The sequence below is a fragment of the Poecile atricapillus genome, chromosome 2 (genome assembly GCF_030490865.1).
Source record: "Poecile atricapillus isolate bPoeAtr1 chromosome 2, bPoeAtr1.hap1, whole genome shotgun sequence".
Lineage (NCBI taxonomy): Eukaryota > Metazoa > Chordata > Aves > Passeriformes > Paridae > Poecile > Poecile atricapillus.
This window is the reverse complement of record NC_081250.1, coordinates 146025573-146097299: the sequence shown is the minus strand read 5'-3', so window position 1 is coordinate 146097299 and position 71727 is coordinate 146025573. Positions and strand designations below refer to the sequence as shown.

The window sequence follows — 71727 nt, the reverse complement described above, 5'->3', positions numbered from 1 at the left end:
TGGTTTGGCTGGGATCCAGGCAGATTGGAAGGACTGGTTTCAGACAAGGTGCCAGGCAACTAAACAGGCACGACTGGAACTTCATGTGCTTTCTTACTCAAGATTGTGATAAGAGATTTCCTTGCTTGTTCATGTCCCACCTCCGTGGGCTGCCAGCGCTGCCCTTGGGTTTCCCCAGGACAGGTGAGGGTTGCTGTTGGTACCACGCAGTGCTGACTGGGGACTGGCTCTTTACAGCCTCTGTGCTTGCCTTTCACAAGGACCAGTCACTGAACTTGTTCTGTGGTCAGGCTGATTCAGAAAGCAAAACATTGCTACTACAGACACCTGTTTGTGTTTCTTTGGCACAATCTTGAGGCAGCACCACCTCCCTGATCTTCTCTTCCCTGCACCTTATTTTTAATGTATTTTTCACTTCCTGTCCTGCCCCCTTCCTTAGTAAACCTCTGATGTTTCATTTCCAGAGAAATGCCATCAATCACATCTTGGATTCAAAATGTATTTTTCTAATTCCAGTATATTCACCTTGCTCATTACCAAAAGTCCTTTTGACAATCATGAAGATATTGGAGGCTCAGAGGGTAACCAACACACAAAGCTGGTGTTACAGGAATCCTTTATCATGGGAAGGGGAAAGAAACCTACTCTTCTACCAGCTTGGGAGACTGACAGACAAACTGGCATGAACATTCACCTCTGCTCTCAGATAGTCCCTTCTGCAATGCTTTTAAAGCAAATTATGCAGGACAACTCCATATGATTGTCCCTTGTGTTCAAACTGGGCTGAGAAATGGATTCCAAATTGCAATGGGAGAGGAGCTGGGTGCTCTTAATGCCTTGTGGCTCCCCTTCTTGAGCCATTTTGGCCTCAAAAATACAAAAGGCTTTGTTTCACTCAAAAGAGGCAGGACAAATCTTTGAAAAAGGCAAGTTTAAGCCAACTGTGCTAGTTTTAGTATCCAGTGCAGCCCACAATGCAGGGCTTTGTGCAGACTCCAAGGAGAAGAATATATGTGCGTGTTTAAATGGGAACTGAAAGAAATGTCCTGTCAAGTGACCAGGAGCTGGAATGTTTAGGGATCAGTTTCCTAAGTGAGTGCAATGGCATAAGAGCAGCTAGGAGACAATTCAAATCCACAGGTAGAGCAAACCTCTCTGAAAGACTCTTGCCCTGGACAGATGATCTGTAGAATAGATCTCAACTGAAATAGATCTCTTTCTGAAGTGTGTTTGAGTAGTGAATGCATAGGCAGGAAAGGATCTCTGATCTCTTTTAGGTTTTGCCTCTCCTGGAAACATTCCCATTTAGGCAGAGGACAGGTTGATAGAGACCCAAGCAGAAATGTCCATCTAGTTAGACATGCTCTGGGATGCACTTGTATCAGTGTTTACAGGATGATGCACTTGTGGGACTGTTGTTTCTTTTTCTCATGGAAAATCAGCTGAATTACTTTCATCCTTCAGCTTGTTGGTCTCATCTGATTTCCATGAGCAGCTGACTGAAGAGTGCTGCCACATACTGCTCTGCCTGTAGGGTGATTGGCAGCCATTGACAGCCAGGATAGCAGGGGAAGGAAGGTGGAGACAGCAGAGTCCAACAAGAGGCTCTCAAAAACATGTAAAACCAGCAGCCAAAGCCTAGAAACCTTTTATTCCCTTGCTTTGCTCAACCACTGCAACTCCCTAGAGCCTTGTGCTCCAAGCTGTGAATGCTGAGCCTTGAAAATTGACACACCAAGGGGAGACTGTGATCTAGAGATCAGGTGGGAATAAGGACACTCCAAGTTCCTTTTGGCTCACAGTGGAAATACAAGACATGCAGGCAGAATCTCTGACAGACTGTTCCATAGCTCTTCTGCACAACCCTTGTTTGTCCCAGAAATGCTGCTACATCATGAATAATGACAGACATCCTGTATATGGAATACCTTTTGTGTAGCACATCCTCTGCCTGTCTGTAAAGTACCCTAAAATAAGTGACTGGCATTTTTGAATGGGACACTGCTCCAGTACTCCTCTGGAGTGAGGTGAGGGTACAGCCAAGACCAGAAGGTGCCTGGGTCCAAAAGGAAAGCCCATACACAGGAGTCATCAGCAGTCATCTGCTCTCAGGGGAAGGCTCTTCATCCTCAGCACACGGTGATAACTCCATTTCTCTTCTGCTTCAGGCATAGAAATCCAGGGTATGACAGCAGTGCAGAAAACCCATGCACTTCATGTTCCTGTCAGGTAGGCAGTGCTTGTGTCAGATGTCTAGATCACGTTTATTCATTGTTTATGGAAAATGATCTCTGGATTTCATTGTAAGGGTTGTCTTGGCATTCATGAGGTCCGTGCCTGGCCACAGGTCCCCTAAGAGTGGTTTGTTCTGCTGCAGGGTCACCTCTCTCTGCATGATGAAATGTGCTTTTGCTGCCTTGTGTTAAACACCAGAGTTAAACATGGAATCCCACCATGGAGCATCATGTCTTTGATGGGGAAAACACTGAGATTCAAGTAAAAGTAGAGCATATCTCAGTGTTTGATTAATCAGTTACTTTCCACAATATTTCTGCTGTGCATAGGACAATTCTTGTACCTGAAGTATTAAACAGACCAAAAAGCTATTCCTGGCATTTCCTCAAGCATAGGCACCCCTGCCCACCGCCTCAGGGTGTGTGCATATCAGAAAGAGACAAGCTAAGCTGGCAAAAAACATCTTTCACAATTTCATATTTCTCCTGAGCAGTTTGTCTTTCTTGCAGCCATCACCACATCAGTCACATTGTCATTGTGGCATGAACACCACCTCCTTCCCTTGCTGCCCACCTGAGGAATGGGCTTGGCTCCCTTGCATTGCATGGAACAGTGACAGTCCTGGTAGAAGGACAGGGCTGAGACCAATCCAGCTGATTGCCAGGGGTGTCCCCACCTTGACTCTACACCAACAAATGCTGAGATCCCTGGGCTGCCATGCCATGGCAATGCTTACCTGCTCATTAGCAGCACCTTGAGCCAAGGTACCCATGGGAAAGGGTGTTTCTAAACTCTCTGCAAGCTCTTCTTCTTTCCCAGGCTAACATGTTGTCAATTAAATGGTCTTGAAGCAATGCTGAGAACACCATGTGGTCTGCAGATGTATCTAGCAAACAGGCAACCCCCACCCCAAACTAGTCTGTTCTTCTTCCCCATGCCTGTGGAAATCTGTTTCTGATTTCCATTAATTGTTTTTCAAAAACATTTGAAAATCACAAGTTCAATATGCTGAGGTTTTTCAGCCACCTGGTTTGAGTAACCTGAGAAGCTAACCCCAGATCTGTACACCTTGTTAACCTAGCACATAAAAATGAGGTTATGAGGTTAGCTCTCAAATTTGTGCTTCATGCTTTCCAGAATTCTGTATTTATGTTTGAATGGAAATGCTAGGCAGCTCTTACAACGCTGAGCCCCTTAAAGGTGCACACACACACAGGCCACACTCCCTGGGTGCCTTTGTTTGACTTTTAGACAGTTTTCCTCCTTGCATCCCTCCTAGACAACCTTCTGTGGCTGGCAGCAGATGGACAGTTAGAGCTTGTTTTTGTGCCCCCAAATGCCACAATTTCACTGAAAAGAAACCCATGCATCAGGCTGTGCTGCCCTTTGGGGCACTAAAAAAATTATTTCCTCTAGGAACTGATCCTTGTCTCCTGTCACAAGGTCCACCAGCGTGGTGATTTTATAACGTGAACCTGAGGGTGCATGCCTAGGGGAAAGCACGAGAGCCTGGGGATTCAAAGATAGCAGGGATGATGCTAAAGGCAGCATAAGGCATCTGGTTTGGTCTCACCCTCACTGCCAGTGGTGAAGGTTTCTGGGGGGAGGTGCCACCCACACCATGCCAAGCTTTTGCCTTGAGCAGAGCTGGTTGGGCTGGTCTCTCACAGATTCTGGGAAAGAAGAAATGGTTTTGCAGTGTGAGCAGTCAGAGGCTGAGCTGCCTCAGTTTCTTCCCTGGATGATTTTTATTTGGCAGGGCAGATATAACCCCAGAGCACAGGTGTGAGATCAAACAGTTCAGAAGCCATACTACAGTCCTCTATCTCAGGGACAGCGAAGACACAGTCCCTGGTTATTGAGGGACACTCTCCTGCTTGCAGTAATCACCCCTTACAGTTTTTAGATTCAGAAACCAAGCACCAAGCATGGGCCTTTTTGGCTACACAAAAGCCCACCCTTCATGTTGAAGATGCCCTTCCCTAAAAGATTTTCCTTTCCTCCCTCTTCTGCAGCTGGTTGACAGAAGGCCTTAGAGATTAGCTGCGTTCCTGTGAGCTATTTATACAGAAATATTTTGTGTTGAAAGATGTAAGCCCTTTGTTTCCTCTGTATATACACAGTGATCCCTGCGGGCAAGCAAATCCTGCTTTGTTTTGGATCAGATACTCTGTGAATTGCTGTTGTAAAACAGCCCCAAGTGCACTTTCATGAGTCAGTCTCACCTTTTCGCTTCCACATGTCACCAGGCACTCTCAGATGTCTGTGCAGCTTTCCAATTCCAGATTACCCTAGTTAAAACAAGTCTAATCCCCACTTGGGATGATGCTTCCAAAACATTTTCTCTGAAACAATATTTCTTGATAATTTTTCCAGGCAGAGAAAACAGCTTCCTGGTTGAGTAAAATAAGAAAGCCCCCAGTAACATGCTTGGCCAATTTGGCTGGCTGATGTGTTGGATTAGGCAATCCTCATATGTAATGCAGTCCTCAAATCCTAAAATAAAATTTATGGGGTCATACAATATTATCTTCTCTTGTGAATGGAGAAGGACTGTGCTTCCACACACCCCAGGTGAGAGGATCTCGGAAAGAAAATGGAGATGAGAATAGCAGGCAGAAAAACATAGGGATAGATCAGACAGGGATAGGGACCTCAGACATCCCTCCCCTTCCTCCCTTCCCATAGCAGAATATCTCATCTAGTGGAGCATGCAGTCAGGCTCTTAGGGTATGAGCAAACTCAGGGATGAGACCCTGGCAGAACTGCCCAGGTGGAGATTTTTCTATATGCCTGCATTGTGGAGAGCACCAGCAATTTGGGAATCTGAAACACCAGTGAGGTCCATCCTGAGCCAGCCTGATGGGTCTTGAGACCTTCTAATCCAAACTCCCACAGGCTTTCCAGCCCCATAAGCAAAGACTCTGTCAGGGAAAAATCCAGAAGTACGAAGCCTGGTTACTGGGTTTGGAAGAGAAGTCAGATGGCAATTCAACATGGCCTTTCTAGTCTCCAAGCCTTCTTCTTCTCACTTCTCCTCCTCTCCTCAGTTCTGACAGGAGCAGAGGCAATTGGCACAAACTGAAAGCCAGGAGAATTCAACTGGACACCAGGAAACACTTCCTTACCATGCAGGTGACTGAGCACTGGCACAGGTTGCCCAGGGCAGTGCTGGAGTCTCTCTCCTTAGAGGCAACAAAAAGCCAGCCAGATATGATCCTGGGCAACCAGCTCTAGGTGCTCCTGCTTGAGCAGGGGTGGGGACCAGGTGACCTCTGGAAATTCCTCCCTGCCTCCACCATTACTTGTAATTCTGTGAATCCACAGGAAAGCTCCCTTTCCCTGAAGCTTCTCACATTCTGTGTGGTAGCAGGGAAGCTCAGGGCTAGCAGCAGCCTCTGTTACAGCCTCTAACTGGGAAACAGTTTTATGTGACCCAGTGTGAGTCACTGGACTTGCAGGTCAATGGCCAAATACTTCATTTTGTTACACCCATTTAGTCCTGTGGGCTTCAGAGAGTGGGAGGGTAATGGAACTGGTCCAGCTACATTTTATTAGAGCAAAACTGCATTTTGGTCCAAGCTGTTTCAAAAACACTCAATAAACAAAGCATACTTTAATATGATGTCCTGAAAAGGTCACAAAAACTTATTCCTTTGGGAAGAGAATTAATTTAAATAAGATTGCCTGAGCAAGAATAGCATTCTAAAGGGAACTTTGCTTTTTCTTGAACTGTATAAGTTGCCATCAGTTGCTGAATCCTTCCTCAGTTGCACAATTTAGTGATACAAACATAAACTACTGCTATTTACTGGGCACTATTTACAGTTCTAATTTCTCTGAAATGAGGTTTTATGCTAATGGCTTCCACACTTCACTGGTGCTTGGGTTGTAAGAATTTAAATTTTAAGACTTTCAACCACAGCTTTGATTCAAGGATTTTATTTTTCATTACTTGCAAGTTATCTGTACCACACTTACTAGGCATGCTGCAGCTTTAAAGGACTCCTTCAGATCAACTCAAAGCACTCTGAACACTTTTCCATATTTTTATGATATCTTTGGAGAGTCAATGATGATTATTTTCCAGATTGAGACAGCAATGTGTTCCAAATGTCCCCATCCCTCCCAAATAAATATCCCAACCAAACAAAAAAACATGTCTATAAATCAAGTTTCATTATATGTTTTTTATGAAACTTTTAAAGGCCAGCACAGATGAAGAAGGATAGCAGATGACTCTGGCCTGCAGTGGAATTTTATTCTGTTCTGCAAAGCAGAAGTGCTGTAAAAAAAAATGTCACTGCTGTTGCCAATATGGCCTTCCAATAACAAAAGTTAAATTTTAACCAATAGGTTTGTTAGAATAGATTCTTTTTACATAGAACTATTCTAGGGTATGGCTGATTGTTTTGAATCAAGCACATTTATGGAGAGTAAAATAAAAGATAGTTGCAATTTTCAGTTTTTATTTTACTAAGTGGAATATTCATGCTCATTAGATTTCTTACTTCTGTTACTAAGGGAAAATCTTCCACTTTTAAAGATAATAAAGCATCCAGCTATATTTATACAAAACCCAGACAACAACTCCATATTTTGTCTCTTGAGTTTTTTCCTCTGTCTTCTTCCTACCTCATATATTTCATAGTCTACTAAGTCTAGCTGCCCTGATTGCTGGGATCGTGCCTGGCATTAAACATTTAACAGAGACCTTTTGTTGCTCACTGAAGGGTTATGACAAATGGCAGATTGTTACAGCAGGAGCTCTGTTATCAAAAATCAATCAAGAGTGTGCCAAAAACTCTGACTCCTTTTGCAGAATTCCAGTGTGGAACAGGCATTGTCTTGATTGCAGAAAGGGACAACTCATAAACCCCAGCCAAATAAAAACCTCAGGAAGAATGAGGGACACAGAGATGTCCAGCTGGAGCCAGCAAGTGTGTATCCAACTGTGTTCTTTTTCACTTGCTTTTGCAAGAAAAATCCCTAAAAGAGGGAGCCTTTAAAGGTTGATTGCAGTAAGGACCAGTGAGGGTGAGTGTCCTATCTGCATTTGAGGAGGTGGAAGTAAGGAAAAGGAACAAATCCAAGGAATACGGTTGAATGTGGAAAGCTCTTGGAACAAATTACGAAATGGCCTGTGAGCAGCTGGATGAAAATTTAGCACTCAGAAATGTCCAGCACGGTTTTGTCAGGAGTAAAGCATGTTAATGGAATTCAGTTCCCTCTCTGACAGGGTAACCCAGCAAGCAGGGTTCATGTGGTCAGGTTTTGGTAGCACAGGGTTTGCAGGGGAGGCTTCTGTGAGAAGGTGCCAGAACCTTCCCACATGTCTGACAGAGCCAATGCCAGCCAGCTCCAAGACAGACCCACCACTGGCCAGGCTGAGTCCATCAGCAACAGCAGTAGCACTTCTGGGATAATCAACTAAAAAAGGGGGAAAAAAACTTCTGTGCAACAGCAGCCAGAGCAAAGAGGAGCAAGAACATGTGAAAAAACAGTCCTGCAGAAACCCAGAGGAAGGGTGGGAGGAGGTGCTCCAGTCACTGGAGCAGAGTCACATGAAGCTCAGACTTGAAACAGCTCTGTCCCTGCAGCCCTGGAAGTCCATGGGGGAGCACAGATCCACCTGCAGCCCTGGAGGTCCATGGGGGAGCAGAGATCCACCTGCAGCCCTGGAGGTCCATGAGAGAACACAGATCTACCTGCAGCCCTGGAGGTCCAGGATAGAACACAGATCCACCTGCAGCTCATGGAGGTCCAGGAGAGAACACAGATCCACCTGCAGCCTGTGGAGGTCCATGAGAGAACACAGATCCACCTGCAGCTCATGGAGGTCCATGGGAGAGCACAGATCCACCTGCAGCCCTGGAGGTCCATGGGAGAGCACAGATCCACCTGCAGCTCATGGAGGTCCATGGGAGAGCACAGATCCACCTGCAGCCCTGGAGGTCCATGGGGGAGCACAGATCCACCTGCAGCTCATGGAGGTCCATGAGAGAACACAGATCCACCTGCAGCCCGTGGAGGAGCCCTTCCCAGAGCAAGGGGATGTGTCCTGATGGAAGCTGAAGCCCATGAGGAGACCAGGCTGGAGCAGGCTTCCAGCAGGACCTGTGGCCCAGGGAGAGGAGCCCAGGCTGAAGCAGTCTGACCCTGAAGGACTGCAGGCTGTAGAAAGGAGCCATTCATGATGGATTGTGTAATTGGACTCCACACTGGAGCTGGAGAAGAGCATAAGGAGGAGGTGTGATGAATTGATTACAACCTCCATTTCCCGTCCCCCTGTGCTTCTGGAGGAGCATGAGGTAGAGGAGTCAGCAGTGAAGCTGAGCCTGGGAAAGAAGATGGAGGGAAAGTGCATTTAGTTTTTCTTTCATTTCTCACTGTTACTAATTAACAATAAACAAAATTAATTGTCACCAAGTCAGGTCTGCTTTACCCTTGGCAGTAACTGGTGAGTCACCTCCCTGTTCTTAACTCAACCCACAAGATTTTCACCTCATTTTCTCCCCTCCTCCTGCCAAGGAGTGAAAGAGCAGCTTGATGGGCACTTGCTGGCCAGCCAAGGTCAATCCACCACACTTGCTCAGCTGATGACAGGGAAGTATCTGATGTAATTTATGGCATTAATAATAAAGTTTTGAGATAGATGGTCTACAAAAAAATACTATAATGTAACCACAAAATTCAGTGATATGACTCATAGCAGGGTGCAATAATTGCTACCCAACAGAGATGGCATATAAAATAGCTCCTTTCAGATTGTGATTTGTATCACTAAAATAGAAATCCAATTTACATGAGTAACTGGCATCAACATGTGCAGGCAGGTTCAACACTCAAACTGATCTCATTAAACAGAAGAAATGGCCTAAATTAGTAAATTTGTTAAAAACATAGAAATGAAAAATCATGGACTAATTAGGAAAAAAGAGAAACTCTCAAGGCAGCAGTAACAGAGATTAGGCTCTAGCAGCTGAATATGAAAGAGGCTGGTATTTGGGAAACAAAGTAAACACTGCTCTGGGCCATATTAGCAGGACTACTGTAGGTCAGACATAGGAGGTAAACTTTGCCCTTTGTTTATCCCCTTTGAGTAACAAATCCAGAGGACCCTTCAGCACCTCTGACTTCCAGGTTTCAGTGCCAGCTTTGGATGCTGCAAGTTAAAAAAGATGTAAAGAAAACAGAGAGTGAAAAAAATATGATGCTGGCAAGCCCTTCAAGCAACAGGACTTATGAGGAAATGTTTTCAAAATAAAGTTTGTTATGCTTTTCTATACTAAAAGGGGAAAAGAACCAGTAGCAACACCACAGAAACACACAGAGAAAACTGAAAGCTGCTGGCCTTCCTGTACTTAGAAATGTTATCAAGAATGTTACATATTAGAAGGAAAGCTTGTTCTCTAAGTGCCCTTAACCTATGATTAAAAAAAAACTAATAGGAAGTAAAAATGAAAAATAATTTCTTAAATTAATGTATCTTAGAAGAACCTAGAGAGCCCCCAAAATTCTATTTCTGGAGGATTTAAAAAGAGGTTAAAAAAGTGTTGATAAGCAGTGGTTACATTTAATTGACCCTTGTTCCAAAGAGGCACAGATTCCTGTTCTGTGAAAACTCTAGTTTTCTATAACATGATATAAAAATACATGTTCTGTTCTTTCCACTAAGAGCTGCTGGCAGCATGCTTACATTAAGAGGAAAAAAAGTAGTATTTGGAACTGCTGTGAATTTCTTTCCAGCTCTGGTTTCCTGTCAGTAGGCTAAAGCCTTGATTTTTACTCAAAGCCTCAAGGCTAGTAGCCTGTTTTTTCAAATGTTTACTGTAAAGTCAGTACTTCCAGTAGTGTTTCCATCTCTAATCTTTCTTTAATTCCTTTTTATGCAGCACTACATTGCTTTTGGTACTTTATTTTTTTTCTGAAGTTACTGTTTAAATGGCTACAAAAACAAGAAACCTCCTCAGCTTCCCTAATCCTCTTTCTATAGGAAGCTGGATGAAAACCTTTCAGTCCTTTGCAGGGTCACATCTCATTTTCCAGGATGTCTGAGCCCCCCTTCTCCAATCTTCTGGTGATGTTTTCCTTCTTGATTAATAAACTTCTTGATTAATAAACTTCTTGATTAATAAACTAGACACAATCTAATAATTAAACATTTGCACTGTGAGGAGGTTGAGCACAAAGCAAAGCAATATGCAGCTAAAATATTCAGCTTCTAGTTACTTGTGTTTTGCCTACTTAGTATAATGATGTATGCCCATGCTGCCCAAAGCCCTTGCCAGCTGGGCTACCACTTCCTCAGAGGAGCTTCCCAGACTTAAAATTATCTTAAATGCAGTTCAAGTTTCTAAACCCCAGCAGCTATGACATGTGTTTATCCTTTAATTGAGAAACAGTCTAAAGAAGATGAAGTTGACTTTTACCTCAGCTCCCAGATCCCTCCCACCCCTTTTTTTATTCATGCTTTCTGCTATTACATCCCTCCCTCTTATGACCAGGAAAACAGGAATCTGTTCCCATTAAAAATTTAAAATAAAAAAAATTAAAAAAAAAAAAAAAATTAATAAAAGGGATTGAACAAAGAACATGCTACAATGTACAATGCCCAGGTTTTCCTCCTAACTACAAACACCTTAAATCTTTGGTTAATCAGTCAGACTGGGATAGATATGCTGTTCCTTTTCTACTTTCATAAACAAACCTCCTATATTAAGGAACAGATTTAAGTATTTAAACAGAAACACACATCGATGGCAACAATGAATCATTATTGTAATTTGATTTCCGGAAGGACTTTTGGGTGTCATAAGTGAATGTTTATGAGAAAGAGGTGTTTTAAAATAGTGGTTAATCCTAACCTTAAATATTTACCAGACTCAGTGCCACACTCCGTGCCCTGGCTCAGCCTTTCTGCAGTACCAGGGAACACACGAACTGAGGCCCCTCCAGATTATTCCAGGGAGGTTTGATACTTGGCCAGGAAAATCTTGAGTACATAACCTCACTGCTGGATGCTGGCAATGGGCACACAGACGATGTGGCTCCAAAAACATCTGTACCCTGCAGCAGCTGAGAAAAAAAATGGCACTTCCCCTTTTGGTGAAGAAAGTTCTGCTTTGACAAACTCCTAACAAGAGGCACTGGCAGTTGCAGAACGCAGGGCACTTTTGGTACCAGCAGCTATCACGAGACACATTGTTTGGGCTTTTTTCCTGCTTGGGCTTTTAGTGTGCTGCTGGCTCTGTGTGATGAGCCAGGCAGAGAACACAAGTTACCCTGCAGCACTACAGTGGTCCCCAAGAGCTGACACTTCTTTGAAACAACTTGGATATAGGTGAGGACCCATTTTCCACAGCACTTTCCCTAGACCAGAAATTCTGATAACCTTCTCTTGCAAATTTGCATGAAGGAGCAGTCCAAACCAAGGATATGGAGTGCCTCATCTAGAAAAAGCCCTGAAGGACTTTATCATGAGGTAGATAGGGTTAAAAATCTTGTCCTCTGGTGATAAAACCCACCAGATTCCTCCATCACCTGAGTGTTTATCACTCAAGCTTGTCATTACCTGAGCTCTTGCCTGAGGTTAAGGAGAGGTGGTAGATCAGACCTGGGTGGGCTTCCTGCAGGTATCCCAGGAATTCTTTGGGACCCTTCCTGGAAAACCATCATACCCACAGAGAAGGAATGGATGTGGTCTGGCTTTCATGACTGCATCTGGAGATTTCAGCATGGCCAAAACCAGGATTTAGCTAAAACCTGATGAAAGTAAACCAGTAATGGGTCTCAGGAAGCTCAAGTCTGCTTTCAGCTTTCATCTTGAGTTTCTAATAGTGACAGACAGAAAAGATCTAGAAAATATCCTTTCACCATTGAGAATAAATTGCTGTAAAGCAGCTTCACAGCTGCCCAGGGATGTGGAGGAAGAGCTGTCACTTCTCCCAACCTGTATCAAATGCCACAGAAAGAAGACAAGATTAAATTTGGCTTCTGTGGACTTTTCTGCCCTGGAACTAATGACAGTGATAACCCTGCAGGTAGAATCAGATGTGGCATATCTGGTTTTGCAGTCAAAATATCTAGTTAAAGGTTTTCTATTATTGCTATGTTACCTTAAAAGAATTTTTAAAACATGTTCCCCATTTTACAATAATTCCTGGTTTAAAATACTGCTGCAGACAGATCTTTATGATTTTCAAAATGCATTAACTAGTTATGTTCAAGGCTTCCTTTCTGAGTTAGGAATTATTTTCAGGACTTATTTAAGTTTCTAAAAAGATGGGCTTGAAGTTCTGTCCAAATATAGCTTGAGATACCATGTTTGAAAATTGAGAGTAAAAACTGCAACAGATTTTTGCCCTCTTTTAAACTCTGATAATTTTTAAAGATCTTCTTCTGGGATATAAATAACCTACAATGTATGGGGCAAACAAAGCCATAAATGAATTCCATCAGGGAAAGTGTGCTAACAGGAAACCTTGCATTCACTAACAAATATTCTTAATTATTCCCTTATCAGTTTGCTCAGGATCTTTCAGAGCTGAAAGGACACAAAGTGTGGTACAGGCAGTCTTTTCAGATACAGGGCCTTTAAGCATGAAATGTTTTGTTTCAGCATGTTCACATTACTCTCCCAGGGCGATGCTGTGTTAATCATCCTGCTCAGATCCCTGCTCTGGTGGCTCAGACGTGTCCAAGCTCCATGATGCATGGTGCTGTTTGCTGGGGTGGATTCTCCCCTTTTACCCAGTACCACAGACCGTGTGGGGGTGGATTACAATGCTCAGGCCTTCACACAAAGCATGCCACTCAGAATCTGCTCATCCCACAACACTGATATTTGGCCCAGCTCCAGTACTTGTAATTACCGGCAACCTCAAAGTATTCAAGTCTTATATTCTGGCATTGGTTCTCAAGCAGAAAAGGACAGGGGATTTCCTCACCACTTCAATAGTAATTCTTGCCACAAAATGTCTCTCAAGATTAATTTTTAGTAAAATGACCTTTACTTAGTAAATTACCCTTGGCTTACTAAATTAACCTTAATTTAACAAATTAGCCTCAATTTAGTAAACCAAACTTAACCTAACCTTAGCTCTACCCAGCAGTGTAATACCAAAGTTAATGAATAATAATTATCCACGTTTGTAAAGCTTTGCTACACACTATTAAACACCTGTGGCCTTGCATCCATGGATGTTATGTCTCAGCTCTGGGTGATGAAAAGCTAAATTTAATCCTCAGCCATGCTGGCAGACACTTAGAGAGTTCAGTGAGGTAACAGGGATCAACACACTTCCTGAAAAGCTGCTTTTTCCATTTAGCACCACTGGTGATCTGTCCACTGCAGTGAGGACACAGGAAGCAGCAGCAGCCTGAGCACATGGAATCCACTACAGACTGTGGGAGCTCCTGCTCCCGGGCTGGGATCACTGCTGGGCATCACCAGCTGTGAAAGCAGCTGTGAAGGAAACAGAAATGATGTGTCTGAGTACTGGATCTTCCACCAGGGCCATTCAGGATACAAGCTGAAAGGAATGTGCTTTGTAGAAAATAAATACAAGTAGCCCTTTAAGGTGCATTTTTTCCAGCTGCTGTTAACACTGCTTTGGTTGTTCCTTCTTACTCTGCTTGGCCTGTACTTCTTGTAAATAAGGCAGGCCCTAGGATTTTTCTATCTCTGTTCATTGGATACCCTCCAGCACAGCCCTGAAAGTTCTCAGTTGTTGTGACATCCTTGTCCTCAGCATCTTCATCAGAATTCCTTCCTGCTCCAGCTGCTGCTCTGCAGTTTGATGCCTCTGAATTAAGTTTTATTTACAGTGAGCTCTTATCTTTCCAGTGCCATCACCTCCTAAAAATAACTTTAACCAATGTTTTCTGATCTAAAGCCCATCCTTAGCAGTAGTTCTTCCAATGTTGACCACCTATTTGTTCAAAAAAGAAATACTATGTTTACAGGTTTTAAATAATGTTGACCTGTCCAAAACTGGTCCCACCAGGGCTGAATAAATAATTTCCCTGAATCTGCTTCTCCTGATATAACTATATGATGTTTGCACCACCTGTAATGAGAGCAGACTATTGCTTCCTTACACATTTTGCCATCCAAATTCACTTTTATAAAGTCTCAGCCATTCAGTTCCCAGCCTGTGCTGATGTTTGGGGTTATTCCACCCCAAGCACAGAACCTGACACTTCTCCCTGCTGGATTTCAGGAAGTTCTTGGTACAGTTTTCACATTTCTCAACGTCCTTCTGGGTTAAAGCTTTGCCCCTTGGGATCAGTCATTTTCCCTTACTAAGCATCATCTGGAATTTGCTGCAGGGTGCACATGCCTCGTCTCATCATCCAAATCACTGATGAAGACATTGAAAAATCCTGGGTGTCCTCAATGCTCCATTTGTTCCTGGCCTCCAGCTGGAGGTTAAGCCATTGATTATGACACACTTTAGGCCTGGCATCACAACCATTTTTCAAGCACACTCATGCATCCTCCAATACTGTCTCAGCTTGAAAATAAGAATCCTGTGGATGAGATTGTCAAAAATGTTACCTGAGATATGTCCCTTTATTCACATAGCCAGTCTTTCCACCAGCTGTTCCTTTTCCAAGGATGAATGTCAGAAGCCTTCCCTAAATGACATGATGCTTTGCAGATGGTAGACATCAACCTGGCAATTGCTCATCTTTTCACTAGCTGGATGGCTCCTACAGCAAAGAATCTCTCTCCTTCTTTTTGCCTTAGGCTGAGGAAAGCTTTCCTGGAGGGATGATTTGGATTGCAAATATCTCTATTCTGTGGTATCTTGAGAAATTCTTCATTTTACTTTTACATTTGTTTCCTGATAAAAATGCAGCAGTTATGTTTTATTTATGGAAGTGTCTGTATTCTGTTAAAAAAAAAAGCACCTTATCAGAGCTGTTCTTGAGTTTACTGAAAGCTGTTAAAGATATCAAAAAATTCAGTTGCTGTGAGAAATAAGACTACTGCCTTCCTTTTGTCACCCAATTTCATGCAGATAGAAGCTGAAATACTGCTGAAATTTCCCACTGTTTTCCACTTATCCAGAGGCTGTCAGCAGAGGTGGTTCTTCACCTGCTGCACATCTTCATTAGCAAGAAGGTTTTGAGGAGCACTGAGGGCTTGAGAGGTTTGCAGGGGCTGTTCTCTGCTCTGTGTTTAACTCCAGATGGATGCATGTGAAAATAAAACCCAGAGGAGCCTGCTCAGTTCCTCTGGACGTGTGTAGGCTAAAAAGGACAGGGTGTGAGCTCCATACCCAGACCCTTGCCTGCCCAGATGCTGAATTTCTGTTTTGCTCCCTGGAGCAGTGTGTACATGACCACACCTACACAGTCTCCCAGGGCTGTCCCATCCTCCTGCAGAGCCTCATGCATACCCTGGGGGATGCAACACACCCCGTCAGCTTCAGACCATAAAAACATCACTCTTGTGGGTTGCAACACAGCCCTTAGATTTTTCCAGAGCCTTTGTACTCAAAAACACAGCACAGAAATAAAAATAAATCTTAGGACTGAAGGGACACCACTTGGAGCACAGAAGGGAACCAGGGCCAAATGCCACACAACTTGTGGGGTCAGTCTGACACAGAGGGCTCGCCTGAGGACTGAAGTCAGGCCATGGCACTTGCTGTCAGGGCCAGACACTGGGGTCTGGCCATTTTATATTTAGCAGAATGGACACAGCATCTGTTTGAGATGCAGCTTGTACAGGCCAAAACTTAACACCAAAGTGGGATATTTTTTGTGACTCATTTGCTGTGCTAATCTGAAACAGATTTACCATGCCTTGTTTAATAGAGAACAGCCTCTAAAGCTATTAAATGAATGAATTGCTGGTTTGGAGCTGGCTGCTTGATTCTGAGCAACTGTTTTGAAATGGTTGGCAAAAAGAGCATGTCCAGTTTTCCTGCAAGAGCTGCAATCAGCTTACCTATTGCTCTCTTCTCCTGTCCCTACTCCCTCCATGACTTAGTCTTAAGGCTACAGCCGGTAGCCTTACACCTACACTCCTTTCAAAAGAAGCCTTTTAAACAGATTGCAATCAGAAACTGCTGCTTGTGTCCTATCTATGCCCTGATTCTATGTCTGGAATCTTCCTCCTGGAAACTTTTGTAAGAAGCCATTCAACCTGTCTCCTCTACCTGGAGAGCAGTCAGGGAGGAAATCTGAAGTATCAGTTTCATAGCTTTATGTTTGTGTTTTATGCCCAGAAGTCCAAGAACATGAACATGGTTCCAGTCCTGTTGGTGTGGTCAGCTCTGAGTATAAAATACCAACCAAAACTATCATTTTGTGTTTTGTTGATTCTGTGTTCAAAGTTCTAAGACCAGCATTTATGACCAACAACTTCGGAAAAAAGCAGTAGCCATCTAACTAATCACAAGTGACACGTGTCATTTAGGGTCTTGAAGGACCAGACTTTCTTCTAGCGAATTGCTCAGCTCTGTTACTGCTCTGTAATTGTGTTGCTCAGGTCAAAAGGACACACACTTTTCAGTGCACTTTCAAGCAGAGGGCACATGATATTTCTGTGTGAGGAAGATTAGACAATGATCAGGCTTTTTACCATCTCTTCCTTATCAGACATCAGCGAGGACTGAATTCTGACTTGCACTTGCTTAGCTGCTCCTCAAACCCATAGGCACCCTTCAGCCTGTTCTGCTTGATTTTGAGCTGTCTCAGCCTTGGTGAGTTCAAAAGTTCAGCTGAGATGTGAGTTGGATGTTCCTTCAGTGAGGCTGTGAAAAATGGAATGGGAAGGGTTCTGGTACACACAGATGAACCCGTGGTTACGTGTTTGTGTGTATAGCAATGCCTCAGCCAGACTGAGTGGGAGGAAGGGGTAAAGGGGGAGGGAAGTACTTTCCAGATTTCTAGCCAGTAGAGAAACTTCTTTAAAAATACAACGGCTAAAGATGGGGGCTAAAGGGAGAGAGGGGAGCAATTGAACTTCAGTTTTGGAGCAATTTTGCTCAAACAAATAATGATACAGAGAATCAAAAAAAAAAGCCAAATTGCATTTGGTGCCTTCTGCCCTGGTCTGTATAGGAATGGCAGGCATCTCAGCTAAAGTGACCTGCAGCAAAGTATTTGAAATCAGATTTCCTGCTGGCTTCCAAGTTCTGTGATCTCTTGCTTCTGATAGCCTAATTTATCAGAGCACAGACTCATACACAACACCTCCTTGGCCACACTTTCCTGCTAAAGAACAAGTTGCTGCAAAGTCTGTTTTACATAAAATGGCTTTAAGAGTCCTCTTCAAGTTGCTTGTGCAGCCCCCAAGAGAGCTCTACATCCCTAACACTGTGCCTCCAGGGAGGATGTGAGCAGGGCTCATTATGGTCAAGTACACAGAATCCCCCCTTTCCAGTAAGTGAAAGCAGCTTTCAAGGAAAGACAATTACAACTTACAGGAACTTCTTTAAATTTGCTGTTGAGATTGCAGCACAGGTCAGTATTTGCAGTGGACAATCAGTCACAGAATCACAGATCCACAGGATATATTGACTTGAAAAGACCCACAAGAATGCTCACTCAGTCCTTCAGAAGTTTAATTAGTAGTCTGTACAGCTTGTCTTCTTGTAGGTCATTTTGGAAAGAAAAGTTCAAGGGGAAGAAATGCCAAAGGCTAGATGTTAATGCTAAAAGCAGTACTTTCTAATTGGCTCTCTTTAGGCAGAGGAAATTCTGTCTGACAAACAAAAACTTCCTCATTGGGGATGGGATAGAGAAGGCCACCCATCTCTGAGAAACTGAGAAAAATCCACCCATATTTAAAAACCTTTAAAATTTCCATTTCTCCCACCTCTGACTGCTATGTAGGACTAAGGCACTGTCTTTATCTCACAGTTAAAATAGGTTTCTGTACTTCCTCACCTGCCCATAGTTGACTACAAAAAGAATCAACAAATAATTAAAAAAAAATATCTCATGCCTGCTTGGTAAAACTGCATCTGTAAGGAGCCTATTGTGTATGTTTAGTGTAGATCACTAAAGCAACAAGCTCTATACAATTGTCCACACAGGTGTGTTCATGTGTTTAACAGGAGGACAGGTCTGAAAAATATGACACTCCTCCAGCAGGAGCAAACAAACTTGTGCAAACCAAATTCACTAAATCCCCCAAAAAGCTTTCTTTTAGACCATTGGACAAACAGGAGGGTAGGTGAGTAGCTGGCCACCACATCCTGCTGGGGCCAGCAGCAAGGACAGAGATTTCCATGGGCCACAGTGCATGGCACTGTTCAAACTTCTGCACAGTGGCAAGCAGGTGACAAACAAGGATACACAAAGAACCCATCTGAGCAGCCAAACTGAGACTACATCAGTGTGTTACACTTTGATTGTGGTGAATTCACCTGAACCTCACAGAATCCCAGAGTCACAGGATCACAGACTGGGTCAGGTTGGAAGGGACCACACTGGGTCATCTGGTCCAACCTCCCTGCTCAGGGAGTCATCCCATAGCACATGGCACAGGATCATGTCCAGACAGCTCTTGGATATCTCCAGTGAGGAGACTCCACACGCTCTCTGGGCAATCTCTGCCAGTGCTTGGTCATTGCACAGTAAAGAATTTCTTCCTCATTTTCAAGTGGAACTTTCTGGGCGTCAGTTTCTGCCCATTGCCTCTTGTCCTGTTGCTGGGCACCACTGAGCAGAGCCTGGCCCATCCTCTGACATCTCCCTACAGACACTGACAGACATTGATGAGGCCCCCTCTCAGTTTTCTCTTTTCTAGGCTGAACAGACCCAGCTCCCTCTCCCTTTCCTTGTAAGAGAAAAGCTCAAATGCCTTAATCATCTTTGTTGCTCTCCACTGGACCCACTGAGGAGCTCTGTGTGTCTCTTGTACTGAGGAGCCCAGAACTGGACACATCACTGCAGGTGAGGCTGCACAGGGCTGAGCAGAGGGGCTGGATCACCTCCCCCATCCTGCTGATGCCTTTGGCTTTCTTGGTCCCAAGGGCAATGCTGGCTCAAGGACAGCTTGTTGTCCACCTGGACCCCCAGGTCCTTCTCCACAGAGCAGCTTTCCAGAAGTTCAGCCCCTAACCTGTCTTGATGCCCAGGGTTATTCCTCCAGAGGTGCAGGACCCTGCATTTGCCCCTTTAGTCTGAAACACAGGTGCCATTGAGACCTAAAACCCCAGCTGGGGTGCCACCAAATCAGGATATGTGTGAAACCACTGCCACCCTGGGAAAAGAGTTGCTCCAGACCCTAACAGAAACCCCAGCTGGGATTTAGTTTCTTTTGTCTTATCCTGAACAAGTTTCAGTGAATCCCTGCTGGTTTAAGCTTTGCACAATAGACAGATAAAATGAAGGCTCTCTTTGTGTGAGAGACAGGTTTTCATCTAGATATTGCAATTGGAGCCTTTTCTGTTTGAAGGAGGAGTGAAAGTATGCAGCAAATCCCAATTCCCCTTCCAACTGTAGCAGGGATATAGAGCTATCTCTCTGCCTTCACAATGACATCTGTGAGCTGCAGAGCCAAATTCTTCCTTTTTCCTGTTTGGCTTGAAGAACTTTCATTATTTTTACAAAATGCATTCACTTCTTCAGGAGGAATTGCAAGCAAAGCATTGTGCAATGGATGTGCACCCACCCTGTAGGCTGTGGCTGAGTTTTTCCTGGTTAGCAGAAGAGCTGTGCTCGAACACAGCTGAGTATTGTATCTGACACCAGGGCCCTGGTTGCCTGCATCCTCTGTGGGTTATGGATTGTGAGGCAGTATCAGAGAAAACTCTCAGTGACCATAAGTATTCATCTCAGAGGGAACTCACAGTCAAAAACCTTGTGTGGAAATAAACATAAAATCTATTTTAGACCTTGTCTCTCTTGGCTTTTTGTCTTGGCTAGCTTTAATATGTCCCAGCCACCATGTTGATTTCTCATAAACCCAGTTCTCAGGCACTTATTTGTCCATGTGCATTGGACCAAGAGCCCGAGTGGCGAACGCGGGGCTGGGCATCACTCGGCAGCCGAGTCCTGCTGTGAATGACGCTCACTGATCCCACACCAGCCAACACAGCTTCCTACAGAAATGTTCCCCTTGGTAAAACACCCCACCAAAACCTCCTGAAGGCACAAACCTGTTCAAAGAGAAACAGCTCAAACCCTGCCCCCCCACCCCCATTCATTACAGATAAACGCAATCTTCTGAAATATATTTAAAAAGTCCACTTCCTTTGAAAATGGCAGGAAGTTCCTAATGCAAGACCAAATAAATGACTCATCCCCCATTTAGCTGCTTTTGCTGAAGCAGCTAAACCTGCCAAAAGTAGTTTCCAAACTGGAAATAAGTACTTCAGTGGGGATATGAATATTACCAGGCAAAGGTATGTGAATCCTCAGTCTGTGGTGTCATGCCTCTGACAAAGGCATGTGAATCTTCATTTTGTGGTGTTATTTATTTATATTTTCAACTGAGGTCAGTGCCCTTGGTTCAAAGCTGCATTGAATAATTTTTGGAAAGACAGCTGATCTGAATGGCTACATGTCAGCATCATCCAGGGATCCAAAGACAACAACAAAAGACCATAGTAGAATAAAATTCCCAGTGGATGGGGTGTGATATTTGATGTGTCACACAGGGAATTCTTTTAACATGAACCAGCAAACATCAAGTATATTTTTCATAAAACATGTAGCTTAATCCAAAATTATCTCTCCTGTATTGTTAGTGAGAACAAGGGAACACCCAGTTTCTTTTGCAGTGACTAATAATATTACCACTGCTTAAATGTAAACAGTGTGCAGAGATCTTTCTAAACAAACGCATAATATTTTTTGTAAAATATAACACTGTACTCCCACTTTATTTAACTCTTTTTTTCTTTCTTTGCTGCTGCAGCACAACTACTGAAATTTCCTGAATTAATGCAGGCATGGCAAGAAATACAATGTCAAGGGAAAGAAGAATAGTCTCATAACTAAAATCTGTTTCCATAGCATAGAGATGGATGGAATTGACACCCTTTGGTGGACTTTGGATCAGGTCTCTATTCTGGTGGTTCTTCATTTGCACCACACTCTTTTCCCTGGAGCCTTGTTAGCATTGATTAGTTAATGGCTTTAAAGTGCTATATAAATGCTGAAATATTGTTACTGCCAGATACAGGAACACATAGGCAGGTTTCTGCTCAGTACATATGATTATTCTTTTCACTAGCATGGAATTATGGCCTTTCATTCTTTGGTTGTGTGGATACCTACAACAATTCAATTTAGTAAAATAAAATAAAACTAAATCAAGGGCTTGTTTACTTTACTCTTAAATAACTTGAAGACTTATGCTGTGATCTCAAGTGAAGGCTACCAACAGTGCTGGAGAGGTTTCAGGTTCATTTGCACAGCCTCTCTAGTGGCATGGGAATGGAGATCTGTGTCAGGGCAGCCACCCTTCCAGAGATGCTCTTCTCAAAAGGACAAGTGCATGCCAGCTGCACAGAGCTGGTTTATTAAATGAAATAATATTTACAGTAGCAGTACCCATTAGGGTTTCAGAGGGCCCACATGGGTGGCAGCTTGTATTGTCTCCTCAGCACAGTGGTTCCTAAAGTACACACGTCTGTACACGTACAGCTCCTGCTCCAGGAGCCATGCAGCTGCTGTGGGAATGCAGCGAGAGCAGTCCTGCAGCACGGCCTGAAAACTCACTGAGGCTGTGCTGTTGCATTGTCAGCAGTGACACTGGCAAATTAAGCCTGGAAATTCCTGATTTTCCAACCTGTCTTCTGTGCAGACTTTTTCAAGCAGAGGGGAGTGATGTTCCCCAAGCATTCAGCTGTGCACCTTTCTGGCACAGGTCAGAATTTGGATCTCTGAGTACAAATTTTACCAATTATATCTTCACACAGTAAAATACGTCATAACATGGATTTTTAGAATTACTTCATTTTCTTTTGCAATCCACCAGTCTCTCAAAAGTGACTGTAAATCACTGCGTTATTCTCAGCCACAACTAGCAAAATAGCTGGGAAGAGTGCATGAACTAGTGAAGGCTCTGTTTGGATGCACAGATTACCAGGCTTTGCAAGCAACTACTCCTTGGGACTTCTACCTGTCTGTCTTCAGCATTTTTGAAGGTCCAACACTGCATGTGATCTAAATAACAAACAAACTGCAAGGCCAAAAAAAACCCAAAAAACACTTAATTTTAGTTTTCCAGTCCATTCCAGACTCATTACTTGTTTTTTAACTGCAAAAGTCTTTATCTAGTGAACAGACAATAGTTAATTCCATCTGAATCTCTGAAGCTTTCAGCCCCTTCCCCAAAAAGCAGCCAAGCATAGCACACTGAAACACTGCTTGAGGATGGGCCAAATCATACAATTCAGACACTGCCCCAGATCTGTTTTCTGAAGGATTGAATGTTTTTGAGCTAGGATATTGTTTCACGATCAGATGAGGGAAGGATTAATCTGTTGGAAAATTAGTCAAGCCCATGTTCTCGTTCTAGCTTTTGCACTTGTTCCATAACTTTGGTACACTGAGTTAGACAGATCTTCCATAACAAACAGAGCGTGCCAGTGACCTGATGACATAATTTTGAACATATGACTTCAAAATGGGCTCAGTTGTAAATTAAATTATTTGTGATAGCTTCACTGGTTTCCTGGCATCACAGTTTAAAATGATTATGAAAAAAGATTAGGCATTTTATCATTCAAACAACAAAGAAAGCACATACAGAACAGTGCTATTTTAGGATGACAAATGCTCTCTTGCCTTGTTCAGAAATACTTTTCATCCTTGAAGACATTAACTAATCAAAGGGAAGAAAACAAGACATTTTCTATATTGTACACTTGGTAACACTTCAGAGTTATTGCTGCACAACATGATCTCCCATAATTTTGTGGTGAAAAAGGAACCAGAATTCCAGGGTTCTACTTCCAAAGGCAGCAGTTTCTGACTCAGGTGCAGAAGCTGACTTAGGAAGAGAGAAGTTAATATGCATTTGAACAGAAGCAAGCTTTTGTAGACCCGACTTAATAACCTTGCTATATAGCTGAGGAAACAGAGGCTGAGAGTTTAACAGAGTTTCAGAGTTTGAGGAATTTCTGATTTCCCCTTCAGGCCACTTCACAAGGGGGAATGACAACATGCTGTGGATTTCATGTGTTTGGGTCACAGTAACATGCCATAAAAGTGAAGTTTGCTAAGTGAAATCACACAGTTGGGGGAAGTGTTTTACAGAAAAGTCACAGAAAAAGCAGCTCAGGCCGTGACAGTTTAACTGGCCTCTTGGCAGATGGCTACACACAGAACCATGTATACAGAGATACTCTTTGCTCAGCAGGCGAGGGCCTCTTTTTTGGAATAAACGATTAGCTGTGCTTCTTGCCAAAGGGCTGTTCACTGGGAAACTCACTGCACCCTCTGAACTTCACCAGAAATGCTCAAAGTCATTATTTCCCTCCTGCAATTACAGTTCCTTCCTAGTGGTCATTTTAATGTGTGAGCACAAGATTTTGCAACCGGTAAATAGACTTTATGTTTATATATAGATGTCCGCAGGACTTTGACCACCTGTGCCAGGACCCCGCTGCCGCCATCCTCGGCTCAGCATTCCCAAGGCTGCTGCTCGGTCCTCGGGCAAGCCCTGGCACACGTTCCCCTCCCGTGGCCCAATGCTGGCAGTCCTGGCTACCGGGGGAAGCGGGACGCGGGTCTCCGCCGCTCTCCAGCCTGCCCGGAGCGCGATGGCAGCGCTGAGCCTCCCCCGCCCGGGCTGTGCGGCCGGGGAGGAGGCGGACCGGGCCAGCGGGGGTGTCGGGGCTCCCTGCTGCTAGCCAGGGTGCCTGTGGGGCCGGGCACAGGGGCGGCGGGCGGGCGGGGCTGCTGGCGGGCGGGGCCGGGGCTATAAATGCTCCCGGCGGGCGGCGGCCGCAGCGCGGGGCGGCAGCGGCGCAGGGACAGCGGCGGCGCGGCAGGTAAGGGAGCTCCGGCCGCCTTTCCTCTGTCATCCTTCCGTCCATCTGTCTTTCCATGAATCCATTCACCCGCCTTCGCGGTCCCCTCGAGCGCCCATCCTTGCACCGCCCTCCTCCTTTTTATGAAAAGTCTGTCCTTTCCCCTCTCCCCGAGCAAGGTTTTGCCGGGGGACCGGGGGAGCTCTCGGCGCCCCGAGCCGGAGCCCGGCCCTTCCCGGCTGCGGGATGCTGCTGCCAAGGTCTGGGCTCCCGGGGAGCAGCGGGATGGGATGGGATGGGATGGGCTGGGCTGGAAAACAGCTGTGAAGCCAAGGCACAGGCTCACTTTCTCTAGGGAAGTTGCCCACTGGTGATTGCATGTGTTTCTCCGCTCTGTGCTGGGTTCGGGACACGGCTCAGCCGTGCTCGGCTCCGGTGGCTGTTTCTGTGGGGTTGTTGTCACCCTGTGAACACAGTCTGCTCCCGGCGCTCCAAGGGAGGCTTTGCCGTGGAGTGCAGCCCCGCACTGCGCTGGATAAAGAAGGGATTTCACTTCTGCTAAGGAGGAGGTTAAGGCTTTTCATCATGGTTCAGTTTTCCTATGAAACACTTGTAAGTTGGCGATGCTCACTGTATAACTCATTATTCTGCAAAGATCACAGTGCCCTGTGTAGCACCCCATCCCCAGAACAGGACTTCGGCTAGAAGTACTTATCACCTACGTTATTTTGATGATTTTCTTTCTCTGGTTTAAATAGGAACTGTATTTTGAACCTAGAAAATGCAATTGTAATGACATGGAAGAGGTCCAAGACAACCTGAAGCTTTCTGTCCAGCTTCTCTGCATGGTGTTTTGATTGTTTTCCTTTCTTCTGGCTTTTTATCAACTTTTTTTTTGTGTATCCAAATGTGTCAAAGCTACACAGCTGCAAAACTCACTGTTGAGGGCAAGCAATGGCAATAACCTGTGAAAAGGAGCTATCAAGTGCCTCAGGTAAACGTCTGAGAAGAACTGCCTTGCTGGTTTTAGCCTTGGCTGTTCCAGGTATAATTTGCATGAAAATTTCAGCCAGTGGCATTAAGCAGTGCACTTTGAACTTAGCTCTGGGAACATGTTTGGTGGCTGCTTTTTGTTTTTTGGGTTTTTTTGTTGGTTTTTTGTTGGTTTACTTTTTTTGTGGGAGTTTGTTTTGGTTTGGTTTTTGGTATTTTTGTTAGGGTTTTTTTTTGTGTGGCTTTTTTTGTTGTTGTTTGTTTTAATTTTGTGGTCTTTTAAGCAGAGTCTAATGTAGTTTGACACAGAATGACTGTGTTTTTATCACAAGTACTTGAATAAACAGCAGGCAGCTAATGCTGTATGATGTTCTGTGCACAGCAAGAATTTAATGATTTTGGATGAAATGCTAAAGCTCAGAGTAGATGCATCACAAATAGTGATTCTTAAAGGTTTGAACAGTTCCCAGGGTACTAATGAGTCCCAGGCCCTCAAAGAAGAGTAACTCAAGAATGTGTTCAGGAGGAGCTGGTGTGTGTTTTGATACGGAAAACACAGATGCAGTGAAAGCAGGTTTTAATGTAGTAATGGCAGACTCCTCAGGGTTTTGCTTTTATACCTAATATTTTTCAGTAGAAGCTGAACAGATGCCACAGCATTATGGTTTTGGGACCTGGAGGCCTCAGCTTCTGAATCAGAGCTCCTTCTGCAGCAGATATCCGAATGTGTTTGATTTCAACTTTGAAAACTTGGAACAGGAATTTCTACAGTTACTGAACTGAGAGATCATAGAATGGTTTTATTGAAAGATTATCTAGCTAAACTCTCCTGCTATGGACAAGGACACTTTCCACTAGACCAGGTTGCTCAAAGCCCCGTCCAGCCTGGCCTTGACCACTTTCAGGGATGAAGCATCCACAGCTTCTCTGGGCAGCCAGTGCCTCAGCACCCTCACAGTGAAGAATCTATTCCCAATATCTAGTTTAAATGGAGCTTCTTTCACTTTAAAGCCATTCCAACTCTTGTCTTGTCATTATATGCTCTTGTAAAAAGATGAGCTCTTCCTCTAAGAATGGACACTGCAAAGTGACTGACCTTGAACCAGGCTGGGGAAAAAGGGTCTAGACAAACTAGGGGTTTTCATTTGTTTCCCTTGGAAAGAAGGGTTTGTGTACTTATTTCTTTCATTTATTGGCCTCTTTACCAAGATGACAGCAAGACAGAGATGTCAGAGCATCAAGTGTCCACGGAGTTAGGCAATAGCCAAAGAAGTGTCACCCTCTGCAGAGGGAGGGCTGCCACATGCCCTGCCTGCATTTGGGAATCAGCACCTGGGCTACCAGAAAACAAGCTCTTAAGCTTTTCAGTTTGGGCCTTCCACAATGGCTTTTTTTTTTTTATTTTTATTCTTGCCAAAATAAAAGGAGCACTGAAACTGTGACAGACCATCTGAGTAGATTGTATGAATGCTCAGTAGAACTGGCAGGATTCCTATATTGTCTTGCCTCTGGTGGGAGGCACTCTGCACTTTGGATGTTCCTTTTTGGACTATGACGATTACAGGGCACCTTTTGGAATGCTTTGGCAAGGGAACCTGGTCCTTAGAGGGAGTTATAAGGCAATTAAGTGATTTACCCTTGTATTTCAGGTGAGATTATAGTGAAGTGTTGGGAGAAAAATTCTTTGATTCAGATTTTTAAGCCTAAGTGATTAATTTCTTTGATTGAAGTGCAACATAAATCTTCTCATAACCAGCTTAAGAGATTTTGACAAACTTCTAGCTTCCCACAGAAAATACTGGTTTTTTTACTTAACCTCATTAGAGAGCACAAAACATAGAGCATATATGTAATAAGACAATTCCTGATTTTATTGTCTCAAAATAGACAAAGAGGAAAAGAAAAGATGAAGGGGTGAAGCTGGCTTGAAGCTCTTCAGAACATGAGCAGAAACTGCGAAACTCTCAAAAATAATACCAGTTCTAATTGTGGTGGATCAGCAATGTTTACATCATGTGCACAGCTGGAAGCTTAAGGCAGCAAAATCCTGTTTGCTGTCGGGGAGAGCACAGCCTGGGGAAGCAGTGGCCTGGATCAGTTCAGTCACAGCAATATACAACATGAGTGACTTTAACTGCTCTGGTTTGATCACTTGAAAGGAAAATGTTCCAAAATGCAACTGCAAAAAGGAAATGTGTCTGCTAAGCATTAGCAAGGATGAAATACTGGTTCTGGAGATGAAGTAAGGCTTCCAGATGACTTTTCATTTTTAGCTTTCATGTTCAGTCACAGCACCTAGAAATACAGAAGAGCCCAATTTTTTTCCTGTCACTCTTTTGCTATAAAGATGGCACTGCACACCTTGAGCTTTAGGTGTGAATTTCAGTGTTTACCTAAAGCAGGATGATGCTGTCCCTGATGATTCCTCAGTGGAGAATTTCCCTGGACAGTTATGTGGGGGCTGATCTCCAGTTCTAGTAGCTCATCATAAAATCATAAAGGGCTTTGGTTGGAAGGGACCTTAAAAACCATCTAGTTCCAACCCCAGTGCTATGGGCAGGGATGCCACCCACTAGATCAGGTTGCTCAGGTCCAGGAACAGCTGTTACCCCTCTGCCCTCTGTCAAAAGCTTTGTCCCAGAAGTTCTAAGTAAATTGCTACTACTGGAATGTTAGGGGAAATACTCTGCAACTGTTTCAAAGAGCAAGGCAAACCCATTTTCAGGTTCAGTGGTGTGTGTTCCTATGGATGACTAAAATCTGGGTTAGACATCTTGGAAATCGATGGCTGTGAATATAATGGCTATTGAACTTGGTGTTTCTGTCAAATGGTGGCGGCTTTTTTCCCATCTGTGTCGCTCCCAGAGCCCTGGGTGACTTCAGTGAGGGACAGCTAGTGGGAGGTAATCCCTACTGTTAATTTCCTTTGGCTGTGGTTTTTAAGCAGGAGTAAGGAGCCATTCAGAGCTTTTCCTGAATATGTGTGTTCATGTATCATTAAAGTGTTGTTATGACATAATTAAACCCAGTACTGAGACTCCATGTGAATCAGTACCATTATTTGACATTTAATCCAGAACAGCAAGTGTACAGATAAAGCCTGAAATTGTCGAAGTGTCAGACCTGAATGTGCAAGCTCCTGTTTTGGATGATGAGGGCGATGAGTTTAGTTTTACTTTTGTCTCAGGGCTGCTGCAGGTTCAGGCCTATTTTGTTTCCCAGCTGGCATGAGAATGTTGCCTTTGGATAATGCCCAGAAGTTTGTCGTCAGAGGGAGTGTTCTCCATGCAGAGGTGCTCTGTGGTGTGCTTGCTGATGCACAACTGGACTGCCTGTGCTGAAGAAATTTTCCACAGCTGTATCTCTTTGTATAAAGCAGGATGTGTGTCAGTTTTGCCGCTTTAATTTTGTGTGGCTGATCACGTTTCCTATGTTTCTTTTGGGTTTGGGGCTATTTCCTTTCAGTTAGTTGTCAAAATTTTAATAGATTTTTTCATCTCTCAAGTTTTTTCCCTTGGTAGCTGGAGTTAGTCAATGTAGATCTTCCTTTTCAAGACCTGTTTTTAAAACTGGGTATTCACTACTTTTCTAAGCCATCAACTTGTTGCTTCCTGCCTGACCTAAGTATAGCTTCAAAAGTATAGCTTTTTCAGCTTATTTTACTACCATAACTTTGTAGGGCAAGTCTGCTAGACCTGTACTGATGATGCAGAAATTAGTGGAAACACCAAACATTAGGACTTAGTGCAGCATAAAAACCCAGCTCACTGCAAAATAAATCTTCCCATTTGCTTTCAACCATTCCTTGGGTTTGGTTTTTTTTTTTTTGTTTTTTTTGTGTGTGTTTTTTCTGTCCTTGCCATTTCACCACTCTTACAACCTGACTTTAAGAAATTCTGAATTTTAGGAAGCACAAACTAAGTAATAAGGTTCTTAAACTCTAATGCCTTCATGGAGACTCTGTAGGTGGAGGCAGTGGTATTCAAAACAAAAAAGTGGTAACATCTGGTAGTGTGTCTACTGGTAGGCATAAGCTGTAATGGAAAAGCAATCAGCAAAATAGGATGCAACTTTCAAAGGAACCTTTATTTGTGAGCACAGTAAACAGACATGCAGATGGGAAAAGCACTGTTAAAGGAAGGAAGGATTGCTCTTGCTGGGGTGTTTTGGTTTACTTCCTTCAGGAAGCTCTTGCGCACCTTGTCAAACTAATGATGTCATTTTCCTGCAGCTATAGTTCTGGAGTGCTCTAAACATGCTCTGCATGTACTGTAACATATCCCTGCTAAATTTTAAGATGTATTTTTATTCTTGGACAAAGTTGTGGCATTTTGGGCTATGGAACTAATTATGCAGTAGAAGCACTGCAGAATTTTATGATGACCTTTTATATTTTCTTTCCTAGATGATTCAGTTTAAGAGCATCACATTTTTTCCCATGTGAAACACTATGAATTTTATGAAGTTTTGCATAAAATCCCAATGCTGTATAAAAGCTTGGAAGTGTATAACTCCAACCCTTCTTGTGAACTCAGCCTGGAAAGTGATAACAAAGCTCTCTGCCTGTGATAGGCACTAGCCTGGAGTGTAGATGGGTAAGGCTTTGAAATAAGTCAGCTGAAGATGGTGAATTACCTTTTGCCCACTTTGAAGGGTTTTGAAAGGGCCTCTTTTGAGAAGCAAGGAGTATTCTGGTACTGGGTGGTGCTGGTTCAAACACTCCCTCACCAGTGCCACCTGTTGTGGTTCAGGCTGTGTGCTCAGCCCTGGGGGAGATCATGTTGTGTATTTGGGTGCTGATGCTTGCAGCAGTGGAAGACTTTTGCCTAGATGTAGTCAGAAGTAATTCAACATGTGAAAATGCTTAAATTTGGGTAATTTTATTAAGGGACTTGCTTGGGAAGAATGAAAGATATGTCTTAACACAATGGCCACTTGTGCAAAGTTTGAGTTCAGATTAAGCTCTAGAAGGCTAAAGTTCATCCTAGAAAAAGGAACTGGCCATGCATGGGAACAGAATAATATCCATAAATTATACTTTTCCCCTCAACAAACAAGCAAAATCCCTCATGCACTCATCATGGAAAACTTCAGCCCAGACATTTTGGCAGGGGTTAGAAAGAGAACTTGTAATAGCAATGACCAAGCAATTTTAATAGGTGGTAGAACAAGTTGTCTATGTACTCAGAAGCTGCAACCTCATGGATAAATGTAAATTAAGAAATGCCATCAACCTTAGCTGTGATGCTTTGTAACTTAAGTCCTCATCATTGCAACATCGATGTGAAAATACTAAACATATAAAAATAATCCACTATATTCTTGCGAGGGTTCAACCTAGAGAGCCAGACAACATTCCTCATCTCTGAGTATTCTGTGAGTCTCTCCCTTCTGGAATAATCTCAGTATGTTTGTGCCTCGAACTTTGACAGAACCACCCACTTGTTGAAGCGGCTGCAGCTGGGCAGCAGCTCTGAGAGCATGGCAGATTGAGAACAGGAGGGGGCAGGGAGCATGTCCTGACACTAGCGAGCTGCAGGAACAATAGCTTTTTCTTGTCTGTTTAGACCGTAATCTTTGTGGCAGAAGCCATCCTCTTCCATGTTATGAAATACCTAATCCATCTCTGCCCCCTCATAATGTGTCTGTTATTTCCTCTGCAACCAAAGCCCAGCCCAGTGCTGCAGAGCAGGTGTCAGGTCCTGTATCAGTGCATCACCTTCAATCCTTATTTCAGACCTTTGTGCATGGTCAGTGGAAGGAGCAGGGGGATGGATGCAGAGGAGGCTGCTGGGGCACTGGAAGGAGACAGGTTGGCTGGGGGGTGGGTGTAAGGAAACCAAGCCTGGGAAAGCAGCTGATTGCTGTTCATCCTTTCCACCCTCCAGTGCTGCCACCCATGGCCTGGAGCCCTTAAAGCTAAAGCACAGCACTGGCACCAGTGTGAACGGGCAAATCTGTCTTTTTAGAGATCATCTAATTCCAGCCCTTCTTCCACTAGGCCAGGTTGCTCAAAGCCCCATCCAGCCTGGCCTTGAACACTTTGCATTATCAGACAGAACCACTTGTCACAGAGGTATGACCTGAGGCAGTTTCAGGTGCCAGATGCTAAAGAAGCATGAATTTTTGGGAACTGCCTTAGGGTTTGTAATCTGTCCCTCACAGAGCTGTGATGTAGGTAGTATTAGGGATTGCTGCAATAGGAAAAAGCCCTCGGGCATTGAAATCTTTCCATTTCCCTGCCAGCTAGGAAGAGATAGCCCCTCATTATATTGGGAGGGGGTGCACAGCAGGGGTGTCCAGCAAAGCAGCGATGGGGACAGCAGGCATGTCCTCTGGCCAGCTCACCAACCCTTCCCACAGCCAGCTTCTACTCCTGTGAAACATGGGAGGACCTCAAGCTTTCTAAGGAACATTCTTCACCACATCCCACAGAGAGAGGGTTGTGCAAGCTGTATCACAACAGTGCCTTGCACAACATCTGTGGGTGGGCAGATGGGCTGCTTCCAGCTCCCTGTGTGTTGGTGCTACTGTCCATGTGCAGCTGCCAGGGAGGTTTGTGTGTGTGGAGGGTGACCAGCCCCTGCTCTGAGGAACTGGCAGCTTCAAGGCTGTGTCTGATCCCAGAGTGACCACAGCTGAGCTGTGTCCATCAGACACTGGGGCCAGTGGCACGAGTGAATACAAGCCAGGGGAGGTGGGCTGGAGCCTGGAGATCTCCTCCTCACTGCAGGAGTGTCCCAGCTGCTGGCAGAGGGGCTGGGGGAGATGCTGGGTCAGCAGCTGGCTCTGTCCCTGCTGCTGTGTCCCTGGGGCTTCTCCCAGCTCTTACTTGGCACAGGGCTCGAGTTCTTGGCTGAAAGGTTCTGGTTTGCTAATCAGGTTGATTAGCACGTACCATAAGTAAACTTAAAAATGGTTAAAACTTAAGGCTCTTGGTTTTTTGGCTTGAAAAAAAACACTGTTATGCTAAATTATCCTCCTAACAACCTGCTTTCATTGTTTTGTTTTGGTTTTTTTTTTTTCTTGGATGCCAGCTCTCATTTTCAGCTAGAGCCTTCATGAAAACATGCTGGTAGAATAATTCACAAAGAGAGTTGAAAGAAAATAAAAGTAAAATGGTTAGAAAAAAGTAATGAAACTGAGTATCAGCAGTGTACTGTGCTTGAAGAGTTCTAGGTGATAGTAGCTCCCAGGACATCTATGAACTGGAGACCACCAGGCAGCATAACTGTTTCAGTTCCCTGATATTTGATTTAATGCTTTGATTCTTGACCTTTTCTCTTTTTGAAACTTCAGGCTCTTTAAGTGTTCCGTTTTCCAACTTCCTTTGTCTCAGGTTATAAACTTTTAGTTGTAAATTGAGATAATGTGTTACTGGAGGCTGAGGAAGCCTGGAGAGTCACGGGTAGTTGAGTGTCTTCAACTTTTGATGCTTCCTGCTCCAACTGTTTATTCAGATCCTACTTAACTGTCAAAAGTAATTTGCCTTTTTTAAAGGGGAGGAACTGCTGTAAAACCTCTTTCATAATTTATTGTGTGGAACGATGTCAGAGAAAAGCAGTAACTGTACACAAAGGACCTCGTGATAGCAACGCCAGTAACAAAGAGTAGTTTAAACAGGGCAGAGTGGGGGCAGATGCTTATGCATGAACTGTTTGGATGCTTGCAAATGAATAATTTGATTCACAAACAGGAAGATTAAATTTGTCAACTTTGTTATGAAATACCTGAGATGTAAACTGCACTTAGGGATGTGTTATGGCCCATAACCACACATGGGTGCTATGAACTGTCTTGTCTTCATGTCCAATTGTCTCTGTTTAGTCTCTGCTTAGCCGAGACAAGTTGTTGTTTTTTTTTTTTTTTTCAAGCTTCTCTCAGTTTGCAGTAACCATGTTTATGTTAGGCCAGTCAGACAAGTTCACAACATTTACAGTTAATGACTGGAAGGGGTCTAATTGACCGTGGAAGGCTCAAAGGCTGTTTGAGCGTCACAGTAACTTTCCTTCATTGTCAGAGGCCTGAAATGCTTGGGTTTTTTTTTTTTTTTTTTATTATATATTTTTTGATGTGGATATTTTCCAATCAACTTTTTCAGAGCTTTGGAGACATTTTAGCTCTTTCCATCCTTGTCTCATCCTTGCATAATTGTTCTGGGAGCTGTTACAGGTACACAAAACCTCTGCCACCCCATCCTTCCTACCTTCTTTTGTGACATTGCTGAAGACACCCGTAGCTTTCAAGAGAGAAAGTGCAGAGTGATGTGATTGGCTTGGAAACACCTTTCACCTGTGGTCCTGGAGCACAAGTTTCCCTTTGTTTCCAAAGAGAACAACACCAGTTCTTGGGAGCTGGGGCCCTTGGTGCCCACAACTATTTCCCTCTTTACCATTAGATGCTCATGAGTATTTAATCCCATGTGCAAAGTGATTGCTGTCCCTCCTTCTTGCTCAGCCTGTGGAGATGAAAATGCCACGGGGATGCTCTGATTACCTTTCTACACATCAGTACTCAAAAGGAGAATAATCTCTGCTGCCAGTGTTTAGACAAGCAATTTTGAGGAAATTGTCTTCTTTATTAAACTCAGGCAGGAGCCTTTTGTTGCTCTTTGTTTTCTGTGATAGCACATAAATAAAAACCGGTTTGGTGTGAGGGCAGAGAAATCCTGTAGCGTTGGTAGCAATGCCCCCCAAGCCCTTCAGGGATGTGAGGCCATTGTTTGATTCTGCACCCCATGGCACAAGCTTGGACAGCCTTCCAGGTGTCTTCAGAAACAAGAAGTTTGAAATGGGGGATCTTGGAGCTTCTTTTGCTTCTGTGCTTGAAAGCAATTTGGTCACATATAAGCATATTGCCTAATGTTTGGTATTTATGATTGCAACATTGCTGGGGTCTGAGGATGCCCTGATGGGTGTCTTCTTAGCCTCTTTGCTGGGATCTCTGTTGTGCAAAGCCAGGCTGCCCATTTATCCTGGACCTTCTGCTACCAAAACAAGGCTGCAGCAATAATTGTCCCTCCAGCAATGATACAGAGGGAGAGGGGATGTATTCTGAACTTCTAATATCAAAATAATCAGGCACCTGACAGAGATTCCTGTGCTAGTGGCCTTGGTTATGACACTTGCTGCAGGTGGTTTTGGAGCAGTAGGATCAGGCTGGAAGGGGTATAGAAAAGCCTCTGAATTAAACTAGTCAACACACTGTTGCACAGATGACTTCACCCTTCCCCACACCTTCCTTGCTTCCTAGAGTCTGATGCCTTCCCTACCACTTGGCAAAGGTAGATATGCCAAAGCTTTAAAGCATTTTGGTGCCTCAGAAGTGTCTTAAACATTTAGGCTTCTCTTCAAAGTATAATTATTTTAAAGCTTAAACCACACTTGTTGCAGAAGTTGCAACAGGTACCTGGGTGTACAGGGTGGTGGGTGGCCACGGCGTGGAAGTGGCTTGTCCTGGAGAGGACACCTTGGGACCTCTCAGCAGGGTGAATTGGCCAAGCAGAGTGAAAAAAGGTTGTTTTTCTCCAAGTTGGCAACTTTACACTAGTGCTTGCAGATATAAATGAACTTTGTCTTTGGAAGGCATCTGTGAGGCAAGTGCTTTGAAATGTGTATAAAGGGATGCTTGTATGGTTATCTATTTAGGAGAGTTACGCAGATACATTAGCTTTGAGCTGCCCTGTCACATAACAGAGGGGAGCACAAAGCACCTATTTAGAAAGTATAAAATTTGTGCTGAACAAGGGTGGTACAAAGCCACTTCCCCATCTTTCTCCTTGGAAAATAAGATGTTTTTTACAGTGCTGTCAGATAGCAGGGCTTTGTTTGCCAGCTCTTGTGAACAAACAGCGTGTTGTTATCCTGCCTGAGCGCAAGGTTGCCGCTTGCTTGGAGTGTTTCAGGTGTTCCTGATGCACAGGAGGAAAACCCAGAGCTTGGGAATGCCTGATCTGAAAATATTGTGGCTCCAAGATACAGTATCTTTCCAAAAGTGAGAACTTGGTGTGGTAGAGCTTTTGTTCAGCAAACTTGGTGGCAGTCGTGCAATCTGCTGGTCAGCACTTCCTAACGCCGGCTCTTTCGGAAACGTAGAGCAACAACTTTGAACTATTATGAAAACAGGATTGTTTTTAAGGCTATAAAAAGCATCCATCTTGTTCTTTTTTGGCACAGTTTTTTCGCTCATTTGTAGTCAATGCTCTGAGTCCCTGAAAATCCCAAAGTACCCCATGTAAACATCTCTATTCCACAAACAGTGGTTGTGGCTTTGTTCCCTGGGACACTTCTTACTGGAAAACTGCAGGGGACCTGGCTTCTTACTCTCAGCTATAGGCAAACCATAGAAAAATCTCTTACACTTCTAATCCCTACTGAAGAATTAGATGCAACATCAAGGTATTTGTCTTAACAGAATTTGCTGAATTGGGGAAGGAAAAGCTCATAGGTGCAGTTGCATATGAATATTTTAACCTTCAAATATTGCAACAGCATTTATTTTTCCTCTGCCATGCCCAATGGCTCACTGTGTAGAATGGCAGACTACATATGTGGGTGTAATCATAGAAACTTGCAGTGTTTGCTAAAATGTTGCTTGCAGTTTCCCAAAATTTTGCAATTTTTTTTCCTGCTTATTCTTTTTGGTTAAAATCTGTAATGGACGAAACACAATGGAAAACCTGGATAAAAGAGTGAATCAGAGTCACTTGATTCTTCTGACTATTTCTGTACCTCTGATGTCATCTTGTAAATTTGAAGTACAAAGCACAGGCAGTGGGGTTAGTTTTGGTCTTGTCTTCATGTCTCAACTGGTGGTGTAAAATATTAATGAAAAATTTCTCTAATTTAAAATCCACAGTCTAATTTTTACCAAAAATGTCCCCAATTGCAAAGTTAGCAAGAAGAGTTCCTAAAACCAAAGCTATTTGAATGAGTGGACACCCACATTTTTCCAGTATTAACTCCTTTAGTCTGAGTGTGTCCCTTCATAGCTTTCTGCAGCATCCAGCTCTCCTGCAAACTGTCACCAGAGCATCTTTGCCCAGGGACAAATGCATTGAGTTAACCCATGGGGCAGAGTGAAAAATAACACTGCTGCCACTGCCTGGGTGCTCCTGTGGGCTTCACAGCCCTTCCTGAGTCATCAGGTCATTTATGTAGACAGCATGATGGGCTTAAATCAGATTTAAGTCAGGAGATAGGGAATCATGTAAATTAAATAAGCAATGTAAATTGTGTTATGTTGTTTGGTGCTTATCTTCAGAAAATAATTAAAATGTGTTCAGTTACACTTAACCAATAATTCCTAAATATGTTTCAGGCTTTGGGCTTGCTTTGAGTGCACTTACTCATGTTTTACTTGAGACTGTTCTAAAATTTTCTTAAAAAGTAAATATTTGTTTTATAATTGTGTTGATGGAAAAAATTGGAAATTTATTAAAGATGCCCAAACCCCATAAGATATGAATTTCTCCAGCAGGCTAAAGGATATGTAATAAAAAGGCTTTGACTTCTGTATTTGCTGCAGCAGTTCTAGGATCTCTTTTGAGAACCGTTTCTAGCCATTCATTAGAGCTTCACAGGGATCAGCCCTCTGACCCTGGTACCTGATCTCTGCCAAGGGAGTGAGCAGATGCTGTTCTTGACTGGACCAATGCAGAGGTGCTCTGCACCTGAGCCATGGCCTGTGTTTGCCTTGGCAGTCACCTCTCCTGGGGTTTGCTGTGTCTGTGTTCCCAGTTAAGTTTCCTGCAGCTGAGGGCTGGACATCCCAATGCCAGTCCTGTCTGAGAGCAGGATACAGCAGTCTTGTTCCTTCCTTTGACAGTTTTGAAAATAGCATTATTGCATGACCCTTGTTGGTGTCCACGTAAAGGAGTATCTGATTTTTATCTGTCCTGAAGAATGGAGCACATTAATCTGACAATAAAATGATGCTAATGTGTGTCCAGTTCAATTTTCTCACAATAAAAATATGGGGATAGTGAGGCAGCCTTGCAAACACTGGATTAAAAAAGTTTTCAGAAACAACTGTTCAAGCAAATTTCAGTAGGTAGTCATGTGGATTTGGCTATGCCTTCTTTCACCTGTGGGATGACAGTTTCCATGGTTCTCCCTGCTCTCCCTGCCTTGTTTCCTTCAGCATTCCCTGCTTTGAAGCTGCCAAACTTCTGTTTGATCTTGCAGCCTTAATATTTCTTTAATCTCATATTGTTCAGGAGTGTGTATATAAATAAACCAGGGAGGCATTTTACAAGAGATTTATAACCTTCTTGCAGAGGTCTTTTAAACTATAACCTGAAAGAGTGGGTCATTGTGGGGGCTGGGTGGAGCAGGATCTTTACTTGTTCCTGTATTTGATCTTTGATGCAAGCTGAGAACAAATCTCTTTTCCTCTTTGCAGATATCAGCTACTGACCATGTCAACAGAGTTTCAGGATGCTCACCTTGCAGAGGTGAAACCTCTGGTGGAGAAGGAGGAGGTAATTATTTTAAAGCTTTTTAGAGCTTATGTGTTTTTTCTCAGGGCTGCTTTTGGAACTGCCTCTATGTTCTTAGAATATTTTGAACATTTTGTATGGAAGAAGAAAAGAAAAACTGGAGATGGAATAAGAGTAGTTCATTGGGTTGTTTTTTTTTTTTTTTTAAATAATGCAAAACTGACCCTAATTATTTGTTCTTGTTTGGTTTTGTTCTTTTAATATGATGGTGACATTTTTTTCTTCACTGGATAATGACAGCTCTGGGTGTCTGTAGCTGTGTCGAATGATGCCAATTGGGCAATCTCATGCACATGCCTCTATAGCTACACCCTTCTCAACACAGACAGGCTTTGCCTCTCACAGAGGGAGCCATTTACGTTTCCTTTGGGCACAGCTGAGTCCAGAGGTAGGGCTGAGCCCCTTCTTGTCCTCTCAGAGTGCACAGAGCCATGAGTTACAGCCAGCTGGGTACAACCCTCAGCCTCTTGCAGCCTCTGGAGCTGCAGGACAGAAACATCCCAGCTTTTTTTTTTTTTTTTTTTTTGACCTTGTTATACTACTTTTCACTCTTTACTGGACTTTCTTTTTTTAAAAAAAACTATCAACAACATCTGGATTCAGTGGCTATCTGACTCTTCAGTGGTAGCCATATTCTGTGCTTTGATATGTTCATGACAAAATACTCACTGTAATGTGTGAAGAAACAAACATCTCACAATTTTCTTGAAATAAAACTAAGATTTTTCTCTTGTTCCAAATGACACTTTTTCTTGACAATTATATAAGTGTATATAAATGTGTTGGGGTTTTTTTTCTGGTCTTATACACTAGAATTCATTGCTCTATCTGCTGCTTTTGTTTTTATTCCTTCCCTCTTTTATGTAAACACTTCAGAAAATAATTTCCACTTGTGACTGCAGTGAAATGGCTAGAGAAACTTTAAACACAGCTCCTTTGCCAAGGACATTGCATGAAAGCAGAGCTTGTTTGAATACCACTGAATGCAACACTCAGACATTTCAGAAACTAAGACCCCTTTTTAATGCCCATATTGTTCAGAACTACCAAAGCAAAGGAGATTCTAAGCAGAAATCCTGTTGATACTGAAGCATCTTTGCTTCAAAGTTCAGAAATATCTTAAAATACTGATTTACTTCCTGGGTTTTGGTAGTGCATAGGTCAAAACTTGGAATCTTGACAATGAGCTCTATATGCTTTTGTTCATGATGTTACCTTTAATTTTGTCTGCATGGGGGAAACAAGGACAGAGTTTGATTTCCTTTGTGGCCATTTTGACATAGATGAAGGATGTTGATGCATTTTGAGGAATGGGAAAAGGTTGCCCTGAAGGATGCTCAGCATGTATTGAGGTGAACGCTGGAGCTGGTTTGGAGTGGGTTATTGGGTGAGGCTCTCTGGAGTTGTGTCCTGTCTTGCTGTGCTTGGGTTTCTGCTACAGCCAAGTCTTTGTTCCTGAGCAATGATCACCCTTATTTCATATGCTGTTGGTACAGATGCCAAATACACTTCTTTCAGCTCTGGGTCCCACTGGAACAACAGTGCCTGAAATGCTGTGTTTAAAAAGTCATGAGACCAGCAATACAGTAAAACACAGCACATTGTCTAAGGCTAAAGCTGTGCAAAATAGTTTCTGCTCAGTCAGATCTTGGGTAGCTGTTTGCATGTCCAAGACTGTGCCTAATTGCCTAAAAGTCACAGCTGTGAGAATTACAGGTTGTACTGCAGTGCTTTGAGGGCCCCTAAGAAAGCAGCTATGGTGCTTCTGACATCTGTCCTTAATTTACCTGGGCTTCTGAGGCTGAGTGACCTCCTTGCCAGGATTCTAAGCTTTCCTTTTTATCTCAATATTATTTTTCAAGCTTTGGCCTCTTTTGCACTTGACAGCATAAAATGTTTGCTTGGCTGCTCTTCTCTCTGTTTTCAGCCCTGCAGTGTAAATTAGAGTTTGACTCCCTTCTGCTCCCTTAAAAAAAGGATGTAACTATAAGACATTTCCTCCTTTGAAGCTAAGAGCCTTGTAGGCTATTGGAGGGTGGGGAGGTTGTCACCTAACTCCTTTCCTGGTGGAGACCCCCGACAGGTGCAGGAGATTGTCCATAGCAGCTGTGGCAGGTGACAGGTTGGAATTGACCTCTCTGTGTCCAGCCAGCCTCCCAAACACTGCAAAGAGTAATTTTGGCTGGAATAAGACCCTTCCCACCTTCTACATCCTGTAACCAAGTCCCAGTAATGACTGCTTAAGTGAGTTGCAAGTAGTCAGTGCATTCTTGAACAGAGACTTCCCATCCTAAGCAGGGCTGAGGCTGTCAGCTGTCCCATGGCTACAAAAAGTGATGCAGAAAAGTTCATTTTTACTGCTCCATGTGACTGTATTGCTCAGAGATTTAACAATGACTGAGGATGCACTGGCTTTTGTCCTTCATTTTGCTGGTCTTTAATCTAGTATTTTACTGCTTTCATTTCTCCGTTAAGATTAGTGGGTTTAAAAGCTCTTGGGTGAATTTTGATGCTCATCAGAAGAGCTTTCATTGAATGGGCAGAGAGAGCTCTCAGCTGCAGAACTGGGGGCCTAGAACACATATCCAAGCATGGATTTCCATAGTTGTAAGTTACTTCCATTAATGCTTTCAAATCTCTTCACAGGCTATCACTCGCCTCCTTCCAGACTTCGATGTTCAGGCAAGTAAAGCTATTCTTTTTTTTTTCTTCCCTTTTCTTTTCTCTTTTTCTTTTTGCATGGGGAGATTGAATTGACATTTGAGAAAACAGCAAGATGTGACCAGAAGGGACTGCCTGCTTGCCAGGAATGCTGTTACTGTGGGAGAGGGGTCTGAATGGGGCTGTGCTGTAGCGATGTGAAGGGGACCACAGGGGGCCTTTCAGACTGGAGCTGAGAAAGTTTCAGTCAAAGGGGGTGGCTGGTTTGCAAGCAGTTTTATTCTTGCTGAGAGAATGAGAATCTTCAGCAGTGGTAGTGAAAACAATATATTCCCCTCCCACATGGACACACACTTTCCCCAGCTAATTTGCTTTCATTAGCAGTGTGCTTGCATTTCCTCAGAGGAAACGTTCCTCTGGATGCATCCCATTATGCTGTTGAAATTTTCCAGAATATTCCTGAGGCCTGTGGGGTGGTGGAAGGTGCTGAGCAATCAGTATTGTCAGTAACAGGAGTGATGATGTTTCTGTATTTTTATTTAGAGACAGAACATACAAATTCACAGCACACCAGTAGGTCACATGGTGGCCCTTCACTTTTCCCGAGTGTCACTTTTGAGAGATCACTTGGTCCCTCTCCTGGCTCTCCTTATTTTATTGCCATTTGGGCTTTTTACTGAGAATTTTGTCCTTGCTGGTTCATAGCTGAGACTAAGGAATTGCATGGCTGCAGAAGCCAGGCTGGATTGAACTGGGATGGAGATCAGGGAGGGTGTAGCTGCCTTGATGAGCACTGTGTGTGGTGTTTTCCCACTCCTGAGGACAAGGATTATGTACTGGGAAAAGAGGCTCCCTGGGTGTCTCATTTTTATCAAGGTGTATAGAAATAGAAGCAGACTGGGCAGAACTAGAGAAAGCTATTAAATTGTTCTAGTCTCTGTTCAGGCCCTTGAAGTAAAATAGCCCTTCTCTACTTTATTGCATGTTGCACCTTATTAGCACCTGTCTATATGTAAGTGGAGATTCAGTGTTGTGCCAATTGCTTTAAAAATACAGCACAAATTCAAGATTTTTCCTTGTAAACCAAGTGAGACAACTGTCTTGGGTGTTTTTTCATCATTCAATGTTTCTTACTTCTATAGCAAAGATGTAGTTTACATTAACCCTGCATCTTCCCCCTCATTTTTTTCTAATGAAATCTACTGCCTGAAGTCTTGATAAATGTAAGTTAAGATTGTCACCATGCAGCTTCTTACAGCACTGTGTGCAGCATGGGAGAAGCTTTCTGTTTGGCTCCAGGTTGATCACTTGGTCTAAATAAATTGAATCCCAGATTAAGTCTGCTAACAGGAATACTACAGTATTTTGATTAAGAATCCAGAAGTGACCCATATTTCATTTCTATTCTTGGAATAAATTGCTTGGTTTGTAAACCATGTATATATATAGATTTTTTTTTTAACTTGCAAGATCAAATTCTCTAAGCCTTTTTGCTTTTTTTCTCTCCACGTTTTGGATTAACTGTCACTAATCCAGAGCAGTGGTTCTTGTCATTTAGCCCTGTTCTGCCAGCTTTTACTTTTTTTAATGATACATCTTTGTTAGGAGTTTAATCTTTAGTTGTTCTAGTTCAGGAAAAATGTGGAAGAACAGTTTCAAGGCATTTTGTTAAGAATTGTGACTGCAAAGGAGACCTAGCTTTGGTCCTCAAAGCCACAAGTACCCTCCCTGTGTGTTTAAGTTCTTTTGTGGTTGATTTGTGGAAAAGGAGGTTTGGAACTACTATGAGTGATTTGATTGCTTAGTTGGTTAGAGAAGTTCTTGTGTGGCCCTAGAGGACCCAGGTCATTCAGGACTGAGGCTGAAGCTGAAGTGTGCTCTTGGTGAGCAACCTTTCCCATGAACTACTTGGGAAGAGGATGGAGCTGGCCAGGGTGGGAAGTTATTGGTGCTTGGCAGGATGGAGCTTCTTATTTAATGCCTGTTTATGGATGTGGGTGTCCACCACATCCACTGCAAGTTCCTCCAACCTTCTGGAAACAAGTTAAGCAGTGTTCAGTTAATAAATTTGTTCCTTCCACTAGTGAAAAGAACTGTCTGTGAAGTGTGTTTCTTCCAAGAGTAAGTACCTAGTTACTCAGATTTGGAAAAAAATAGATTCTTACTTCACATGCAGTTCTGGACAGACTAGAGTTAAACATAGATTTCCATTTTTAAAGTAAGCCACTGTATAGTGGTATATTGCCCTTCTGAAAGCACATGTTGCAAGACATGTGTGTGGTTATTCTCTGGAGGAGAATCTTTGTGAAGTTACCAGGGGATGGCCAAGACAAGAGATGAAAGAACTGACAGGTCTGAGCTGCCTCTAGTCAGCAATTTGTCTGTTACTATGTCTGTCTGTGGCACCCACCTGAAAATTGAAGGTCTCCTGTGTCTCAAGAAGGAGAGCGTTCCTGGCCAAGCCTGTTTTAGGATAATTGATGATAAATGGGTGCAGGGCAGTGTGCCCTGGGTGGTTTTGTTGTCTTCGTGCCAAGCACATTTTAATTGCATTCCCAGTTTGTATGTGCGTGTTCTGTAGCTTTGGTGCCGATGGAGCCCTGGCTCCTCATCACTGTGCACGTTCATCCTCCCAGCTCTGTGTTTCAGTCCATCAGCACTCTGCTTTCTCAGGAACTCAGCACAACTTGGAGCTGTGTGGCAGCTGTAGGGGGCAGAGAGGAGTTTGTCCCTTGCAATTGATGGCTCGTGGCCATCTGTATCCATCCATAGGCACGAAAGATCCTTTCCTGCTGAACTTCCTGCTGCCTGTTGAGGGAGAAGGGAAGAGCTGCCTTGCCAGGGGAGATGAATCAGCTGGTGCACGAGGCAGGAGGGGTGGGATTCCCACTGGCACCGGTGGATGTGGTTTGGTTGGGACATTGCTGTGTCCTGTGTGGATTTCCTCATCCCTGGGGCTGCTGAAGGAAAGGGATGGGGGTGGCTGTGGTTTTGTACTCGGCAGAGCAGGGTGACCCAGCGCTAATCGGACTAGGAAGAATCCCTGGGCAGAGCTATCGCAATAACCTGCGTCAGTTCCTGCAGCAAAGTTTTTGTTCTTGGCTTCCACCTTAGCAGGGTCACGTACATTTACATCTCAAGTCATCATCCTTATTAATGTACCTGACTCTCAACCTGAACTTGGGGAACCTTTTTCTTAATATTGCTAATTTAGAATAGAAATGTAAACAAACAAACAAAAAAAAAACAAAACAGAAAAATAACTGGAAATATGGGAATTGGGGTCTTAGAAAAAAGTGTAAGATGAATTGAAGTTCTATTCTGGAGTAAACAAAGCTAGGGAGAAAATGCTGAAGAACTTCAGGGAAAAGGGGGTTTGAAACTCAACATTGAAATAGCACATTAAATGCTCAAATATTTGTAACCTGAAGAAATTGAAAAAGAAAAGAAAAAATAGCTTATGCAGGTATTACTATAATAAAGTTCTTAAGTAATATGAATTTAAACTTGACTATCTCCTGGAAATTTAAAAGCTATTTAAATCTTCTTTAAAAGCTCTGAAGCTTTTCCCTCACTTCTAAGGCAAGAGAAGGGAGGTGTATTTAATGGTCATAATATTACGAATTAAAATAAAAGCATGAGATTGTAATTGAGGATTAAGTACATTTGAAAGCTTTAGTATGATCTCGATGGAATGCAGCATTTTACTTAAAATATAAAGCATGACGTATTTAGCAAAATGTGCAGTGTGCATGTGCAGTTTTCTTTTTTAGACATCTGAGATATTTTGGTTGTGTATTCCCTACTTCAGAAAACAACTTGTTCATGAACATGTTTCTCAATCCATATCTTACCCAGGGTAGAGAGGGGAAGCAATAAATGAGCCCTCCTGTGTGATAACAGATTGTCTTCCCCTTCTAATCTCATGAGAAAAATAAAAAGGTCACTTGAAGCAAAAATAAAATCTATTTTAGAGTCTACCAGCTCTTCCAAACTGAGACAGCCTCCCTTAAATTGCACGTATTGAAAGTATTTTTATGTGTGTGTTCAGTGCACTAAGATAAGACAGCACCTCTGTTGAAGTGAGAGATGTGAACAGATGGTGTGTTTGTCTTTATCCTTCTATCGGATTAGTGTACCTTGGATTTTTTTTCCAAGATAGTGTTTTAATACAAATCAGTTGGTGAAGAGCCTCTTACTATAATGTTGATGTTGATTGGGATGTGCTGCCATCTGTTTTCAGTGCTCTGTATTTTGAAAACATCCATCCCTACATCACGTAGACAAATCTCTTGATCTTTAATAGGATCAATTGGGATGTGAAGTTGATGTCACCAAACAAACTGGTTTGAATTGATGGTTTTTTTAGAATCTTGTGTGCATTTCCCGTTAAGAATTTGTGTTACAGGAAAATAGAACACCCTTATTGAATTAGGGGAGTCTCACTGTGACAATAATGAGGAATTGAGACAATTGTTAAACTGACTGTGTTATGCCAGTTATTGGGAGCATGGTCACCTGTTGTCTCTGAACTATTTTTAGTTGACACTGAGCTTGAACTAGACTCAGGTTTCCAGTTCTGGAAGAGTTATCTGTGGAGGTCAGTGGGATGTGCAGGTTCAAGGGTTTGGTTTTATCTACCATGAACAGACTTTTTCTTTCATGCATGGAGGACAATCCTGAATCTTGAAGGTGCTCCCTGCAAAAAAAAAAACAGGTTCTGGATTTTCACTGTTATTACTGGAAAGCTCTAGCAGTAAAAATCTGATTATATGAAATGCCTTTTAGTCTCTGAGGAGAAAATAATTTCAATATTCACACTCAGCAGGAGGTGTGTTACACAATAATGCTTAAACTCATTACAGTGTTGAGGTTGCCAAGTTGTTTTTTTTTTTTAATTAGCTAAATGTAAGAGTAGAATGTGGAAAGTATTAATTGCCATCACTATTTATTTCATCTATTATTAATTGCTATGTACTGGCACTGCAAATCTCTTTAGAAGTGTTGTATAATGACAGTACCCCAATATATATTAATGATGTAGAATGTTATTGGAGCAATCTGATTTAGTGGGTGGCATAAATCTGATTTAGGGGGTTGGAATTAGATGATCTTTAACATCCCCTCCCAAGCTTTTCTATGGTTATATTTTAATAGTATATGTTAATGACATACCCAATGTATAAGGTGCAATACCTTTTTTTCTTCCAAAAGCTGAACTTAGTGAGATTGGTGTGGTGATGTAGGAATCCTTTAAACTAAATGTTGCTTATCTACTTTGGAAATACCAGATATCCAACATTTAAAAGGCCTTGGGTTTTTTGTTCAGAACCAATGTGACTTACACTAGTTTTTCAGTCTTTTGCATTTACTTGGAACTTTAATCCTGGCTTTTAGGAAAGAACTCAATTCTGATTTAATTTAGCATAAGCTTGGGATGTTTCAGCATTTCCCCATAGAAAGCATGAAAATGAAGCTAAACTTCTCAAAATCTGGTGGAAACAGCAACAGGAAAGAGTGTGCTAAATCCGAGGTTTGAAATCTGGCACTTTGTACATTGTGTGGCAAGGACTTAGTTCATCTTTGATGTCTGACCTCTGTTGACTACATTCTTCCCCTGGTCAAACCTGGCTCAAATCCTATTTAAGAGTGACATCCTTGTGAATTAGTCTGTTTTGGTTTCCCCAGCTGGGCATCATGGGAGTCATAAGCCTATATAGGAGAGCAGCTTGCCTATATAACCCAGTTTCCTGCTGGGACAAAGTAAAAACCTGCCACCCGTCCTCTGTTTGACTCGCTGGATTTGTCACCCTGTTTTGCCTAAGGATGGTCCTAGATGTGGAAGATACAGCTTACCTGATAAGTAATGCAGTGAGTATGCAGAGGAATGAGTCTCTGAGGGGATACAGAAGTTAAAAGTTAGAGTTTTGATGGAGTACAGTTCAGAGAGCAGTGATGCTTAACTTGTCCTGTGTACAAGAGGGGGATAGATCTTGATTCAGTGCCTCAGTTGTAACTTAAAACTGATGTATAGTTGTGTAATTAAAAGGAAAATAGGTGAAATGTGTAGAATGGAGTTGCGTAGAATCCTTATTTGCGACACAATGTGCAGTGTGTTCCTTGTATCAAATTGAGGAGCTGAGATTCAGACTGAGTTATTACCTCAGATATTGGAAGGTATTTAAAAACCTTTTTAAAAGGTTTTTTCAGAGGCTGTACACCTCTGATTTCTACAGCATAATTTTGATAGATTTGAACTTAACTTGGACTTTGCCTCTGAGTATTACTGCAAGGAACAAGTGTAGCAAGCCCTGCAGCAGCAGGCAGCGCACTGCACTGATTGTCATGGGTCATATCTGTGTCCTGTGCAGTAAATAAAGGATTCTGCTGAGATTCAAAGACTGGCTACTGCCTATATAATTCTTTGATTGTTACATGAGTGTAACTGTACTGTAAATAAGTGTCAGAAATAACTGTTGGCTTGTGATTCCCTTTAATACATGTTGGCAAAAGACTAAATTGTTTATACCCTTCTGAAGTTCAAGTGGAGAAGAAATGAAAAAACAGTTTAATCTTTTGTGTAAGTCACATCTAACTTAGAGATCCAAAAGATGGTTGTCTGCATGCTTCCCCCATCCCCTTTGCTCTCAGAAGCAGTCTTAGAGCTGCAGAACTTTGTCCAGCATAAACAGAACAGACAACTGGGGATACAAGCATCATAGTCACCCTAGGACATTGCTACTCAGGTTGGTTTGGCAATGAAGGTGTCCTTGGCTTTAAGATCAGTAAGCATTATAAACTCCTGTTATGCCAAATAATAGCAGTTTACTTCTTAATGTTGTTTTTCTGATAAGCACCAGAATAATGTTGTGGTTATTTTGGTCTATTAGCAAACTTTGGACAGTTGAGTTTGTGCTCAGGTCTGTACATCACAAGACATAAAGCAAACACATGTGGCTGCTCATTTTATTGGAGAAGATTACTGCAGTCACAAGGCTTCACAGTGTAATAAATCCTTATGGCAAATAAGCATATGCAAGCTACTTAATGCTGGTTTTTTTTTGGGGAATAGTGGTTATTTCTCTGCTGGAGTTCTTTCCCTAGAAATCAGGAATATTTTATCATGGTGACTTCTAATTTTGCAAATGTTGAGTCATAGTTTAAAGCTCCTGTTATTCTAGGTGTCCTTACAACAAAACTGCTTTCTTTGTTTTCTTATCCTGCCTTTTAATGTGGTTAAAAACTGTTTAACTATTCCCTCAGCATCGGGTTAGAGCTAGCAGCTTGAGTGCTTCTGTAATTGTCTGTGGAGTGGAGGAGGTGACAGTCAGATGTAACAGAGCCCTCACCTTGGGGGAGAACAGGGGGTGTTGGGATGGGAGTGCAGAGCAGACCCTGGGATGGGGCAGGACCTGTGCTCGTGGTCCATCAGGGTCTGCTGTAGCAGCTGTGGAGCACTTGGACAATCCCTGACAGATCCTCTCTGTTCTCTCCCAGGAGCAAGATGTGGAGACTGTGCATGGCTCAGTGCGCGTCACCATGTGTGGCACGCCCAGGGGGAACCGTCCGGCCATCCTCACCTACCACGACATCGGCCTCAACCGTAAGTGGGCTCTCCATGTGCCAGCACGGGTTCTGGGACAGCACTGCTGGAATCAGAGGTGTGAAAACAGCAGTGGTTAGGGAGCCCTTCCCAGGTCCTTGCTTGTTTGTGTGTGTTGGAAGCTGTTAGGTGGCACCTAACTCTTCCCTTATAGCAAGTGTAATTCTCAGTGTTTTTTATCCTTGTTCGGTAAATAATTGGAATACTTCAATTAAAGGGGCAAAAGATCCCAGGTAGTTCACAGGGACTGTTTTTGAATGCTGTAAAAAAATCTCAAGGGGAGGCTGATGGTATATTGCCAACAGGACTGAAAAAAGAGCTCTGCTGGGGCTTTGGGTCCTATCTGATAAGCAGCCTTGTGCTGCTTGGGTTTATGTGAATTACATGGCAAGTCAGTATGAAATGAGTGCTGGCTTTGTGTCCTTTGCCAGCATTAGAAAAACAGACTTTTAAGTGCTTTTTATCTTACCTGTCATATAATGAATGAATATCCAGACCTGCTCAAGTTTGTTCCTTTGTCAGTCCTATTTGTTGCACACAGTTCATGGTTTCTTAATCAGTTATCAATATTTAAAAACACCTGCTGACCTTTACAGGCTGGCTATTGCAAGGGGGTGAATATTACTATTAAGAAAAAAAAATGCTTTCTTTCCTGTGTTTCATGGAAGTGTCTTTAATCTTGGTTTTCAGTGAATCAGGGCAGAGAAAATTTGGAACGTAACTTTAAATTAAACCTTGTTCTTTCCAGAGTTACAAAGTTGTTCTGGACTTGCATATTCTTCTAAAGTTGATTTGAGATAACAGTATTTTGTATTCTGACAAGACTTTACATGTATGTTTTGTGAGGACATTCAGAAACACACAGAGAGGATCGAATCATTTTCTAGGCATCTCAAAGATGGTGCTTTCCACACCAGAAGGAAAAGATGCTAATTCTCTCCCTGTGTTAATATTGCTTAAAAATCAGAAATCAGATCACCTCAAGCCTTGGGGCCTACAGTACTGAGTATCCCTAAAAGATGCTTTTGTCTTCAGCTGTCTGCAGCAGTTGATCACATAATGTTTAACTTGTAATATTTGGGCAAAAGCACAAGTCACATTCTTAGCCCTGAATATTTTTTTCCTCCATTGGTTTTGACACAAAAAAGAAGGAAGTGAGCAATGAAGTGGATAGTTTAATCTAAGAAAAAACCTGGTATGAATACCCTTGGCTAAATTTTGTTAGTCTTTTAACTTTGCATAAAGAAAAATTTTTTGAGGAATTAGGTGTACCAAATACTTCCAATAGGTACAAAAATAAGATGGAAAACTGTAGGTGACCTGATTGATTCAACTCTACATTAACCTGCAGGATAGATTAATAGACTATTTTTGTAGCTGCAAACTTAGTATTTCCTTCAGCATAATTATTTCTTATTTTCTTTTCCTTCCCAAGATAAAACTTGCTTCAATCCTCTCTTCAACTTTGAGGATATGCAGGAAATCACCCAGCACTTTGCAGTCTGCCATGTGGATGCCCCTGGTCAGCAGGATGGAGCTCCATCTTTCCAGGCTGGGTGAGTTGTCAGGGGAGCAGCCCATGCTCTCATGGTTACCCTCTTCTTGGAGAAGAGTCTTGATCTGCAGTTTCATTAAAAAGTACTTGTACCAAGCACAGTAGTTGGCTTTTGAACTTAAATCCTGACACTATTGCTAAAGTACTGGCATTTCAGGAGCTCTGTTTTGTTGTGCCAGTTCACAGTAGACTTTGGGGCTGCAGTTTTATGCTCTAGCTCTGACGGCTAGACTGTTTGTAAAGCAGTTCCTTGATGGATATATACATCTTGTCAATTTAAATATTGTAATTTGTAATGACATCCTGAATATAAATACTAAATGATTACTGTAAACAAGACAGACCTTAACCTCTACATAACATCCCTTGCAAATCTGTGGTCTTTATGAAATGGCAGCATGGTAGCTGTTAGATTGATAACCTACCTGGAAAATCCAGGTTGTTGGGCAGTACCAAGGTGATGAACCCCCACAGGAGGTTGCTGTGTTCTCCTGACTGTGCCACGTATGATGCTGTAACTCTTGGAAACCTCATGTGCCATGAGCACTGTCATTGCCAAAATGCTTTTCCTGTTTGGGTCAAGTGAGACAGGTTTACCTTGAGATGCCCCTTGGACAAGGATCAGCTTGGCTGAGGCAGGGAGCAGCCAACATGCCAAGGGGGGAGGATTCAAGGCAAGGACCAGTTGGTATTAAGGAGCTTATAAGCACCCTTACTGCATGAGCCAGTCTATTTCCCTGCTTAATTTTTAAGCTGGTCTGATGCTGTTGTTAGCTGCAATGGCCCAGTTGTCTATCAGAGCAGCCTACAAAGCTATTTCAGTCACCCTGTCTTTGCATTTGTTTAAATCATGAGCTTTTAAGTGCCTTAGCCCTCATGTCCTGAACAAGTGTTAATACTTGAGTTGTCAGCTGCAGAGGGCAACTCTCATGATCTGTGGATAGCAAAGACTTGAGAAAATGATACCTGAAGTTTTGGCCATGTAAAAAGCTGTATTATCTCTATCTGCCCTTCAGGTGAGAGACCAGCATGCCCAAATTAAGTCATAGAATCATGGTTTGGTGTAGAAGGGAAATTGGCAGGTTACCAGTGAGTAGGGACAACCTGATGAGATTGTTCAGAGCCCTGTCCAACCTGATCTTAAATGCTTGCAGGGATGGGGTATCCACCACCTCTCTGGGCAACCTGTTCCAGTGTTTACCACCCTCATTTTAAAAAAACGCAACTTCTTCCTTAGATCTGATTTAAATCTACTCTCCTTTAGCTTAAAACCATTACCTCTCTTCCTATTGCAACTGGCCCTGCTGAAAAGTTTGACTGCCTCTTTCTGATACATCTCCTTTAAGTACTGAAAGGCTGCAATAAAGTCTCCCAGACCAAAGCTGTTGCAGTGACATCAGCTTTTGTCATGTTAATTTTAATTTCCCAACAAGAAAATCTAAGAAAATAAATTGTTCACAATCCTTGATGGTTTTTGTTTGGTTATATTTTGGAGGCTAAACTACAGAGTAATTTGGTGTAATTCTGATGGGAAGCAGAGATTTAAATACATCCTAGGCAGATGTTTTCTAGCGCTACTCTGAATAGATTTTTTTTTCCACATGCTACCCAGTTGAGATTTTGCTCAGAATCTCCTTCTCTAAGTTTTATTTCTGCTTTTAAGAAGACCAGGAGCATTAAGAAACATCTGTTTTTATTGAGCCTTCTTCATCAGCTTCATAGCCTTTCTTATGCCTTCATTTTCTCCGTCAATATGAAGGGAAAGCTGTTCTCGTTTATCCTGTAGTTATGTTTGTGTCCCTAAAAACACAGATGTAAGTTTTTTGCCCAATATCTAGAACTCATTTCTGTAGTCTCTGATTATGCAATACTGGGAAACTCTTTTGTGGTGAACTAGAAATACAAACAGTGAATGTGGCTGGAAGCTCATCTCTCTTCAAACTTTTTCATAAGTTCTAAGTGTTAACTTTCCTTGGGAAAGATTCATTGTGGTCTGTTTTGTTCTTGGATATCTATTGTCCTGTAACATATAGAATATATATAGATTGTGCTCATATTTCTGTAAAATTACTTGTGCTTGCTCCTGATTTAAATTCAGTTCAGATACTTGATGATCTCATGATGACCACATTTGGTATTAGATCACTGTGTCTCTAAATATGCCAGTGTACACTGCTGGATGTGATGTAGTAACTCCTCAAAAACATGCATGTTTTAGGTATGTGTATCCCTCCATGGATCAGCTGGCTGAAATGATTCCTGGAATCCTGAAACAGTTTGGGTGAGTGCAGAGTTGTTTACTTATTTTTCTCATTCTCTCTACGTGGCTTGCTGAAAGAGCAGGCATCTGCTTTGGCTTGGCTGTCTGGCATTTTGTTTGCTAGAAGTACACTTGTGGTTGTTTTGGATTCCTCTGTTACAGATGAATTGCTTTTGCCTTGGTTTCTGAAAGAGCTTATTTTTGGCCCTTTTTGAAATGTCTGTTTATTTTTAAACAGGAAGCAACTTAGGAGAAATTCCATGTGCCTAATTTAGGGGCTTCCTCCGGTATTCTTTGTGCATCGCCCTCGCAGGGGCAGGGCACAGACAATCTGTTCTTCCCACTGTAGCAACCCACGTTTTCCTGTGTGGTTTAGCAGGAAAAAAAACCACAAAAATCACAGTCCCATCTGAAGACAGTTTTGCTTCTGTGGCTTGAGTGTTCTAGGGGGTCAGTCTGACCTCCCTGAGCCTCTTCTACTACTGAGTGTAGGTGCCAAGTTATCAGTGTTGAAAAACCTAGTGGTGGTGGTCCTGGCTTGTCTACCTGCACCACATTTGGGGATTTGTCTTCCCTTAAAGCTCAGCTTCAGCAGGAGCTGTAGCTGAGAAAGGTTCCTTTTCTGTGGAGAGGGCAGATAGACACCTCCAAGGGGTTTTTAGAACAAGCAGAGGAAACTTGGCATTTGGAGTTAGGCAGCTTTGGAAGACACAGGCTGGGCCATCTCCCCAGTTTAGACATGGCAATTATAACCAGCTCTTACAGTACTCTGGACCAGCTTACTTCACTGCCTCCTTAGGGGATGTGTGTTTTTTGAACTGCCCAGTGTCAGGCACAGGACTGTCAATTCTGCTGCACTGCACAACAAAATGTGACCAATAACATCAGTACCTTGAAAATCAATTAAAGTGGAGTGTATTTAAAGTCTTGATTTCATATTGCTAATGAGAACCAAAACTATCCTCAGGTATTTTCCTAAAAGCATTGAATAACCTGTTTTTCTGTGGTTTTGTCTAGCCTCCCCTTGCATGTATTTTCAACGACCTTGAAGGTGATGCTTTAAACCTGATTTCAGTTAATGCAAATATTTGGTTTGTCTCTGCCCTGTTTGGTTATGGAGTTTAAACTTCATCACCCCAGTGGCTGGATAGCAGGAGATGTTTCCCTGCCAGCCTCCTGTTGGAGAGGAACCAGTGCCCCAGTTGGATAGCTGTGATGGGGAGGGGGGAGCTTTAGGCTGCAGGTTTCAGGTCTGTGTCTTATAAATTTTTCTGGCAGAGACTAATCACTTCCTCCCAGCATCAGAGCAATACTGTGGTTGCTCAGTACATTTATTTAAAGATAAGTGAGGGTAGCTGCTGTGCTGCAGTGCACAAGGACCAGGATCCTGCAGATATTACTGGGGCCACTGATATTGCTGAGGGTTCTCAGCTTGCCCAAGCTGAGCCCACCCTTCTGTAGACACACACTGGCATGTGAAAGAGGAAGGCTATTGTAATTTATTTTCAGCACCCTTCCTCATCTGTCTCTTCTGTTTTGTTGCTGTGCAGGCTGAAGACCATCATAGGAATGGGAACTGGAGCTGGTGCCTACATTTTAACCAGATTTGCTGTAAGTTTTGTGGAGGTTCCCTGAAGCCTCAAACCTGATTACCCTTACATGTTGTTCCCATAATGTGCATGGAGAATTCCTATTCTGCCGTGCACAGTTAAGTATACAAGCCAGGCTTTTAAGTGAAATACCACAATCTGCAGGATAGCTAATCCAGAAGACCTAGATTTTCCATTTTAAGGCCTGGGCTCTACCCAGTTAATTTGCAGAAGGTTTTTATAATGGGAGTTCTCTATTTAAACTGAGGGTGGAGAAGAAGTTAAATCCTAATGTTCTCCAGCTGCTTAGTTGAATTGCTCTTATGATTTTTTTTCCCCATATATATGCTGCTTTCCTGAAAGATAAGACTATACCTTCCACTTTCTTCCCCATGACATAATTTGCTAATTTAATTTTTTTGCTGACTGTCAAATTGGAAAGGATACCTGATGAATCTTGATCTTCTCTTTTGCAGTTAAACCATGCAGAGATGGTGGAGGGATTAGTTCTCATTAATGTAAACCCTTGTGCTGAAGGTTGGATGGACTGGGCAGCAACTAAGGTAAACATCTTTCTTTAAGTTAGAAAAGTAAATCTTACTGCAAGCCTGTGGGACATGAGGAGCTCAGCAGTCTTGTACGTCAAGGCATGGCTGCAGACACTGAACATCCTGAGCTAATCCTTTGGGGTTTATTCTTCCTTTTTCAAAAATACTTCATGCAGGGCTAGGGATAAAAATAAGCACTTTGAGAAAACAGATACATGTGGCACAATGGAGCTACTGAGATAATTAAGAGCTCATAACAGTTTACTGGGACATGGTGGTTTTGGAAACATCTTTCAAGAAAACTTCAAGTGTAGTGTAGCATTCAGTGCTTTCTTTGGCTTTGTTTACCAACACAGTCCAAAATATGAAGCAGAGCACAGAAAAATGTCCAGAATTCTCCATGTTTCAATCACCTGTGAGTCTTAGGTGCCAAAATGGCTCAGAAATGAGCATTGGCTACAGATTATTCAAACAACCAGAAAATGTTGACATAAAAGAAACTCCTAGGAGAAACTTGCAGAGCTAGCATGTCACAGTCTTTCAAGGCTTCGCTACTAAATATATTCCAATATCACACTTATCAAAATAAACTGATAGACAAACTTACTTAAATGAAATGTAACTTTTCTAAGCTGAAATGAATCTCGTGACCTATTTTGGTTCTCATCCAATGCCTCAGTGCATTAAATTCTTCCATATCTGTGCCTCTGCCTTTCCCCTCTCAAGGTGAGTACTGCTCACCTCAAGAGCACAGCAGGTGTTCTTGTATCCTTTCAAAACAGGAGCATTTACTGTGGGTTGTGAGCTTCTGGAAGCAGTTCCATTGCATTGCCAGGGTGGGTTGTTGGGGTTGTTGAGCGGGCAGTGGGGTTAAATGACACCCACCTGGTGCTCCTATAGGGAGGGATTCCCTACACACTTGTGCCCCTAGCAGTGTGTTCCCTGTGTAACTGCGTTAGTGGAGACATCTGATGGGAATGATTCAAACCCCTATGGTGTTCTAATTGGATTGAGGGGGGAAAATATAAGTTTAGGATATTGGACGTGTAGAGAGAGCAGAGAAACATCCATTGGTTTATTTATTGGGTAATTGGAATGTGTCATTTGTTCTGCTGTGTTAATAGCAGATGCTTAAGTAATCTTGCTGTTCAGATTTCAGGTTGGACAAATGCTTTGCCAGACATGGTCATTTCACATCTATTTGGAAAGGTAACCTTCAAAAGATTCTTCTGATGTATTCAGTCATCTGTATTTACCTCCTGGGGCTGGGAGGAGTGCAGAAGCTTTCAGTTAAACAACAAAAGATGAAGTTAAACTGTGAGATGGGATTCATACTTGTGTCCCCAGCATTCTGGGCAGTATTCTGCCATGGGGTTTTCTGTGTCCTGAGTACTCAAGTGCATCTCAGTTGTGACAACTCTGTTAGGGGCAGCTCCCTGTCTAGACAGCCAACACTTAAGCATAAGAGTTGTATATGCTCATGTTCTGAGCTGGCAAACCCCACAGATTTCTTTAATATAATATACTTTTAACTCTGTGGCAGCTGGTTATTAGTATTAATGGTGCTCTCCAGTGCAAGCCTAATGCAAAGTGCTGGACTGTTTTCTGAGGCTACTTTGCTGTGCTTGAAATTGTTAGTAAATGCAATGGAAAACTCCATTCCAGCAGAACAAGGAACTAATCTATAAAGACTTTAGAACCAACTGTTTGAAAATGTTACTGATTGAAGTCCTCAAAGCCTTAGTTATTTACTATTGTGAAATTGAGTTCCACATTGTGCTTGTAAGCTTTCAACATCTGCTTTACCCTGGAAACATTTATTAGGCCTCTTACCCTGAATTTTTTTTTTTTGTTTGAAAACCTCACACTTGTGTGACTGTAACCATCTGTACTGCAACATGTTTTGCAATTGTGAGATTTTAAAATTACAACATACTTGAGTTTTAAAGTGAAAATTGTGGTACTTCAAGCAGAAGCTAATATTAATTCTGGGTGACTTCACTGGGTGCTGAAAGCTGTCCCTTCCCTCAAGGTGCACTCCTGCTGTGCAAATAGGAGTCTGATACACAACTACTGTGCCATGTCTTCAGATCCTTTCAGAAAATAGCCCCTGTTCTGAACAATTCTGTCTCCACTTTAGGAAGAAATTCACAGCAACCATGACCTGATCCATACTTACCGTCAGCATATCATTAATGATATGAATCAAACCAACCTTCATCTCTTTGTCAACTCTTACAACAGGTAAATACATTTACCTGATTTCTAACTGGAAACTTCTAAGAGGCTGTCCAGCTCTTTAGAGAGAGTATTTCTTGTCTGGTGGGATTACATGTGTTCCCCCAGTATGAAGTTCTGCTTAATAGTGCCTTTAGGGATCTCAGGTGCTTTGCTTATTGGAGAAGGAGCTTGTGCATTTGTGGGGTGAAAGGTTGTACCTTCAGTCTAAGTGTGGTTCTATGTCAGTTATGGAGGCCACAACATATGTCAGATTAAATTAACATGTGAATGTATGTGCTGTCTCTAAACTAGAAGAATACAGAAGTATTTATAAAATTCCAGTGTATCAAAAAGCCTTTGTCCTGTTTTTTGTTTTTTTTTTTTTTTTAGTCGGCGAGATCTAGAGATTGAGCGCCCGGTTCCTGGAGTGAATGTTGTCACCCTTCAGTAAGTATTTTGAGAGCATCTGTGCATCTGAAAATTTGGGCCTGAAACACTTGAAAAGTTTGTGTATTTATGCAGAAATAAATTAAAATAATTTATTCTAGTTATTATGTTTATATTCATTATGTAATTATTAAATGATAATTTAAAATATAACATTTCTGCATAAAATAAATTTTATGCAGAAATATGTTATAGTTAATGGAAGCTATAGGTCTGAAGGCCCTTGAGCTGTACTTATACAAAAAAAAACCAACCTAGCCTAAAACCATTTAGAAAACCAAACAATAAAAACTTTCAGGAAGATAGAGCAGGTATGAGAATGGCTGGCTGTCAGATCATCTGCCTTTTGCTTATGCTGCAACTTGTGCAACATAAATTGTCAAGTCCTTCGTAGCTCAGTTGCTGATGGTTATACACAGGAGACTGTTCCTCTGACAGTCTCTTTGGAATTGGGTGGACAGATCCAACAGCTGGAGCTCAGGGTCCTGGGAGCTGCTAGGCATGAGATGCCCACATTCAATTTCTTATAAAGCAAGGAAGGAATAAGAGCACTGGCAAGGGTTGATTTGCTGCCAGCTGGGGGAAGGAGTGGGTTCTCAGGCACAGAATCCGAGCATGTCAATAGATCTGCAGCTAATGCAGGACTTGATGCATCTTTAAGGTGTCTGGAGCACAAACCAAATAATTTCCACACACTTGACTATCTCACCCTTCCAGAGACACAGAATGCAGCTCGGGGCAAGTCTGGGCTGGATGGCAGAGATAACACCACCCATGTGTGCTTCTTTGCAGGTGTCCTGTCCTCCTGGTGGTCGGTGACAGCTCCCCAGCAGTGGATGCCGTGGTGGGTACCTCGAGCCAGCTTTGCCACCCTGCTGAGGATGGGTGGGTGAGCCAAGGGGCTGCAAGAGGCCAGCAGAGCCCCTGCCACACAGCAGCCCTGCTGGCTATCAGTCCAGCCCAGTGGTTCTCTTCTTCCAGACTGCAGGGGAGCTGCCATTAATTCCATGCTGTTTGTCCCCTCTGCCTGTGCACTATTATTTAATAGCTACCACGTTAGGAACAATCACCACAGCAGTTCCAGTGAACCGCAAATATTTTCCTTTAGAGAGGAATCTGCTGCTGGTATTTTAACTTGCTGTGTGGTGCTGGAGCTGTGCCCTGGGTCACTCTGGAGGTGAAGAGCTTCTTTTTGACCATTATAAGTCTTCCCAGATGACGGGATGACTTCAGATGTTGTGCCTTAATGGGCATGCCCAGTCTGCTGGCCTGTGGCCACATGGCTGCTCACCACTTGGGACACTACCAGATGACCCCAAATCACAAGATAAACAACACTTGTTGCCACTGAAGTCCCAGAAACAGATGAAAAAAAAAATAAATAAAAAAAAATCTCCAGTTCCCCACTATGGATTTGTACATGGAAAAAATGCAGCTAAAAAAGTGAGCTGACTTGGGTTTAAAGATGTGTATATGTATACACAGAGTCTTCACACAGAATCATAGGACAGTCTGTATTTAAGCCAGAAAACAAGGTGTTGCATCTGTTTTTGTACAAGAGGTCATAGTTAAAATTTTGTGTGCAATGCCTTATGCTGCTGTTCTTTTCTATAGGTTGAATGCAACTCAAAGCTGGACCCAACAAGGACTACACTTCTGAAGGTAATAACAAAAACTGTGTTTTTTAAAATAAATATTCCTCTCACCTAGAACCAGTTGGATTAGCTAAAAAAACAGAACTAGAGTGATATGTTGCAATACCAATAATACAGTGAGAATCCAGTTCTGATTTAGAAAGACAATTCCTTCAGGATGAGTATTTTAGTGGGATAAACAAAACTAGGGGCTTCTTTTCAGAATTAACAGCAGGGAATTTCTCAGCTCTTCCATTTTAGAATAGTAGGGATGAGAGTCAAAATGTTCAGTATTTCACATACCCATAATGAATTTGACTAGAGCTGGCAAAGCTGATCTTGAGATATTTTGAAGGGTTTGAAAAGCTGTGAGCAGAGTAGGAGTACAAACCAGTTCACTCTGTTCCTGTGCTTGCCTCTCAGCAGTACTGTCAACAGTTAATTTGTCAACCACAGTTTGGTCAACCTGCCTCTTATGAGGGTACAGTCCAGGGCATCTTAATGCTGTTTTCCAGAAAAATTGATAAAATGCACTTACAAACAGCAGAACATCATGCAAAGGCTTTGGCTGATATTTGGCATTCAGAGTATGAGTGCAATCTTCAGCTTGTTACTGATGAGGTAATAGCATGCAAACAGTGAAACAAGTTTGGTCACGCTTTGCCAAGAACTTCTGCTGCATCTCTCTTTAGTGAACTAGTCAGTGAAAATTAGAATAGATAAAGATATTTAATTTTTTTTTCCTTCTTACGTTAAGGAGTTACACTGCTGCCCTATCACGTGGGTGTGGCAGACACACTAAGAAAGTTTCTGACACTCTCAAGCCTTGTATGAGTGGCCAGTCTTTGCTCAGTCCAGGGATATGGCTGATGCCAGATCCTGCAGCAGGCCTGTTTTGCTGCTAACTAATCCTAGATAGGGATAGGATTTGGGGTTTCCTGTAATTTACAACTCTACTGTTTTCAGTTTGTAGTGTTCCTTGGAACAGGACTGTTTTTATTGGGTTGACTTTGAGGGGTGGAGTGGCAGGAAAAATGAAATGCTCCAAAAATATTTCATACACTGAAGATAGCTTTTCTCATTTGGCTTCCCCTGCTTCCCTTGGCAAGTCAGGCTGATGCTTGCCATCAGCAATCTCAGCAAATAGTTTTTCCCTCTCACCTCTGAGCTCTAGGTGTTTGTTTTCTCTACCCTGTTTGTCATCCAGGTCAATACAGAGTCATGTTATTGTAATTCAGAGCTGAACTTGCTATCAGGACTAAAAGGCTGGTTTCTAAGAAACTGGTAACTGCTGCCCAGCAAAAAGTATTTGTAGCTCCAGCTGATGCTTTCCCTGAGCATCAAGATACTTTGTGGTTTGCTGGGGTGTAGTCACGGCTTTCAAAAACATTTAACAGCTTGCTTTGATATGTTCATCCAAGTGTATGTTACTCACACAACAAAAGGAAGTGTTTTTTCTGCCAGATAGCTAGAAAGGTCACTTCTGTATATCCTGAGCATAAGTGAATTCCTCTGGCATTATGCTAACTGGCTGTTCTCATCCCGTTTCAGATGGCTGACTGTGGTGGGCTCCCCCAAGTTTCCCAGGTAGGATTTGGCTGGCAGAAATCCCACTAATCACGGTCTGCAGCATGTCTGACTGCAACAAATGGATGTTTTCCTGTAGGGTACTTGCTGTTCCCAAATGTCAGCCAAAAGGATGGTTATGATTTCATGAATAATGATGTCAGTTGGTCATCTGAGCTTTCTTTTTTTTCTTTAAAGAGCATTGAAGCGCAAAATTAAGATTGGGAGGGGAGATTATTTTCACTAATAAAGTCTTAACCAAGTAAAGAACTGAGGTGGGAAATGCAGAGGTATTATTTTATCTCTGTTTACTAAGATAATGTGAATTGAGGCTTGAGCCACTGACATTTTAACAACATGCTTACTTGGACTATTTATAGTATACATCAGGAAAGTGGGAGGCAGGAAATAACAATGCTAGGTTATTGCATACACTGGCTTGGCTTGACTGTGGATGAACTGGAGTTTCTAAAATACATTTAGGCATAAGTTCCAAGCTGCTAATAAAGCCAGACTGGTAAAGTTAAAATTTACCTATGCCTTTGTGTTGCCTCACTAAAAAAGCTGATTTGTAAATCAGTTTTGGAACGTGATCTAACACTTAAACAGATTTCTAAGCAATATAAAGCAGTGTTTGTGAACTTCAGGGAAAGCTAAATTTGTAGTTGCCTGCAGCTGAAGTCCTTGTACAGGCAGTGTGTGCTCCAACAGTGGGAGTTGGGAAAAGGCTTTTTTTAAAGGCACACGGTAGTATGTGCATTGTTTCTGTTATGGGGAGTCCATTCTTTGCTGTGGTGCACAGAATTACACACAATATTTTCATGTGAAATAATTGAGACTGTGAAGTTTATGTGGCCACTGCTAGCAGAGGAGAAAAACAGGGAGTGCCTCATTGCAAGAATGTCAGTTGTAGGCAGTTGTGCTTGTGTGTTCCTGGTGAGCTTTCTTGCCCTATAAACGTAACTATCAGCTCTGAATAGCTGAATATGTTCTCTACTGATTAGGAATTACTCAATTACCGTTCTTGTATGAGCTGCCTTGTACATTTTGTGAGGCCAGTTGTTTTACTTTGGTTCAGCTGCCTCAGTAACTGCACAAGTCAAGTTTTGAGCTAGTTTTAGACCACTTGTGTTCCCTGGATCTCAAATGCATGTATCCATTTTGTAAAATAACGTGCAGATGTCTAGGGAGAGGAATGGTGGAATATTCTAATAAATTAAGTTTTCACGCAGTCAGTAGAACCCAGAGAATGTTTAGTATGTCCCTGTTAAGACAGGGCATCTGTGGAATCTGTAACATTGTAATAGAACCTACTGAGCATTGCCTGCAATAACTCCGTCTCTCTTTTGCAGCCTGCCAAGCTTGCTGAAGCTTTCAAATACTTTGTTCAGGGAATGGGATACAGTAAGTATTGGTTTAATTGAATAGCTGATCTTGCTACCAAAGTTAACTGGGCATCTAAGCACCCAGAGAGTCTCTGACCCCAGATATGTCACCTTTTCCCTTTTGGGTATGCATTTGCAAGGGCAAAAAAACCACATGCTGTATCTGGGCAAAGGGTTTTCAGACCAAGTGATGTTATTAAATAGAAGAGAGCTGTGTTAACAGCTCATTCCCACAAATACCTCTTTTACTTTATCTCAATGTTTTTAAGGTGGCTATTTGTAACAGTGTCCCCTCATGGCATCAAAGGATATGGCTCATCTACTGCATACAACATTTGAAACCTCATTAGCTCAGACTTGAGTTGTAGCTGTTTGTTTTTCACATATTTGCTTCTGACAGCTGCTGTGAGGATGCACTATGAGCCTGGCCTGCCAGCAAAGGTTGAATATTGGAAAGTAATGGGAGGGCTGATGAGTCTCTTCAGTTTCCCTCTGGATTTCTGCAGCAATGTGCCCTAAACTTTCTTGAATCCCTCAGCCCTGGCCACTGCAATTCCACTGTAGTAATTTGGTCTCTTTATGTGCCAGGAGCAGGGGAGGCACTTCTGCATGTAAGGGTACCCTGAAAGTATCTATTCAACCATGAGGGCTCCTCCAAGGGTGGTTAAGGCTGAGAGGAAGGCAAGGGCTTCCTTCCAAGTCCTTGTGGCGAGGTATTAATGAAAGATTCTTCTTGCAGTGCCCTCTGCTAGCATGACCAGGCTGATGAGGTCCCGCACTGCTTCTGGCTCCAGTGTGACCTCCTTGGAAGGACAGAGGAGCCGATCCCACACCGGGGAGGGAACGAGGAGCCGATCCCACACCGGGGAGGGAACGAGGAGCCGATCCCACACCGGGGACGGTTCCAGGAACCGCTCCCACACAGACACACGGATCGAGCTGACACCGAACTCGGCAAGCAACGCTGAACAATCAAGCCCCAAGTCCATGGAAGTGTCCTGTTAGATGGCTGTGGGAGGTTTTAAACTGGTCACAGTGTGAAAAAGTAATGGATGCCCCCTGTGTATCACAAAAACATAACTGGTATTAATCTCTAGCTATTCTGTAGGATGAACTCTGTTCACCAGGGTCTGAGAGGGACCAAAGAAAAGAAGCATCTCATTTGCTCTATCATTATTCTTGTATCTCAGACAGCTGCTGCTATTGTGCCCTCCTTCAGTGGATGCCAAATTCTAAAGGATACTTGCCAAAAGCTGATGTGGTTGTAAACACTTCAGAGTCAAACCAGAATTGCTCAATACCCTCCTTTAAAATCAAAGCTGTTACAGGCCCCTTTATCTCTTACTCTCTTGAAGTTAACTGGCACAATTTGAGATGAGTCTCAAAGCGGGGGAGAAAAAAAATCACTTTTAAGGATGACTTTAAGAAAAGGAAATGAAACAAATGTGTTATGGCCTCATGTTGAAGCTGGAGTTGAATTCATTGTATATAGCTTGACTTCAAATGATAGAAAAGTTAACGTATCGTGCATTTATAGGCCTTCTAATTCATTAGTATTCAAGCCTGTTTTCCTATGTACAATAATATACTACTAAAATAGGCAATTTTAATGTGACTTTGAGATGAACTAAATCTTCAAGGTTTTTCATTTCACTTTTTTGAGATTTAGTTCCAGTCTTCCTTTCCTTCCCCCTCATAGACCCTAAAACCTGCTTAGCCAAATGAGGACAGGATTTAAATTTGGTAAGCAAGGTAGGATTTCCTGTTTGGGAACTTGGGCCAAAGGGTTTACCAAACTGCAGAAGCTGGTGTAGTTGTAACAAGTAGGGTAGCTGTACATGCCAGCTAAGCAGAAACAGCTTGATATTTCCTTCAGAAAGCTTCTTATCTTTGCAGCTCAAGTTTTTTTGTGTCCAGCACAATTGTGATAAATTTGGAATTCTGTAAGCAAAGACAGATCCAGCTGTTCTTTGTGAGGAGAGATGAATAACTGTGGGATGGGCATGTAATTACATACTGTACATTCAACTGCCACTAATTACTAGATTTGAAACTGATGAGATCTCACTGGTGCTGAAAAGTGTATTCCACGAAGTGGTGGAGCAGCAACACTGTATCTCTGGAATACAGTGTCTAATGACTTTGTAAATGTCATGATCTGCTGGTTCTGCATCTTTGCATGGCCTCCTTGGGTTGCTTTCTTTGAAGCTAGTGGCTTGATACCTTTCTGCCACTCAGAATGTCACAGTTGGGTGTTCTTAAGTTTGTCCTTCCATAGCTAGTGGGAGAGGATTTCCAGAGCTCCAGTGCATACCTGCTGAATTGCAGTCCTCACACAGACAAAAAGCTCAAATGCTGAGCAGTTAATTAATACTTTGGGATTGCTTGTTCAGAAGAACACCATCTAGGTTACTTTATATTGACTAACTTCAGCTCTTGTGTAGAATATCCATAACATTTTGTGGGAAGAACAGACAATTTCCAGAAAGAATAAAGCTATTGTGTAAAGTCTATCAAGAAAAGTTTCTTAATGAAGTATTTGTATTTATTTCAAAACAAATAAATTTGTAACTTTGCAATGTCTGGTGTCTTCATATTTTACCAGGAGTACAATAACCTTTTTCAGTCAAAACATATTTTTGTCATCCCTTTGTATCAACAAAGTCTTTTGATTTTGCTCAGATCTGTCATTTCCTACTTTTGCGCTCAGACGTTTCCCTCCTCCAGCCTATTATTTCTAAGAAAACACCACACATTTCAGCATAGTTGCTGACTATACTAAAGGATATAGAAATATAGAAAATATTGAGCCATGATAGAGTACTATTTGCTGTTTGAGGTTTTTTTTGTTGCCCTGGGTAAAGTACTGTCTAGTGCACAGATCTGGGCTCTGACTTCCTTGCTGGAGTTGGTGCCACACTCATTGCATCATTTCTGATCTTCAAATCCATTGATGAGATGAGTTCCACTTGAATATCTGGAGTTATTCAGGCCTCCTGATGGAAATTGCAGATGCAACTTGGATTTTCTAAAGGTGGTTCTTTTTGGAGCTCTTACAAGAATGTAACTTCAGGAAAGCAAAAGATTAACCTAGTGACATACTTAATATACTGGAATTTTCAGGGACAAGTGCTTTGATGACTTCGCTGAGACTATTCTGGGCTGCTCATTCCTCCTGTATCTCAAAAAAATCCTGTGCTAGGAAGATGCAAAAGCAAATATTTGTCATGTCTGAGCCAAGGCTCTACTGGATGTGACGATTCAGCAGTCAGGACTGGACTGATCCCAGCAAAGGGTTTGACAGCCAGTGCCAGCTCATCTTACAAAAAAAGGGCAAAGTTACATTCTTTGCTGAACTTTTCTGGGAATGGCTAATCATTCCTTCCACAAGGACACTGTGGTGTGCCTGTCAAGCCTAGGCAGTTTATTTTGGTTTAATGGGGAGGAATGCATCCAAGCCTTATTGCAGCACAAAAGGATCTGTGAGCACTTCTGAGCTGCAAGGAGTTGCTAGGATCACTATAAATGTCAGCTTTGCACTGAAAAGTGTTCATTTGGCAAAGAACGCTGTGTTCCTGTGCATGAAAGCTGGAGGGCAGAGCAGAGGAGTGGTGTCTTACCTTTTAAAAGGAGTTATGACACCTCTTTCCCTGCAGTACTGGTCTCCTGGCATCTTTAGCTTGTGTTGTAACTGAAGAGATGCAAGTGGCTTGCAGATTCATTAGAAATTTTTATGAAAACCCTTCCCAGACCTCCAAAAGCTGATTTTTGCATTGTTGTTGGAGATAAAATTAGCCTGGACAGTGTAGAGTCATAAACCTGGAAAACAGGAGCTGGGGTTTCACTTTTTTTTCCAAGTGTGAATGGCCACCAGGGAGTAAGGAGCTACTCTGGCATAGAGGAAACTCTGGGTAATGGGACATTTCCAGAAAATAACCAGTTTGCCCCTCACAGTGCTTTTGGGGCTATAAAGAAGGAAAACAGGATGGGCTCCCAGGGACCATGAGGCTTTCTGCTTGCATTAGTGCATCTCAATGCCAAATCTTTGCTGTAGTGGTATTCTTCAAAACCACTGATAGAAAGGATGTCATTGCTGAAAACCAAGTTATTTCCGCCTCTGCCTAGGTCTCAACATCTACTGTATAAAAATCTGGCTAAACTTCATGGTCTCTTTCCCCCTCCCTGTCCTTGCAGAGAGAGAGAGTGGGAGAGGATGTGTCACTACCCTGTCATGGCAGCAGGACTTTTGTGCTGAAGGATGCTGCCACTTTCCTCTTTAAAAGTCTCTGTTGACTGAACAGCTGGAAACTTTAACCTAGATGTGTTTTCGAGGTTTATGATTAATGTCATGTGTTGTGAGTGATGGACTGAGCTGGAGTGAAAACTGTTTATAGCAAAGCTGCTTATTTTTTCTCTCCGGTGCTGGAATCCTCTCCCAGTCTGCTTTTGCATCTCAGGCAGAGTATCTTCTGCAATCCTCAATGTGCCTGCAATGGGGTGTGTTGCATCCACCAATACGACACACTGAGCAGGGTTGCTTGCAGCTTGACTCTCCCCCTTCCCACATGCTGTCTGCTTCTTTTTTGTCTTTGCACTAGTTTGCACTATTTCACATTCACAGGCACAGAGAGCCTCTCCCTGTCTGTCTATAAGAACAGCTGTTTTGGATGTGTGGATTTAGCATTTCCACTGAGCCAAATATAGACTTTATGTTGGTAGCTGATCACTGCTATGCTTAATGTTTAAATAACTGACAGAAAGGATGTCAGGGTATTTTAAGAGCTCAACCCTTCCCCCTCAGCCCTTTGTAACAGACAGACACAGCCTCTCACTGTTCTATCTATTGCTTCATTAAGGGCTCCATTCATTTTATAAACAACACAGCTGCTGACCAGTGTTGGGGGAAAAAAAAAGGAAAAAAATGCTTCTGACTGCAAGTGCCAGACAGTTCAATGTCTGTTCTCTGCAACTCAGCATGGGGATCATTTGCTTACCCAGCACTCCTGGGGGCTGGAGGAGGGTTATGTTGATGTCATTGAAGAGGCAGCCCCACATCCCATACACCTTACATATTTTGGCAGTGGTGGGATGTGCATCAAACAGTGGATGCAGACATCACTGGGCATGTCCTGGAGAGCCCAAGGGTTGAGAAGGGGGATAGCAGGCAGTTTTCCTGCACCAGCAGCTGTACCATAGTGAGCTGTGACCAGCAGTAGAGCTGCAGGAAGTATCCTTGGGTGACCTGCCACTCTCTGCAATTGCTTATGGCTGGAGTGGATTATGGTATTCAGGTCAAGGTCAGTGCGTGGAGGGTTTGGGGGAGGGCAGGGTTGTTTGCTGGGCAGCACTATGGGAGAAGGGCTGGGGCAGAGCCAGGCAAAGCCTACACAAGCCAGGGCTCACAGGAAAGAGCAGGACATGCCACCAGCCTGGGCTTTTCATTCCCTGGCTCTCTGTGTGTGTACGAGTCCCCACGAGGCTCAGCCCTACATGCAGCATGATGGGCAGGGAAGATGGGGCTGCTGAGCTGTGGGTCTGCCCCACCCCTTGGACCTGGCACTGGCACAGGGAATAGCCAATCTGTCTGTAGAGTCTGGCAAGACTGCCCCATGCAAAGCTCCCCTCACACAGCAGTGAGATACACAATGTCCAACAAACCTGCTGGATCTCAGACCCACACAGATCTCTCCAGCTAGGAAATTGTCATTTACTGAGCAACTGCAATATGTTTTCATTTATTTTTAATGATAATGTGACCAAATTTTAAAAAATCATAGCTCTTTATCACCAGCTAAACACTGATCTGATCCTGTGGTGATTCCCTCTCTGCTGCTCAGGTGTGTTTGAGGCAGAGGAGATCCTACAGAAGCAGAGCCTCACAAAGGGTCAGCACTTCATTTGGAAAGTGCAAAGTTCTGAGGAGATGATGGTATTCCCAGGCTAGTGAAAGCAGCCAGGAAGCCCATCATGCAAGACTGTGTGCTGGGCAGCTGCCACATGGGTGAGCAGAGGTTGCAGAGGCCGGATGGGACTTCTGGTGCCTGTAGAGACAGCAGGAAAATATGGTACCTTTGCTGAAAGCTATTGCCAGAGGCACAGTTGGCTGGAAAATGCTTAAAAGCTGTCCTTCCTGGGGAAAAAAAAAAAAAAAAAAGAAAAAAGAAAAAAGAAAAAAGAAAAAAGAAAAAAGAAAAAAGAAAAAGAAAGGCACACTGGAGGAGAAGGTTGGGGAGAACAAGGAGAAGCTGCTTTCTTGCCATAAGCAAGCTCAACCAACTCATCTCAGTCCAGGACAGGAGGCTACTCAAGTGTTTAAGTTCCTATCAAGGCAAGTAACATACTTCAGGCTGGAAGGCAAGCTTGATTTGTGGGAAAACACTACAGGTATTTTTTTCTAGAATTAAACAGTAGAATCCTTACTGGGGTTAGCTCTTGGGGGTATGTAAATGAAGGGATACAAAACAGTGATTCTTTAATTCAAATGCTTTTCCCCATGTCATTAATAACTTTGTTTGGACAATTTCAGTATGTATGGCTATTGCAAACAGGTTACTCCTGCAGCTTCTCAAGAGAGCCTAAAATGAAGACATGCTTAGGCAGTTTGAGTAATTCACTCCACCTTGCTCAAAGACTCTAGACTTCTATCCCAAGTCCAATAAGAGTGTTGCAGAAAAAACCCCGAATGTTGAGCCAGAAACAGACCAGCAAAGAAATGTAAGCTGGGAAGCAATTGACTTTTCCAATCTACCAAAAGATTCAACATGAAGGAATTGCTCCCAGACCATCCTTTTTCACCACATTACAGTACAAGCTCTTTGCTTTTATGTGTCCAGTTCACAGCTTTGTCACAGACTGCAAAAGCCCACTTGGACATTGGCCAGGAAAGAGGATCAGAAATGTCAGTCACAGATATCTTTCACCTTCATTTGCTTGCCTAAACTTCTAAACAAGGTGTCAGTCACAGATTCATTAACCATTTGCCACTTATTTAATATCTTTGAACCACAGCAGCAACGTGCCATCCTAAAAAACCTCACCGTGACACTTTACAAACAAGTAATGTGTTATATAGCTGGAGTAACTCAGACTGCCAAACCAATCTTGTTTTCCCATTAATTTTTCATATATTTCAGTATATGAAGCTTACAGAAATAACTCTATAGAAATGTTAAAACTGGAAAGTCACAATCTGAGAAGGTAAATGTATGGAGATGTGCCTCTAGATAGTGAGAACACTGTCTCTATCAGTTTAATAAACTGTTTGTTTCAAATTTCCTTCAAGAAAGCTGGGGAAAAGAATGACACAGTCTTTCTAAATGTTGTGGTTTTCCTGGAATATTACATATACAGAGCACAACACTAGTGAACAAATCAAAAACCTGGCAACTGTGCTACACCCTCTTTCCAGTGGCATTCACACCAAAATGGTGTTTTAAATTCTAGCCAACCCTTCATGGAAAGGCATTTTAATAAGCTTCATGCTTGCTTCTTTGGTGAGTAGAGAACCTGGGGCTCCCAAACAAGGTGGCTAGAGCTACTGTCCTGTCTCTGGTGAAGTCTCCACAGAAGGCTGATGCCTATGGTTGCTGGAGGTAGCTGGAGGCTTGCTGCTCATACCAGCATGACCAGACCTCCAGAATCCCTGCCTCCATCCTTGGCCCAGCCTACAGGACTGGCAGGATGATTGCCATGAGCTGAATAGTGTAGCAGCATGAAAAATGGATAGTGTTGCTGCTATCACTCCAAAGCGTCCCTGGGGGAAGCTGCTCGGATGGGCACAGACAGTCACTGACCCAGAACTCACACACACCAGGATAGGTCAGGAAGGAAAGACAGGAAGGGTCTCCTGTGTATTCCAGTGAGGTTTATTGCAAACTCCCACCAAAGGGGTCCAGTGACAAAAGACAAGGATTTCCTGCAGTGTTTCAGCTTAAGTATGGGGTCAGGAGCCAATGGTTTGGGGACACAGAGGTGGCACAGGGGTAAGGCAAAGGACAGTGACCTATAGAAACTGAGGCAGACTAACCTAGTGTTGCATAGCACAATGGAAAAGCCTTTTTGTCTCATCCCAAGCAGTCAGGCTTTCTTCCAGATTCTTCCAGGTCATCCCTCCAGAAGTTTCCCCTAATAGGCTCAAGGGCCTCCACAGAATATGTGTCAAACTATCCTGGCTTAGGTGGACTGCAGAATTGTCATTCCCATCCTTCCTTAGCCTTTCACTTGCCAACTGCAGCAGGGGGGGCTGATCCTGGTATCTCCTCAATGCTGTAATTGTTCTTCCTTGGATGGTGGCATCACTTTCAGGTCCCAGCAGAGACCTGGGCCCATTGCACAAATGTGCAATGAGCATCAGTCCCTGCTGGAGGAGTTTTCACTCTCAGCAGAGGCAATGAACAGTAGGGTCTTGTTGTTTTGGCTCTGAAATCCTGAGGAAAAGAGAAGCAAAGGGCTGGATCCATGAAAGCCTTTGGGGATCTAGATCTTCAATGAATTAAAACAATAACCACAGAAGTACTTTTGTGAAAGATACATGATTTGCCCAGGTGCAGAGGGAACCAGGAAACTAAATTTAGATTCACTATTTAGTGAATCTAAAGTTGGACTATTGCCTTAGTCCTAGGGCTAATCTGCTTGTAAACATCCATTAAAACAAAGGATCTCAAATGCACCACACACTGCAGATCAAGTTAATTGGCTACAAGTGATGCTCTTCCCCATTCAGAGCCACTGGACAAACAACCAGTGGCACAGGCAGAGTATTAGAGCTAACTGCACTTGGTTTCCTACAGATTTGTGTCCAGTGTCCCCACAAAATTCCTTTACAGCAGTGTAATAACCACTATTCCCCATCTGTGATTTCTTCAGCTCTGTCTCCTCCATGGCTACTCATTTCCAGCTGGCAAATCTGTTTAAAACCCCTTTATGTTGCTGCTGGGGCGATTGGGCCACACTGCAGACGTGTTGGGTGCAGTGACTGCCTGGCAGGTGTGCATGGGCTGGACAGGGACAATGTGGTCGGCCTCTTCCCTGCCCTGCTCTTGTTTTTATGTTTTATTGCAGGAATTGCAGTGCTTCTGGGATCTTTACACTTCTGCCTGCTTTGTTTGACATTTCCCACAAAGGGACTGCCTGACAGACAAACAAATGAGCAGTATGGCTGCATACACGCCGTTTCCTTAGGAAACCAGGCTAGAGACAGAAACATCTTGGGTGCATTGGGCAAGATCTGTGGTTTCCAGGCTTTCACTTCACTAAAAACTGACACGCACTGGAGCTGCTGGTCATGCATTAGCTTTCAACAGCTTCTTTTATCTCTCAGTGAAAGCTTTGTGTTACAGCCCCTGCAGCATTTGATTGCTGTGGTTACAGAATTAACTAATTGCAAAGCAGAGCAAGCCAGTTAAGGGACGCAGTTTTTTATACATGATCTGGTCCTGTTTTCTTGCTTCCTTCTGTGTACATGTAAGACTGAGAATGACTGTCTGTACTTATAAGCACACATTACACATGCACTGCTTTTATGCACCATAGGAAAATATATATGTAAATATACACATATATATATATTCATGGGCATGTTTCCATATGGTTTTATATATAACATTATATATAATATAGATGCCTGCACATAATATTTTATAGGTGTGTATACATCTACATATAAATGTATATATATATATATTTATTTTTATATGTGCATATGCATACATGTTTATATACACACATATATATAATGGCATTTTAAGATGGGCATGAATTAGAACACAGGATTCCAAGTCATATTTAGGGGACCTGATTGAGAAAGAGGTCCTAGTATGTTTTCCTTATAACTTCTTAATACAAACCATTTTCCCTTTTGGAAAGCATTGTTAAATTCTTGGCCACAGCCTCTTTTTTGTATGTTCACGTGGAACTATTTTGCCAAGGAATGGAGCCTGAACTTCAAGATTCTCAGTCTTGCAAGTGCTGAGGTCTCATTTGACTGGAAGCACATAGGTCAGGTATCACCTCTGCTGCCACATCATCCAGGCCAAGACAGTAATGAAACTGAATCTTGCAAAATGCTGGTGGCCTCAGGTTTCTTATCACTAGAGAAAGAAGGGCTTTGTACCAGCATCAGAATATGTGGACAGGGGTCACCCTTCCTTTCTGCCACTAGAGATTTCATGGAAGTTTCAAAAAGGAATAAATCTTTAAATTCAGGCATGACCTAGGTCTATAAAGAATATAGGGGCCAAATCCTTGCATACAAATTAAAATGTTATTGGTGTTAACAGCTTTTAAAGAGATACAGCATTTTTCCTAGTTGTTTTTACATAGGTATGACGTTATTTTCAGCCCACTCACAAGAGCTCTTAATTCATCATAGCCAGAAAAATTTGAGTCTCCCAGAAACTAATCATGCTTCTACTGCGTTTTCAAGATGAAGACAGACAATTTTCCAGCTGAAAGTAAAGCAAAATAAAGAACTGCATCATCCCAAGTTCAGCCCTGTACAGATCAGATCTACACATCATGTGTCACTCAGCAGTCCTACTGTGCCACCAGGGATTTTTGAAGTGGATACTACAGTTCTCTT

General features: G+C 42.7%; 1 protein-coding gene across 1 annotated transcript; it reads left to right on the top strand.

The window, feature by feature from the left end:
* The first annotated feature begins 24137 nt into the window (after positions 1-24137).
* NDRG1 (N-myc downstream regulated 1) lies at positions 24138-63727 on the top strand. The gene is made up of 16 exons (XM_058831846.1): positions 24138-24209; positions 37584-37662; positions 40327-40362; positions 47839-47944; positions 49380-49500; positions 51718-51780; positions 53310-53370; positions 53825-53911; positions 55049-55105; positions 56037-56140; positions 56507-56563; positions 57356-57407; positions 58178-58225; positions 59749-59784; positions 61116-61167; positions 61888-63727. Exons 2-16 carry the CDS (start codon positions 37600-37602, stop codon positions 62151-62153), a joined length of 1209 nt encoding a protein of 402 aa, XP_058687829.1. The 5' UTR covers positions 24138-24209; positions 37584-37599; the 3' UTR covers positions 62154-63727.
* The last annotated feature ends 8000 nt before the right edge of the window (positions 63728-71727 follow it).

Coding starts and splice junctions, on each gene's coding strand:
- NDRG1 (XM_058831846.1), top strand. CDS start 37,600: ATGTCAACAGAGTTTCAGGATGCTCACCTTGCAGAGGTGAAACCTCTG. Junction 57,408..58,177: donor CCCCAGCAGTGGATGCCGTG/GTGGGTACCTCG, acceptor TCTTTTCTATAG/GTTGAATGCAACTCAAAGCT. Junction 58,226..59,748: donor CAAGGACTACACTTCTGAAG/GTAATAACAAAA, acceptor ATCCCGTTTCAG/ATGGCTGACTGTGGTGGGCT.